General features: G+C 44.0%; 2 protein-coding genes and 2 long non-coding RNA genes across 6 annotated transcripts in view; 2 read left to right on the top strand and 2 right to left on the bottom strand.

Moving 5' to 3' along the window:
* LOC109199931 (thrombin-like enzyme gyroxin B2.1) overlaps nt 1-3,272 on the bottom strand; it is a 6,687-nt gene extending 3,415 nt beyond the window's left edge. The window contains exon 1 of the mRNA XM_025904982.1: nt 3,166-3,272. The gene's annotated coding sequence lies outside the window, so the exon portion shown is untranslated. The remainder of the gene's footprint in view (nt 1-3,165) is intronic.
* Nucleotides 3,273-28,229: 24,957 nt separating this feature from the next.
* LOC109199936 (uncharacterized) lies at nt 28,230-28,960 on the bottom strand. The gene is made up of 3 exons (XR_002060189.1): nt 28,896-28,960; nt 28,505-28,641; nt 28,230-28,405 (listed from the first exon to the last, which is right to left on the bottom strand). It is a non-coding gene; the product is annotated as an uncharacterized LOC109199936 (long non-coding RNA).
* A 3,959-nt stretch (nt 28,961-32,919) lies between these two features.
* Nucleotides 32,920-40,322, top strand: LOC109199937 (uncharacterized). Of its 3 annotated transcripts, none has more exons than XM_025904985.1 (2): nt 32,920-33,618; nt 37,131-40,251. In XM_025904985.1, exons 1-2 carry the CDS (start codon nt 33,037-33,039, stop codon nt 39,180-39,182), a joined length of 2,634 nt encoding a protein of 877 aa, XP_025760770.1. In that variant the 5' UTR covers nt 32,920-33,036; the 3' UTR covers nt 39,183-40,251. The 3 variants fall into 3 exon arrangements, 2 of the variants coding, with proteins under 2 accessions (XP_025760770.1, XP_019210827.1); XM_019355282.2 differs by lacking the exon at nt 37,131-40,251 and adding an exon at nt 34,198-34,715; XR_003218413.1 differs by lacking the exon at nt 32,920-33,618 and adding an exon at nt 40,256-40,322 and having other exon boundaries at nt 34,736-39,594.
* A 23,830-nt stretch (nt 40,323-64,152) lies between these two features.
* On the top strand, nt 64,153-64,546 carry LOC109199935 (uncharacterized). The gene is made up of 2 exons (XR_002060188.2): nt 64,153-64,319; nt 64,401-64,546. It is a non-coding gene; the product is annotated as an uncharacterized LOC109199935 (long non-coding RNA).
* The last annotated feature ends 7,543 nt before the right edge of the window (nt 64,547-72,089 follow it).

Raw genomic sequence — 72,089 nt, 5'->3', positions numbered from 1 at the left:
ATTATTTTAATAGTGGTCACTGTTAAGTAATTCATCCTATGAGCCAAACAAAATTCATTTTAACTCATTTTAACAAATATTAATATCCCACATACATTTTGCAGCTCGATTTATATAGAGAGCTTGTTTGTATTTATACTGAAGTTGCTACTCCTAACTCACACTCACACTAATGACTAACTCATAATTTGTCCTCTCTTAGTTTAAACATGTTTCAGCACGTGGAAGAAGAAGAATGAGTCATTAAACATTTATAAAGCTGCAGCCATGCTGTTACAAGGATGAAGTAGTCATAGCTTATGTCAGCGTAAATGTTATCATTAGAATTTAACATTTTTCTTTGACCACAATTAATATGGAGGAGCCACGCACATCGAAATAAAGAATTCTGTGCTTAAATAATGAATTGTAGAATAAATTCTGCATTTGTAAATTCAAACAAAGAGTATAAAACAAACAAATTCAAACTCTTGGAACATTTGGGATAATTCAGTTAGAAAAGTACCATTCCTCTGGCATCTACAAAACTCAGACCTCTGGAGACTCCAACTCCAGACAACACATTTGCACTTCTTTAGAGTCCAGTGGCAGTGTGCTTAACACCACCGCATCCAACATTTTGTATTTCACTTGTTATGTGAGGTGTGGATGCAGCTTCTCAGCCATGGAAGCCCACTCCATGAAGCTCTCTGCACACTGTTCTTGAGCTAATCTGAAGGCCACATGAAGTTTGGAGTAGGGCTGGGCCATATCATACCGTTCAGGTAATACCGGTATAATGTTGGACAACGATAAGAAAATGAAATATCACGATAGAGTATGGGTAAAACGCGCATGCGCAGTGCCTTTGTTTTCAGACGCACATGGCGGAAAAAGCATGGCGGCGACAGAGAATGAGAAGGGCAAAAGCGGATCGTTGAATGAAACGGATGAACCAGAATTGGTTTGTAAAAATGCTGCAACTTCAGTGGTGTGGAACTGGTTTGGTGTTTGTCCGTCAGATACACAACAAAGCACTATTTTTGGTAGCGCATGCTAGCGGGTCGTCGTTATTACCGTGTTTTTTGGAAAATACGGCACACTTAAAATCAATCCTTTGATTTTTCTGAAAATCGACAGTGCCCCTTATAATCCTTATGTATGAATTCTGGTTGTGTTTACTGACCTTGAAACGATTTTATGTGGTACACGGCGCTCAAAAATCTGTCAAATGTTTCAGTACGACTTTGCTAAGCTACAAAGCAGCACCGCTTGATGGATTGTCAGAGCATTACGGCTATCGTAAGCAGGAGTGATACGTACTGTGCTTCAACATAATATTACCGTATTGTGTGTGTGTAACCTCTTTTTAAGTTTTGTGGATATTATACATGGTTATGCTGAGGATATGTCGGCAGTATGGAAAAGATGTGGGTGTGTCCTCATCTCCCAGAGGAGTCCAAATCGTCATCAAACAGCCCTACAGACACAAAAATGTGAAAATATAAATAACCAGACTATCAGCAGTGATTTAACTACTTTAAGACCTCTGTGAAAATCATTTACAGTATATATCACAGAATTTAAGGCCTTTATAATCACAGAGCATACAGAGAAAAGTACTAAACTGAATCAATTTCAGCTTTCGTTTCTCATGATGTATATTGTATTAATAATTAAATTTCATTATCTGTATCTTTACCACACATGTGCCACACAGGTGTAGGTACTGTAGGTTCAGTGAATGCTGAAATTGCACTGATTAGAATATACTGGACATTCAAAGCTAAGATTCAGCGCACTGTGTTAGAGGCTGGGATTTGATGAATTCATCATATATACAACCTTTGATCATCATTTATGTCCAGTTGAGAATGAATCTGTGCACTCACATATTAAATGAACTGAAATCAGTAGTGTGATCTCCAGTCTTGATATAAGGAATGAGAGAACTGACAGCTGTTATTTTAATCAGCCTGTCTCAGTTGTTTTAACTCTAAGTATCACAAAGTAATGTGGTAACATCTGGACTGACGAGTTTACTGTCAGCATTGTAATCGCTAGTTTAAAGGCTGTAGGTTGCAGCCATTGCTCTAACACTGTATAAATGTAACGGGCCTCAGTGCTGGTTCTAACAGTCTGAGCTGCTTCCAGCTTTATTTGTGAAGAGCACAGCAGCTTACAAAACACGTAGCGAGCTCGTACAGCTGCGACGTAAAATTTTCATAAGCTAAGATGACCTTAAAATAACGGGACTACGTGCGGTGATGCTAGCGTTAGCCACGTTAGCACGTTACCTTCAACAGGTCGTCAGACTGCGTAAACAGGCACTCAGTCAGAGGTTGCGCTCTCCGTTTCGCTGCAGGGTCCCTTCATTCTTCACATATCCGTGTCGAGCCGAGTGTAAATCCTGAGGCTGAACGGCCTTTGTACAAGCACACACGCTTCTTAGCAGGGCGAAGCTATGAGCTAGAAAAATCCAGGCTGGCAGACAACCTGTGTCTGACCAGCCAATCAGAGAGCTCCTTACATCCCACGGTGTGGCTAATTTGAATAGCAGCAGGATTTTTAAAATGAAGTTGTTAATCCAACTGCTAATCCAAATGCTAATCCACATGTTAATCCCTGAGCGAACAGGAAAGGGAAATGGATTTTGAAATGCAGTTTATTAAAGTGCAATTCGAAAAAGGTTTTTGAAATGCAGTTTATTAAAGTGGAATTCGAAAAAGGTTTTTGAAATGCAGTTTATTAAAGTGCAATTCGAAAAAGGTTTTCGAAATGCAGTTTATTAAAGTGCAATTCGAAAAAGGTTTTTGAAATGCAGTTTATTAAAGTGGAATTTGAAATCTTTGTCTTTGTAAGTGCCCTTTCTCACTGTCCCTTGCCCCCCTCAACACAAATGCATCCTCCAACAATTTCACACCTCAAACCTTTTGTAAACAGTTAAACAAATAACGTAAACTGCAATAACAGGTTGAAATAAAATAAACTACTACCTCTTTTAAAAGACAGAAAAACAAACCATCTTTATTGTCACGGTCCTGGGTCAGTGACCCAGTGTTTTGTGTATTGTTATTATTGTTTGTGATTTCTAGTGTTTAGTTAAGTGCCTCTGAGTAAGTCTGTGGATTTCCTGTTTTGCTTTGAAGGTCTGTGCCTGGTGTTGGTGTATTCTGTTTTCCTCACCTGGTCTGGTTTTGCCCAATTGATTCCAGCTGTTTCTCGTTCCCCTGTGTTCCTATCTGTGTATTTATAGTGTGTGTCCTTCAGTGCTCATTGTCACGCCGTACCTCCATTCCTGCCTGTGTCTTCTGCTCATATGTCATTTCAAGTTTTGTACTTTGCCAACAATAAAGCTGAGGTTCTTTTTGAGTTCACTTTTACCTCCATGAGTCCTGCACTTGGGTCCTACCTGCCTGCACACAGACCATGACATTTATGGCATAAATATTGTAGGAGGAGTTGTTTTGATTTTTTTTTTACTGTGTAAGAATATTCAACATCACTATGAATACATTTTTCAAAAACTGCCTCTCTGTGCAAAATGGGTTTAAAAACATAAGTGTGGGATACTGTTTGTATGTGATTTGGACAACCCAGCGCATGCTCACAACGCAGGGGAAACAAATTCTGTTGGGGATACCTACCTTGGCACTAGGTAGGGGTTTCATAAAAACTAATTAGTAACTAATTACTGATTACTTTTTTACCAAAAAAGTAATCCTGTTACTTTTTTCATAACTTCTTTTCAAAAGTAATTAGTTACTTAGTTACTTTTTAAAAACATGATACACAACCTGAATAATTAATAAAGCAATAGACCTTTCAGCCCAATTCTATTTTTTCTGCATAATCCATCATATAAAATTGAATCAAATGAATTTTGTCAGTGTTGATTCTCTTTCTAAAACTTGTTTTATTAGTTTTAATCTTTGAACTTTGTGCATGTTGCATCAAGCAAAAATAAATTATATGCAACAGTCTTTGACTTGAAGAAATTTGTTTAACATTTAAACCTATTTTCTGCATATTCCAGCATACAAGATAAAATAATGTTTTTGTGTTTACACTCACTCTTTCAAATTGATGCAAGTAAATACACTTATTCTTCATTTTATTACTAAGTTAAGATACTGTGTTGTGATGTGTTGTGTTTTGTCGTGCCATGTTCTGTTGTACATAGTGCCGACAGGGGACAGTTTTTCCAGTTTCATTGTACTATGTATGACTGTGCAGTGACAATAAAGAGTTATCGCTCTTATCTCTCTAAAACACAGTAGAAAATAACTAAAATCAAAGACTCAGCAACACAAAGTCCTGTTGCTCTTAAAACTATTTTCACCTGTTTAGCAGGAGTGGAGCAGGTGGAGATTTGCCCGGTAGCACAGCGGTGGGGGGGGTGTTGGTCCGCGGGTTTCTCTGTGAATTTCACATGCCCATGGCAGCGTGCTCGGTACTTGCTCAGACGTTTAGGGGTATTTTGCTGGAAAAAGAAGTTTTCTTCCCACTCAGAGTGCACAGCGGACGCTAATGTTTTTGTCACTTTTTATTGATTCAAACTCAGTACTTCCATGGTCATACTCTCTCCCCCACTCTATATATTATCCATTGTGGATCTGCACACGTCTGTCAACACAAACGCCGCACGCGCCTACGTCATTGTCATGAGACACTTTCACAAAAAAAAAAATCACGGTTTTGTAACGCAGTAATGCAGTGTGCTTATGGGAAAGGAACAGTAATCTAATTACTCTTTTTTCAATAGTAATCCCTTACTTTACTCGTTACTTGGGAAAAGTAATCGAATTACAGTAACGCATTACTGGTAATCCAGTGATCCGGGACTGCAGTGGCAGAAATACAGGCAGGTGACAAGTTGTGAGCCCGTGAGAATGAACCAGCAAATAGTGTTTCCAAAGATGACCAGTCTGCAGGTGAGTGAGAATCTCTATGAGTATGGTTGAGCCTTAGAAGGTAATAAGGACACAGGAAAAACAAGGTAAGTCAACTTGAACATACAAAGCTAAGGCGGCCTGTACTGTTAGCAGACAAACTGGCAAAGAACAGTTGTGAACGCAGGTCTTAAATACTGCTGGCTGATTATCCTGGATCACAGACATGTGAGTATGCCAGGTGGGCTGATGAGGGCTCCGCCCACAGATGGAAAAGCAGCCAAAACATGGAAAAATACAGCCACTCACCCGACCCATGACAGATAATGTTATATGGGTTACAGCAGCTGACAATGTTAAATTCTCTCAGGTTGACTCCAAAACATGTTACATCTTTTAAGGAAGTACTGTCAAGAGAAAGAGAATGAGCTGCCTAGTTAGTTAGGAATATATCATAGAATAATATTATATAAGAAGCTCAAATTACTCCTGTCATATATTGGATTATGTTAGTGCCTACGCTGAGCTGTGTGGTATTGCAGCTTTACGCCATCTGATATGCTTTGCAGCAGGGCTGCCTAGTGGCAGTTTTATTCCTAGCTGTCGTACCCGTTGTTGTGTTCCTATAACTGATGCTGAGCACATGTTCAATAAAGCAGTGTCATAAGGAAAGCTACCAAGTGGTCATTCTACATGATGTCAGAAGTGACCCGGACCATCACCGGAAAAACACCATAAGGGAGGAAACAGCAGAATGCCAGAAAGTTTAATCCCCCGACAAGCTTCCCCTTCAATAAGCCGACGGAATGGCCTGACTGCAAACAGCGTTTCAAGCGCTATAGGATCGCAACAAATCTTAAGTACAGGATAAGTACAGGTGAGCTGCCTGATTTACGCAATGGGCAATGAAGCAGAGAACATTTATAAGTCACTCACCTTCGCCGCCGATAAAAATCGTGAGGACTTCGCCGTCATAATTAGGAAGTTCAACGTGTATTTTTTCCTGCAGAGGAATATTATACACGAGAAAGCATGTTTTCACCATCATGAATCCGTGTCCTGTATGACCTCTCGGAGCACTGTGAGTTTGGTGCATGTAAAGAGGAAAACATCCGTAACCATACCGTGGTCAGGATATGAGACAAGGACCTCTCCCGCAGGCTGCAGCTGATGAAGGACCTCACATTGGCACAGACGACACAGATAGTTAGACAGTCAGAGGAGGTCGCAGCGCAGGTCAGCTTGGAGGGAGATGCGGGAGGCTCAGTACAGGAGGTGCAGGATAAACGGAAAAGCATGGACTAGAAACAAAACAAACACCAAGGCAGGCTATCTGCAGAGAAAAAAATGGGCAGGGTGTGACAAGAAATGCGGCAAATGTGGGAAGACACAGCATGGCAGGGATAACAGGTGCCTGGCTGCAAAATTTGTTTGCCATGGCTGCTGAAAAATGGGATGCCGTGTGCCGTAACACCAGGGAATCAGGTTACTGAGGCAGAGACTAGCACTAACAGCAAGGCAGACTGCTACATAGCCACTGTGTTACATGACATTCCAGCGTCTCCAAGCTAAATGGGAAGCATTAAAGCAGCTACAGGAACTAATAGTGAACTAACTACAGACCCTCATCACCTACATACGCAGGGGATGGCCTGTATACAGAGGTAGTGTGCCACCGGACATCAAAGCGTACATGAAGGTGAAGAATGAGCTATCAGAGGTTGATGGGCTTGTCAACATACTTGCCAACCTTGAGACCTCAGAATTAGGGAGACATCAATGGGGGGGGTAGGTATACATACACATACACATATGCAAAAAACTTGATTTTTACAGTGTTTATTTATTTAAACAAACGAACAACAATATGTTTAGGTTATCTTAGAGAATTATCATGTTTAACCTGAGTAGCGAAAGACCGCGGGGGGTTGAAAACGATGTGCCGGGAGTTTGCTTTTCTCTCTCTCAGAAATTTGAAGTTTACACAGCTACATTCTAACCTGAAAATATGCAAAAAATGTATTTTGCAAGCCAGAGTAATAAGAGTAATATTAAAACTAAGTAGCTGCCGCCATTGTTGGAAACTGGAATTGGCTGGGTCATGCTATGAATTCTGGGATATGGTTTTTTATTTTTGTTGTCCAGGTGGAAAATCAGGAGAAATTCGGGAGAATGGTGGATCTGGGAGATTTTCAAGAGGGGCACTGAAATTCTGGATTCTCCCAGAAAAATCGGGAGGGTTGGCATGCATGCTGGTCATACGAGGCTGCAGAATTGTCTCACAGAGGGGGCCGGGGACTGGTGAGTGTCAGCACCACAGTCCAGGATGAGACAACAAACATCCACGGATACATCATGAAGATGGCCCCAACTGACAGCGTGCTCAGTGAATACCTCAGGCAGCAGAAAGCCAAGAAAGAGGAGGAAGGCGAGGAACCATCATGGAAGGACAGGCCCCTGCACGGTATGTACCACCGGCAGATAGAGGAGGTGGCTGATATCCAGAAATCCTACCAGTGGCTGGACAAAGCTGGACTGAAAGACAGCACAGAGGCACTAATCATGGCAGCACAAGAACAAGCTCTGAGTACAAGATCCATAGAGGCTGGGGTCTATCACACCAGGCAAGACCCCAGGTGCAGGCTGTGTAAAGATGCCCCAGAGACAATCCAGCACATAACAGCAGGGTGCAAGATGCTAGCAGGCAAGGCATACATGGAACGCCATAACCAAGTGGCCGGCATAGTGTACAGGAACATCTGTGCCGAGTATAACCTGGAAGTCCCAAGGTCAAAATGGGAGATGCCCCCAAGGGTGATGGAGAATGACCGAGCTAAGATCCTGTGGGACTTCCAGATGCAGACGGACAAAATGGTGGTGGCTAACCAACCGGACATAGTGGTGGTAGACAAACAGAAGAAGACGGCCGTAGTGATCGATGTAGCGGTTCCAAATGACAGCAATATCAGGAAGAAGGAACACGAGAAGCTGGAGAAATACCAAGGGCTCAGAGAAGAGCTCGAGAGGATGTGGAGGGTGAAGGTAACGGTGGTCCCCGTGGTAATCGGAGCACTAGGTGCGGTGACTCCCAAGCTAGGCGAGTGGCTCCAGCAGATCCCGGGAACAACATCGGAGATCTCTGTCCAGAAGAGCGCAGTCCTGGGAACAGCTAAGATACTGCGCAGGACCCTCAAGCTCCCAGGCCTCTGGTAGAGGACCCGAGCGTGAAGGATAAACCACCTGCAGGGGCGAGATGGGTGTTTTATATGTTTATATATATCTTTTTGGGCTTTTTTGTCATAGGACAGTCATAGGACAAGACACAAGGAAGTCCACAAGAACAGGAATGCACATAAACACAGACACACAGAGAGGGATGGAGAGGACAGAGACACAAGGGAACCTAATAAAAAAGGAACTAAACAGAGAATAGAAACTGAAAAAGCTGGGTCAAAATGACCCAGAACCATGGCAAAATGTCTGTTCTTACATTGTTTGGATAAATAAAGAAATTAGCAAGTAAATGAAAAAATAAACATTCATAATAAACAATCAGTTTACAGAAACAACAAGTGTGATGTGTCCTGTTTAATGACCAACCAGGCTAATTAGCTATTATATTCTGTTTACAACCTATGGCTTAGTGCGTCTTTTCTTTTTATTAACAGTAACAGTGGAACAAACGAGTTCTGTACGAGAGCTCTGGTGCTGACAAACACCGTGTACACTAGCTGCATGTTAGCTGCATGCTGTATGCTTTTGGTGCCCATAACAACAAATGTGGTTTTCTTGTTGTCCCTGCTAGCATATGTTAGAGCTTAAACTAATAATGCTCAATCAGTCATTTCGTTTTATGTTGACACACAGCTGGACTTCAAATGCAACGGTCTCTGAAAAACATTGCTGCCTCACATTGATGAACCATCCTCCTCTCAAAGTTCTCATAGTTTGGTTTCATGGGAGCCTAAGTCAGCCTCTGATTGTTGCTGTTTGGTATTAGTGAAAACACGAGGCTGAAGAGTAGCAAAAGATTGGGAACACGTTCCTACAGCCCACCTTCATTTTAACAAACTCTAACAAATTTCCTGATGTATTTATTCTCCTCTGGATATCTTCAGACATCAGCTCCTCTTTACTCTGTCCTTACATTCTTTTAGTGGTAAACTAGACATCTGTCCATTTTTATGTAAATGACCTCTGAATAACTACAGAATATTTCCTCTTTCTAAAAACGTCTCCTTACTTCTGTGTAATGTGTCTGTATTTTAGTTCTTAGTATTCTTTCTCCCCTGATATCACCTTCTTCGATCTGTAAGTCAAACAGCACATGTTCCCAAGCTCGCTGTAAACAAAAGGAACTAAAATACAATATTAAAAGACAATTCCAAATCACCATGTATGTATATATACTACACTGACAAAACTATTCATCCACCCATCTAAATCACTGAATTCAGGAGCTCCAAGCACCTAAGCATTCAGACTGTTTCTACAAACATCTGTGACAGAATGGGTCGCTCTCAGGAGCTCAGTTAAATCCAGCGTGGTACTGTGATAGGACACCAACTGTGCAAAAAGTTAAATTGACTCACAACTAAATATGCCACAGTCAACTGTTAGTGGTATTATAACAAAGTGGAGTGACTTAGAATGAAAGCAACTCAACCACAAAGTGGTAGAACACATGAAATCATAGAGTGGGGTCAGAGGATGCTGTTGGTGTGCATAGTTTGCAAAGGTCAACAATTTTCTGCAGAGTCAATCACTACAGACCTCCAAACTTCATGTGGCCTTCAGATTAGCTCAAGAACAGTTGCAGAGAGATTCACTGAATGTGGCTTTCCATGGCTGAGCAGCTGCATCCATGCCTTACATACCGAAGTGAAATACAAAATGTTGGATGCGGTGGTGTTAAGCACACTGCCACTGGACTCCAAAGAAGTCAGATGTATTGTCTGGAGCAATGAGTCACACTTCTCCGTTTGACAACCGATGGATAAGTCTGAGGTTTGTTGATGCCAGAGGAATAGTACTTTTCTAGCTGAAGAACAGTGTGTAAACAGGGTCAGCGGATGCTGAAGCACATAGTGTGCAGACGAGTGGGCTTCCATGGCCGAGCAGCTGCATCCCAGCCTTAGATAAACACGTGCAATGCACAGTGTTGGATGCAGTGGTCTAAAGCGCGCTGACACTGGACTCTAGAGCAGTGCAGATGTGCTGTCTGGAGCAGTGAATCATGCTTCTCCATTTGATAATCTCATGGATGAGTCTGGGTTTTGAGGTTGCCAGGGGAACAGTATTTGTCTGACTGTGTTAAGATAAGATAAGATAAGATAAGATAAGATGACCTTTATTAGTCCCACAGGTGGGAAATTTGTTTTGTTACAGCAAAAGTTCAAAGTTATGTAGCAGAAATTAGAAAACACTGGAATGCAATAAAATACAATAAAATAAAATAAAATAGAATAGAATAATATATACATCCATCCATCCATCCATCCATCTTCATCCGCTTCATCCGAGGCCGGGTCGCGGGGGCAGCAGCCTAAGCAGAGAAGCCCAGACCTCCCTGTCCCCAGCCACCTCCTCCAGCTTATCCGGGGGAACACCAAGGCGTTCCCAGGCCAGCCGAGAGATATAATCTCTCCAGCGTGTCCTGGGTCTGCCCCGGGGCCTCCTCCCAGTGGGACATGCCCGGAACACCTCACCCAGGAGGCGCCCAGGAGGCATCCTTGTCAGATGCCCGAACCACCTCAACTGGCTCCTTTCGATGTGGAGGAGCAGCGGCTCTACTCTGAGCCCCTCCCGGATGGCCGAACTTCTCACCCTATCTCTAAGGGAGAGGCCAGCCACCCTTCGGAGGAAGCTCATTTCTGCCGCTTGTATCCGCGATCTCGTTCTTTCGGTCACTACCCACAGCTCGTGGCCATAGGTGAGGGTAGGGACGTAGATCGACCGGTAAATTGAGAGCTTTGCTTTTACACTCAGCTCCCTCTTCACCACGACGGACCGGTGCAGCGTCCGCATCACTGCAGCCGCAGCACCAATCCGTCTGTCGATCTCCGGCTCCCTTCTCCCATCACTCGCGAACAAGACCCCGAGATACTTGAACTCCTCCACTTGGGGCAGGAACTCATCCCCGACCCGGAGTGGGCACTCCACCCTTTTCCGGCTGAGAACCATGGCCTCAGATTTGGAGGTGCTGATCCTCATTCCCGCTGCTTCACACTCGGCTGCGAACCGCTCCAGTGCGAGCTGGAGGCCCCCACCCGATGAAGCCATCAGAACCACATCATCCGCAAAAAGCAGAGATGAGATTCTGAGGCCACCGAAGCGAAAGCCCTCCGCCACTTGGCTGCGCCTAGAAATCCTGTCCATAAAAATTATGAACAGAACCGGTGACAAAGGGCAGCCCTGGCGGAGCCCATCACCCACCGGGAACGAGTCCGACTTATTGCCGGCAATGCGAACCAAACTCTTGCAACGGTTGTATAGGGATCGAATGGCCCGTAGCAATGGGCCAGACACCCCATACTCCCGCAACACCTCCCACAGGACACCCCGAGGGACACGGTCGAATGCCTTCTCCAAGTCCACAAAACACATGTAGACTGGTTGGGCAAACTCCCATGCACCCTCAAGTATCCTTGAGAGGATAAAGAGCTGGTCCAGTGTTCCGCGACCAGGACGAAAACCGCATTGTTCCTCCTGTATCCGAGGTTCGACTAACGGACGAACTCTCCTTTCCAGCACCCTGGCATAGACTTTCCCAGGGAGGCTGAGGAGTGTGATCCCCCTGTAGTTGGAACACACCCTCCGGTCTCCCTTCTTAAAGATGGGGACCACCACCCCGGTCTGCCAGTCCAGGGGTACTGCCCCTGATCTCCACGCAACATTGTAGAGGCGTGTCAACCAGGACAGCCCTACAACATCCAGAGCCTTCAGGAACTCGGGGCGGACCTCATCAACACCAGGGGCTCTGCCACCAAGGAGTTGTTTAACTGCCTCAGTGACCTCGCCCCCGGAAATTGGCGGGTCATTCCCCTCATCCCCAGACTCTGCTTCCTCCTCAGAAGACGTGTCAGTGGGATTAAGGAGGTCCTCGAAGTATTCCTTCCACCGTCTGACAATTTTCTCAGTCGACGTCAGCAGCGCACCGCCAGCACTATACACAGTGCAGGTAGAGCACCGCTTTCCCCTCCTGAGACGCCTGACGGTTTGCCAGAATCTCTTCGAGGCAGTCCGAAAGTCTTTTTCCATGGCCTCTCCGAACTCCTCCCACACCCGAGTTTTTGCTTCAGCCACTGCCCGAGCCGCATTCCGCTTGGCCTGTCGATACCTGTCGGCTGCCTCCGGAGTCCCACAGCTTCGGCGATGGAAATGCTGAACATGGTCCATTCGGACTCAATGTCCCCAGTCTCCCTCGGAATGCTGTTGAAGCTCTGCCAGAGGTGTGAGTTGAAGATCTCGCAGACTGGGGCCTCTGCTAGACGTTCCCAGCACACCCTCACTACGCGTTTAGGTGCACCGGGTCTGTCCAGCGTCCTCCCCCACCACCTGATCCAACTCACCACCAGGTGGTGATCAGTTGACAGCTCAGCCCCTCTCTTTACCCGAGTGTCCAGAACATATGGTCGCAGGTCTGGTGATACGATTACAAAATCGATCATCGACCTGCGGCCTAGAGCGTCCTGGTGCCACGTGCACTTATGGACACTCTTATGTTCGAACAAGGTGTTCGTTATGGCCAAACTGTGATTTGCACAGAAGTCCAATAACAAAACACCGCTCGGATTCAGATCAGGGAGGCCGTTCCTCCCAATCACGCCCCTCCAGGTCTCGCTGTTGTTACCCACGTGAGCACTGAAGTCTCCCAGCAGGACAACAGAGTCTCCTGGTGGGGCACCTTCCAGCACCCCCCCGAGGGACTCTAAGAAGGCTGGGTACTCTGAACTGTCACTAGGCGCATAAGCGCAGATGACAGTCAGGACCCTTTCCCCGACCCTAAGGCGCAGGGAACAAACCCTCTCATCCACCGGGAAAAACAAGCCGAGGGGATATTAGAATACCCACCCCAGCCCGCCGCCTCTCACCAGGGGCAACTCCAGACTGAGACAGAGTCCAGCCCCTCTCTAGGAGACTGGTTCCAGAGCCCAAGCCATGCGTAGAGGTGAGCTCATGTCAGGAGATTTATTCTAAATAACACTTCTTCAGCTGAGAGTCAGAGAGGAGAAACACACACTGCAGTTACTTGCAAGCAAGGGCAGCCACAGCACCCTCACAGGAGTGAGGGCTCTGAGACTCGCCCTCTGAGACTGCCCTGATCTTTATTTATACATCAGTGGGTGTTTGTTCCTTACATTGGAATGTGGATGTTTAGGTGTGTGTGTGTGGGTGTGTGTGTGTGTGTGTGTGTGTGTGTGTCCTCCTGCTGATCAAAGGGTCATAAAATGTAAAACAGGAGGAACATCCTTGGTCATAAAGAGGGTAGTCTCCCCCACACCCAATGTATGGTTTACCATAGGTAACACAGTGAAACCATACAAAGGGCAGGAAGTTCTACCATAAAACAATAAGACAAGGTACAACCTCTCCCATGTTCCCGGGATGTGGGTTTGAATACCAGAGCACCCTGGGATAAACACAAAGCCTACTAAAGATCATACATCCTATCACTACACAATCGATTATACACCTCTAAGCATATATGGAAACTTATATCATTAAAAGATTATACTGACTACTAAGTACAATTTTCCATTGACAGCTCGACTATATCTAGCCGGTACCTCTCAACCTCACGCACTAACTCAGGCTCCTTCCCCACCAGAGAGGTGACATTCCATGTCCCTATTGCCAGTCTTGGCAGCCGGGGATCAGTCCGCCAGGGCCTCCGCTCCTGGCCGCCGCCCAGCACACAATGCACCCGACCCCTATGGCGCCTCCTGCGGGTGGTGGGCCTGCGGGAGGATGGGCCCATGTCTCCTCTTCGGGCTGTGCCCGGCCGGGCCCCATGGACTAAGGCCCGGCCACCAGACGCTCGCCCTCGGGCACCCTCCCCGGGCCTGGCTCCAGGGCGGGGCCCCGGTAACCCTATCCCGGGCAGGGTAAACTGTTCCCTCGATGTTTTCTTCATAAGGGTCTTCTGAATCGCTCTTTGTCTGGTCCCTCACCCAGGACCAATTTGCCATGGGAGACCCTACCAGGGGGCAAAAGCCCCCAGACAACATAGCCCCTCGGATCCCTGGGACACACAAACCCCTCCACCACGATAGAATAAAATACAAATACAAATACTATATACAACTGAGTAGGAAAATACAAAAACACAACTTCGTCAGAAGAAGAATTGCACATATAGCAGTCTATTGCACATTTGTGGGTTTGTGTGTTTGATCAGCTGCAAAAGTCTTTATTGTGGAGTCTGACAGCAGTGGGGAGGAAAGACCTGCGAAATCTCTCCGCCCCACACCGTGGGTGCCGCAGTCTCCCACTGAAGGAGCTGCTCAGTGCTGTCACAGTCTCATGCATGGGGTGGGAGATGTTGTCCAACAGGGATGACAGCTTAGCCGCCATTCTCCTGTCACTCACCACCTCCACTGGGTCCAGAGGGCCTCCCAGAACAGAGCTGGCCCTTCGGATCAGCCCGTTCAGTCTCTTCCTGTCCCTGGCAGAAATGCTGCCTCCCCAGCAGACCACACCATAAAAGATGGCTGAGGCCACCACAGAGTCATAGAAGGTCTTCAGGAGTGGGCCCTCCACTCCAAACGACCTGAGTCTCCGCAGCAGGTACAGCCTGCTCTGCCCTTTCCTGTAGAGGGCGTCTGAATTATGAGTCCAGTCCAGTTTGTTGTTCAGATGAACACCAAGGTACCTGTAGCTGTCCACAGCCTCGATGTCCATACCTTGGATGTTCAGTGGTTGCAGTGGAGGATGTTTGTGCCTGCGGAAGTCTACCACCAGCTCCTTGGTTTTACTGCGTTTATCTGGAGGTAGTTCAGCTGGCACCAGTCCACAAAGTCCTGAGTCAGTCCTCTGTACTCCTTGTCGTCCCCATCAGTGATGAGGCCGACTATTGCAGAGTCATCAGAGAACTTCTGCAGGAAGCACTGGGTGGAGTTGTGGGAGAAGTCTGCAGTGTAGATGGTGAAGAGGAACGGAGCCAGAACCGTTCCCTGTGGGCCCCCCGTACTGCAGACGACCCTGTCCGACACACAGCCCTGAGTCCTCACATACTGTGGTTGGTCGGTGAGGTAGTCCAAAATCCAGGTAGTGAGGTGATGGTCCACTCCTGAGTTCTCCAGCTTGTCCTTCAGAACCGAGGGAAGAATAGTGTTGAAGGCACTGGAGAAATCAAAGAACATGATTCTCACAGTGCTTCCAGTGGTCTCCAGGTGAGCGAGGGAACGATGTAGGAGGTGAATGACGGCATCATCCGCTCCAATGCCAGGCTGGTAGGCAAACTGAAGTGGGTCCAGTGATGAGCTCACAAGGTGCCGAAGCTGAGCCAGGACCAACCACTCCAGGGTCTTCATCAGGTGGGATGTCAGAGCCACCGGCCTGTAGCTGTTGAGGTCCTTGGGGCGTGAAGTCTTTGGCACTGGAACAACACAGGAGGTTTTCCAGAGCTGTGGGACTCTTCCCAGCCTCAGGCTCAGGTTGAAGAGGTGCTCCATCACCCCACACAGTTGGTCTGCGCAGGACCTGACGACCCTCGAGCTGATGCCATCTGGGCCCGCTGCCTTCTTGCCATTAATCCTCCTCAGTTCCCTCCGAACCTGGGTGGTTGAGAGAGACAGGCTGGAGCCTTGTGTTGAGTGTGTATTGGATGCTGTTGTTGGGGGTTGGGAGGAGTGAGCAGGGTGAGTAGAGGAGGTGTGAAGTGTCTGAGGTGGAACAGCAGCAGTGGGGGTGGGTGAGTCTGCAGCCGAGACTGCCTCATTGCTGAATCAAATCTGTTGAAGAAATGATTCAGTTCATTTGCCCACCTCACATCCCTCCCAGGCAGAGAGTTCTGATGTTTGTGGCCTGAGATGGTTCTGAGGCCTCTCCAGACTTCACCAAAGTTGTTTTGCTGAAGCTGGTTCTCCATCTTTTGCCTGTAGCTGTCCTTCCCATTCCTTATCAGTCCCCTCAACTCTCTCTGCACCCTTTTCAACTCCTCTTTGTCTTTGGATTTGAAGGCCCTCCTCTTCTGCTTGATGACAGCTTTAATTTCTGGGGTAATCCAAGGTTTGTTGTTGGAGAAACACCGTACAGTCCTGGTAGGTACGGTGTTATCCACACAGAAATTAATATAGTCAGTAATGCAAGTAGTAAGGCTGTCGATGTCCTCTCCGTGGTCGTCACAGATCACCTCCCACACAGTCGACTCAAAACAATCCTTAAGAGCCTCCTCGCTGGTGCGGGTGGCTGGTGGCTCCCTGCGCACTAAGGGCTCATACACAGGGACAAGGTGCACCAGGTTATGATCAGATCTGCCCAGTGGAGGGAGAGGTGATGAGCTGTATGCCTCTTCAGCATTGGCATACAGTAAGTCCAGTGTTTTATTGTTTCTGGTTGGGCAGGTCACATACTGGGTTGTCACTGGGTTGTCCCAAGTGTAAAGTTTGGTGGTGTTGGTGGTGGTGGGGGGGATTATGTTTGGGGGTTGTTACTGGTATTTAAATGTGTTTGTTTTGGTCGTTCTATAATCTGTGCTGCACACAATTAGCTTTTACTTTCTTTTGTTGGCATAATTCTTTTTTATATTTAGATATATTTGGGCTTTTGTGTGATAGGACAGTTGAGAGTGGAAAGTGTTGTGGAAGTTTCCCTTTAATAAAGCCTGCAGACAAACGGTGAGCGGTAGCTAACATCCTTTAATAAAAAAGAACAAAAACCCAAGCTTGGTGAGAGAATGTATCGCTGGGGCAGACGATGCGCTTTGGGGTCCTTAGGGACCATAAAGGCGCTATATAAATACAGGCCATTTACCATTTACCATTTACCAAAGCATCATAGAATAAAATAATGTGAATAATACATAAATAAAAGAAGTTCCTCTACAAACTTATCAAAACAGTTTGTGAACCTATTGAAAACCTTAATTGCATTCCTCATTATTTGTTGGGATGTGTAAATATTTTAGTACATTTGAGTGATGACTAAGCAAACCTGTCTGCAATGTGAACAAACATTTGCTCAATGCCAACTTCTTCTGTGAGAGTGACTCTTTGTTCTTCTTTTTCTTCATCTGAAATCTGTTTGTTTGATGTGCGAGTCAGGACGAAGAGTCAAAACAGCACATTCTCTGTAAATCATCTTCACTAAAATAAAATAAAGGTTATTCTGATTCACTGTAGAAAACTATAGACTGATTTTTTATTTTTGTAAGAAATGTTCTATATAACTTCAAACTGACTTCAGGTACACGGAAAATAAAAATGGATCTTTAACTTAAAGGATAGCCTGATTGAGATGATGATGTTAGCAGTAAATCCTACTGTTTTGAGAAACTGTTGGTTTTATTAATTCTTGTAATTTTGTAACTATGGATTCTCATCATTCAGTAAATCTGTTTATTGATTAAGGATGTTTACTATTTTGTGTACCTTCCTTAGTTTTATTTTTATTTTATTTAGGACAGTGCATGTTAATGAACATACATGTAAAAAAATTACATGAATGTAAACATACCAGATTATAGCCAAGGGCTAATATCCATCTCTTGTCCATAAAACATAAAAAAAAAATAGACAGAATAATTCATAAAAAAATTCATAATTCATTCATAATAAAAACTCCATCACCAAACTCACACATACATTGTCACGGTTTGCCGGGGCAAGTCGTGTGGGAATTATTTAGGACCAGGAAGCGGCAGCTCAGGTGCAGGTGAGTATTTATTGACAGGAGTAGAAATAAACAGCAATGGCGGGTGACATGAGCAGGAAAACCTAAACTGGGTAAAACTAACAAAACAAACCAGAAACGAAGATGCAGGGAGGTCCGGGGAAATACACATGGAGAGACGCAGGGAGACCGAGGGGAAACAACACAGATGAACCAGCAATGACTAAGACGGAAGACACGACTTAAAAACACTCAGAGAACACAGGGAGATTACACACAGGTGGGGGACACAGCTGGGAGTGATTAACGTGACAAGACTAGGGAGGCAAACTGAAAACACTCACATAAGATGCAGACCTTCACAATAAAACAGGAAACACATACACACAAAGACACAGACTAGGAAACGCGGACTTAACACAGGAATAGATGGGCAGAACAGAATAACACTAAACAGGAGGAAGAACAGAACCAAAATAACACTAATAGAAAACACAAAACGCTGGGTCAAAAGGACCCAGGATCATGACATTCCCAAATAAAACATTAAAACTATACAACTTATACATGATCACACACTTGATTTGTCCATAACCAGTTTTTAACCTGTGCCTTAAACAGGTTGAATGTTGAGCATTTTCTAATAAATTGAGGAAGACTGTTCCACAGGCACTTATTTGATAAGCTACAACAACTGAGTCATCGAAGATTAAAGGGTGGTTTTGCCTGCTGCTACCTTTCTGTTACAGTTGATGCCCGTCTAATCTTTTTATTCCAACTTTGTTTTATTGATTTCAACCATGACATACAAAGTTAGCAACAGCAAAGTCGAACTAGATTTCAAAACAATTGTATGTCCATCATACCCCCCAACCCCCCATCGGGAATTCTCCCTCTTCCAGGTCCACACTAAACAAAACACAGCGGAGATCCAGTCTCCGCACATAAGAATCCGTCTAGTCTTTTAGGTGAGGGATTTCAACATCCATCCATCCATTCGCTCCCACTTATCCTTTCCAGGGTCGCGGGGTGCACTGGAGCCTACCTCAGCTGTCATAGGGCGAGAGGAAGGGTACACCCTGGACAGGTCGGATTTCAACATGACCTGGAAAAACGAAAATGTTTGCTGTGTGAAATGTTTATGACTCTGAGTGATTTGGTTAAGATGAAGAAACAAGGTTGTTGATATTCTTATCATGTAATGATCACTTATATCAAGCTGAGATGATGGCGTTTATAACCTCCGCCAACAAGATGATGTTCTTGGTAGCGTTTGCGTCTGTGTCATTCTGCTTATAAACACGATAGCTGGAAAAGTTTTGATTGAATTCTGATAAAACCTTGTAGGGATGTAGAGTGGGCTCATGTTTACAATGCATTAAAATTTGCCTTGCTTCCACTGAGATGTTCAAGATCTACATAATGATTTATTGGTCACAAATGGACACAAAGCCTTATAACTAAAAATAGGGATTTTTAAAGGTGTGGTGAGTATGGTCAACATAAAGAAAGTTCATATAAAGATTTATAATGTCATGTCACCTTGACCTCTCCTTCAAGGTCAATAGATTGATCTGAAGGTCAAAGTGCTAATAATAATATATAGAGCTTTTTAAAACTATGTTTCTTACTGTCAGTGTTTGTATTGACAGCATAAAGGCAAAAAGGCAGTGATATATGGGGATTCTAAATATCGCTTTATTTTGGACCTCTGACCTCTTCTTCAAGGTCAATAAGGTCAAACTTTCATAAAACATCTTTATCTTTAAAACTGTGCTTAAACTGCCATTTGTTTGTATTAGCAACATGTAGGAAATGACAATTGTCAAAGCAGGCCTGGAAGCCAGATCGTATATGTGGACCCAAACACAGATTCAGACACGGACAGCAGGAATCAGATTTAACTAGACTTTATTCACAAAACAGCAAATAAACAGTAAATGAGGCAAATGTGCATGGCATGTGGAACTCGAACATGGGTCTCTGAAACACAGGGAGAGAGTGATTAGCAGGGACACCAGGGAATGGAGACGAGAGGAGACGTGGTAGTCTGATCTTTTATGACTTACTTTAAGAGCAGGTGGAGAGTGTGTTGGCCGGATGAGTGTCCGGACAGATGGGTTTGATCTGTCCAGGAAGCTGCTAAGGACACAGGGAAAACGCGGTAAGTCAACTTGAACATACAAAGCTAAGGCAGTCTAAACTAGCATGGGTTAGAACAGTTGTGAATTCTGCTCTTAAAGACTGGTTGGCTGATTATCCCAGATCATAGACAGGTGAGTTGCCAGGTGGGCTGATCAGGGCTCCACCCACAGGTGGAACTGCTGCCACAACATGGTGAAACACAGCAGCTCACCTGGCCTATGACAGGTAATGTTATATGGGGATTCTAAATATCACATTATAGTTAGTTATAGTTTGCATTCAAAAATCGTGACGCATTAGATGACTGCTGTAACTTTATATTTCCCATCTGCCATTCTCTCAGGTTGACTCCAAAACATGTGACATCTTTTAGGGAAGTATTGCCAAGAGAAACGGGACGAGCTGCCTAGTTAGAAATATATCATAGAATAATGTTATATAAGAAGTGCAAGTTATTCCAATATGTTCAATTCTTCACAAATTACTAATTAATTGCTAAACCTTGAAATGAATGTGAAACAGGTACTATATCTACATCAATAAAATAACAATTAAATAGATCAAGGATGATGATACTCAAATAGATGTCATGTACATTAAAATGAGTTTCAACAGGACACATAGCAAAAGCCTGCATTTTGAACTTGTTTTTACTGCACTACAAACTTCTTAAAGTACTTTTGAAAAGAATAAAGACACATAATAAATACATATAAAATATAATACTAATCCTTAAAAGTAAAAACTGTCCAGGGACTGAAATGGTTTGGAGGATGTTTGCACCCTCGGACTGTTTCTTGTTTTGAATCTGCTGGACATTTGTCAGGAAGTCTGTCAGCAAAAGATTAGGAACACGTTCCTACAGCTCATTGTCATTTTAACAAACTCTAGAGCATTTTTCCTGATGTATATATTCTCCTCTGGATATCTTCAGACATCAGCTCCTGTTTACTTGATATCAACTTCTTCAATCTTTAAGTCAAACAGCAGATGTTCTCAAGCTCGCTGTAAACAAAAGGAACTAAAATGCAACATTCAAATCACCATGTATGTTTATATACTACACTGACAAAACTATTCACCCACCCATCCAAATCATTGAATTCTGAGTTACAGTCTCTTGCATGTACACACGTGTATAACATCAAGCACCTAAGCATTCAGACTGCTTCTACAAACATCTGTGAAAGAATGGGTCGCTCTCAGGAGCTCAGTGAAATCCAGTGTGATACTGAGATGGCAGCTGTGCAACAAGTTCAGTCATTAAACCTACTCACTACTAAATATTCCACAGTCAACTGTTAGTGGTATTATAACAAAGTGGAAGTGACTTAGAATGAAAGCAACTGAGCCACAAAGTGATAGAACACATGAAATCACACAGTGGGGTCAGAGCATGCTGGTGTGCATAGTGTGCAAAGGTCAACAACCTTCTGTAGAGACAGACCTCCAAACTTCATGTGGCCTTCAGATTAGCTCAAGAACAGTGTGCAGAGAGCTTCATGGAGTGGGCTGAGCAGCTGCATCCACGCCTCACATCACCAAGTGAAATACAAAATGTTGGATGCGGTGGTGTTAAGCACACTGCCACTGGACTCTAAAGAAGTGCAAATGTGTTGTCTGGAGTCGGAGTTTTGTTGATGCCAGAGGAATAGTACTTTTCTAACTGAATTATCCCAAATGTTCCAAGACTTTGAATTTGTTTGTTTTATAATATTTGTTTGACACAAATTGTTTTGACTTTTTTTCCAGTTTCTTTGGCTTAATTATTTTTTATACATATATTTTTGGGCTTTTTTGTCATAGGACAGTTGAGAGTGGACAGGAAAGGAAGGACAGAGAGCAGGAAGAAGACACACAGTTAGTCATTGCAAACCTGTCTGCAATGTGAGCAAACATTTGCTCAATGCCAACTTCTTCTGTGAGAGTGACTCTTTGTTCTTTGTTCTTCTTTTTTTTAATGTAAAATCTGTTGGTTCGATCTGCAAGTCAAGATGAAGAGTCAAAACAGCACATTCTCTGTAAATCATCTTCACTAAAATAAAACAAAGGTTATTGTGATTCACTGTGACACAGAAATCCCTAGCAGTAGCAGTGCTAGCTAACTAGCTATCCAGGATAATTATCCTGATCAGTGTGCTGCCCTGACATTAGCATTAGCTCATCTATTTGACAAACTAAGCAAGGGTCTTCCTCAGTACCGTCATGCTGATTTACCTGTGTTTATTATGCTAAAAGGAAATTATACCAAGTTTGTTTGATTGCTAAGGGGCAGTTGTATTGTATTAAACATATTTAAAATGTATAAACATCTAATCCTACCCAGCTCCCTTTTAATGTCAATTCAAATCAGTGCTGGGAATTACAGTTTACAAATAAAGAAGACCTACTGTTATTAAGTTTTACTGATGTGTACACTTTCTTCCCATTAATATATTACTGTGCTACACACACTTCTGTTTTATTTCTGCTTTACGTGGAGAGTTTAAAGAAAGATTTTCCACAGCTTAAAGCACATTTCATAGAAATACTTCATATAAATATTTGCACAAGATATATGGCCACTTCTGCAGATCTTTACATATCCTGTCACTGGAAGTCAAAGCATCTACCATCACTGGATTTGTGGAAGTGAAAAACAAATAAATTGAATTTGACATCCTTGCTGGTAATCACAGACATCGTGTCCTCCAGGCTAAAGAGTGGGGAGATCTTCCAGGGTGTTATCAGCGTTCAGTTCAAAAGTCAGCATCTCTGATGGTATGGGGATGCATAAGTGCATACGGTTTGGGCGGCTTGCATTTTTTGTAAGGAACTATGAATGCTGAAAGACATGTAAAAGTTTTAGAGCAACATGTGCTCCCCTCCAGACCATTTCTATTTCAGGGTAGGCCTGCATGACAATGCTGAACCACATACTACAACAACAGCATGACTTCATCTGAGAGGAGACTGGGTGCTGAATCGGCCTGCCTTCAGTGCAGATCTTTCACCTGTAGAGAACATTTGGCGTATCATTAAATGAAAAATACATCAAAGATGAGCACAAACTCTTTAGGTGCTGGAAACTAACACTCCAGAAACTCATAACCTCGATGCCCAGATGTCTTCAAAATGTTTTGGAAAGAGGAGATGCTACACCATGGTAAACATGGCCCTGTCCCAACTATTGTTAGAGATTTGTGACGTTTACCGTATTTAGAGTGTGTTGTTAGTGTGTAGTTTAGTGGTTTGTTTTGTTTGTCAAAACAGTGAAGGCACTAGTGAATGTCACAGTTGCTAGCCAAAAAGCCACTAAAAACAGATTGCAATGCAAATGCTGTCTCCAGGTGGAAAACAGGAGTTGTATACGGATCAAATGGCCCATAGCGACGGGCCAGGCGCCCATATTCCTGAAGCAGCTCCCACAGGATACCCCGAGGGACACGGTTAAATGCTCATAATACACATGTAGACTCCCACACACCCTCAAGTATCCTTAGCTTCCTTTAGCCAAGGTTCAACTAATGGACAGACTCTTCTTTCCAGCACCCTGGCTTAGACTTTTTCCCAGGGAGGCTGAGGAGTGAGATCCCCCCTATGGTTGGAGCACACCCTCCACACCAGTCTTTTAAAAGACCTTCCTGATACAGTCCTCAAAGGTGATTTGTGTCTCTGGCTAAGTGAATTTGTAAACCAGTACATTATGGAGGCACACAAGTACACTCAAGTATACTGAGATTTAAAATATTAGGAGTATTTATTTTTTGCTAGATTTAGGTTGGGATTAAGGAGATTCATGTGCCATCTGTGCATACAACACATTGAATATAAAATTTTATCTGCTTGGGATCAAGAGCAGGATCCAGCAGCACATTTCTCCAAAAAAACAAAAAACTGAACAAAACAAAAACAAAACAAAACAAAACAAAATGCTCACAGCAGCAGCTCAGGATCGCTTCTTCAACAGTCTCTACCATGTGTGGGATTCATTCACAATTTTTTTTTATGACTTTTCTCACTGAAAACACTTTTATGGAGCCATACGTGTGTGAGGTCAAGGCAACAGAACAGGACAGCACACTGCTTTCAATAGTGTCTACAACAGTGTACAACAACAGCTAAAATTTAATATGCAGAATATCAATTCAAAGACTATCAGGGTTTCTGATGATCCATATCTGTGACTGTACCTGTGTACCTACTTTTTAATTTCCTTATATGCTCGCTTTGAACTTGCCCTTCCCATTTCAACCAGTTTCTCTTTACTGACACAGTTGGTTTCCTGGACAAATATCACATCAACACCTTGCAGCAAACCGTTAACAGGATTCTTCTCCATATTCATTTAGTTCTTGTACAACCTTTAGATTAATCTGACCTTCCTTCCGACACATCCTCACTTTAACATGTGCACACATTCAGTCTATTAGAAAAACTTTTTTTTCCTCAGGAAACATGCACACCATCAAAAATTCTTGAAATACTCCTAAAATTGACGGATTTTGTGAATTTGAAATATTGTGTTGCTGAAACTTTCCTGAAACGTAGATAAGTTTAGACCATTTTTTGATATACAAGAACAGGATTTATGGTGTGCACATAGCTAGTAATAAATGTGCCTGTGTTACACCAGCTGTTTCTGTAAATGTGTCACGTGGTGAGAGGAGGACGACCCAAATGCAGACACTGAGGCGTAAGTGAGTTTGAACAGAAGGCGAGTCATTTATTGTGGCTGATAAAGAATACAAAACAAAGGGTGAGGCAAAACTATTCGACACTAAACTAAACCTAAACTGGGAAAACTAGAAAATAAACGTGACAGCCTGAAACATGAAAACTTGGCGTGGATATCAGGAAACCTGGAGACATGGCGTGAACATAAGAGACCACGTGACAATCACTGAATGATAGCTACACACAAATACACATGAGGGTGACGAGGGAAAAGGAAACACACGGGGAACACAGCTGGGATAAATGAGCGTAATGACAAGACAGGATGAGGCAAACTGGACACACTGAACATGGGACGCATGACTGTCAAAATAAAACAGGAGACGATGGAACGCAAAACCAACACACGAGCTTGACACAGGAGTGGAGGAGAGGCAGACGAGAGAGGGAGAGGATGAAAGAGATATGACGAGCTGGAGAAACATGGATGAAACGCAATGAGGGGAACATGGGAACAGAAGATGGAAAACAAGACACAAGGAAGTCCACAGGAACAGGAACGCACATAAACACAGACACACAGAGAGGGATGGAGAGGACAGAGACACAAGGGAACCTAATAAAAAAGGAACTAAACAGAGAATAGAAACTCAAAAAGCTGGGTCAAAATGACCCAGAACCATGGCAAAATGTCTGTTCTTACATTGTTTGGATAAATAAAGAAATTAGCAAGTAAATGAAAAAATAAACATTCATAATGAACAATCAGTTTACAGAAACATCAAGTGTGATGTGTCCTGTTTAATGACCAACCAGGCACATTAGTCATTATATTCTGTTTGCAACCTATGGCTTAGTGCGTCTTTTCTTTTTATTAACAGTAACAGTGGAACAAACGAGTTCTGTACGAGAGCTCTGGTGCTGACAAACACCGTGCACACTAGCTGCATGTTAGCTGCATGCTGTATGCTTTTGGTGCCCATAACAACTACTGTGGTTTTCTTGTTGTCCCTGCTAGCATATGTTAGAGCTTAAACTAATAATGCTCAATCAGTCATTTCGTTTTATGTTGACACACAGCTGGACTTCAAATGCAACAGTCTCTGAAAAACATTGCTGCCTCACATTGATGAACCATCGTCCTCTCAAAGTTCTCATAGTTTGGTTTCATGGGAGCCTAAGTCAGCCTCTGATTGTTGCTGTTTGGTGTTAGTGAAAACACGAGGCTGAAGAGTAGCAAAAGATTGGGAACACGTTCCTACAGCCCACCTTCATTTTAACAAACTCCTTTAACAAATTTCCTGATGTATTTATTCTCCTCTGGATATCTTCAGACATCAGCTCCTCTTTACTCTGTCCTTACATTCTTTTAGTGGTAAACTAGACATCTGTCCATTTTTATGTAAATGACCTCTGAATAACTACAGAATATTTCCTCTTTCTAAAAACGTTTCCTTACTTCTGTGTAATGTGTCTGTATTTTAGTTCTTAGTATTCTTTCTCCCCTGATATCACCTTCTTCGATCTGTAAGTCAAACAGCACATGTTCCCAAGCTCGCTGTAAACAAAAGGAACTAAAATACAACATTAAAAGACAATTCCAAATCACCATGTATGTTTATACACTATACTGACAAAACTATTCATCCACCCATCTAAATCACTGAATTCAGGAGCTCCAAGCACCTAAGCATTCAGACTGTTTCTACAAACATCTGTGATGTTGGGTCGCTCTCAGGAGCTCAGTTAAATCCAGCGTGGTACTGTGATAGGACGCCAACTGTGCAAAAAGTTAAATTGACACTACTAAATATGCCACAGTCAACTGTTAGTGGTATTATAACAAAGTGGAGTGACTTAGAATGAAAGCAACTCAACCATTAAGTGGTAGAACACATGAAATCATAGAGTGGGGTCAGAGGATGCTGTGGGTGTGCGTTTGCAAAGGTAAACAATTTTCTGCAGAGTCAATCACTACAGAACTCCAAACTTTATGTGGCCTTCAGATTAGCTCAAGAACAGTGTGTAAACAGGGTCAGTGGATGCTGAAGCACATAGTGTGCAGATGAGTGGGCTTCCATGGCTGAGCAGCTGCATCCCAGCCTTAGATAAACACGTGCAATGCACAGTGTTGGATGCAGTGGTGTAAAGCGCGCTGACACTGGACTCTAGAGCAGTGCAGATGTGTTGTCTGGAGCAGTGAATCATGCTTCTCCATTTGATAATCTCATGGATGAGTCTGGGTTTTGAGGTTGCCAGGGGAGCAGTATTTGTCTGACTGTGTTGTCCCAAGTGTAAAGTTTGGTGGTGGTGGTGGTGGTGGGGGGGTGGGGGGTGGGGGGGGGGGGGGATTATGTTTGGGGTTGTTACTGGTATTTAAATGTGTTTGTTTTGGTCGTTCTATAATCTGTGCTGCACACAATTAGCTTTTACTTTCTTTTGTTGGCATAATTCTTTTTTATATAAAGATATATTTGGGCTTTTGTGTGATAGGACAGTTGAGAGTGGAAAGTGTTGTGGAAGTTTCCCTTTAATAAAGCCTGCAGACAAACGGTGAGATGTAGCTAACATCCTTTAATCAAAAAAGAACAAAAACCCAAGCTTGGTGAGAGAATGCATCGCTGGGGCAGATGATGCACCAAAGCATCATAGAATAAAATAATGTGAATAATATATAAATAAAAGAAGTTCCTCTACAAACTTATCAAAACAGTTTGTGAACCTATTGAAAACCTTTATTGCATTTCTCATTATTTGTTGCCATGTATAAATATTTTAGTACATTTGCTCAATGCCAACTTCTTCTGTGAGAGTGACTCTTTGTTCTTTCTTCTCCAAATCCAAAATCACCACGTATGTTTATATACTACACTGACAAAACTATTTACCCACCCATCCAAATAATTTAATTCTGAGTTACAGTCTCTTGCATGTACACACGTGTATAACATCAAGCGCTTAAGCATTCAGACTACTTCAACAAACATCTGTGACAGAATGGGTCGCTCTCAGGAGCTCAGTGAAATCCGTGTTACTGTTATAGGATGCCAACTGTGCAAAAAGTCCAGTCATTAAATTGACTCACTACTAAATATGCCACAGTCAACTGTTAGTGGTATTATAACAAAGTGGAAGTGACTTAGAATGAAAGCAACTGAGCCACAAAGTGATAGAACACATGAAATCATACAGTGGGGTCAGAGCATGCTGTTGTGCATAGTGTGCAAAGGTCAACAACCTTCTGTAGAGACAGACCTCCAAACTTCATGTGGCCTTCAGATTAGCTCAAGAACAGTGTGCAGAGAGCTTCATGGAGTGGGCTGAGCAGCTGCATCCACGCCTCACATCACCAAGTGAAATACAAAATGTTGGATGCAGACCTTTCACTGCGATTTTCATGGGTCTGTGAAACTCCGCCGAGAAGATACTCTGAAACTCTGAAAATGAAAAAACGGCTTCATTTTCAGAGTTTGAAAACTGAGAGAAGGACAGATTTCTGCCCCTGAAACAAATGTAATTTATGGCTCAACAGTAAGATGACTGTAAAACCTGCTTCCACAGTGAGTGTCAGCAGTGTCTGAAGATGAATTCGCACAAGCCTCGTGCCTCTTCATTGCATGGTTCAGGTGATATGACGATTTGAAAATGCAGTTGACACGAACATAGTCTAGAGCAGAAACAACACACAGCACACAAGTTTCATGTAGAAATGATTGTTTATTCTGAATGTTATTTTCATTCTATTATTTTCCATTACTTTTTGGATCAATCTTCTTGGTTATCCAGTGAATGTAAGGACAGACCTTTACAGAAAAATCTGGTCCAGCACAGCCACAAGTACCACCTTTGTGTACACCATAGATCTTATTATTGTATATCACGCCACCACCAGAATCACCCTGGGAGAGACAAAAATTCAATTTGTTATGAGTTTGTTTCAGGATTATTGCTGTCTACAGAGTAAATATACATTAATGATAACAGCAGTGCCCACTCACCGGACATGTATGGGTGTTAGATTTGCTGTAACACATCTTGTTCTCATGTGGCGTATTTCCAAAGCATTTAAGGTATTTGATATCCTTACAATCAGCAACATCCATTTTTGCACACTGGAGTTCCTTTAGATAGTTAACTACAGAAAAGTTAAAAGAACAAAGCAATTTATAGTGTTGCATCATATACATATTAAATTAAATATTATTTTAACAAAATGGATATTTTATCTTATTTAGGATATTACCAACTACGTTTAAAACAAGTGTGTTTTTCAAGTGAACTTGAAGTTAAAAGAAGAACAGAAGAAATACTATTTGTGAAAATATTTTTCAATAAAATTTAATTTCAAAAGTACAAACAACTGAAATACTGCGGCAAAAATGGTCTTACTTTTCTTTCCAGTTTTAGGATCTTTCATATAATCACCGTGGCCTGCAGCCTCAACTTCCTTGCCTCTAGAAAAAGACAAAAAAAAATTAAGTCATTCCAATTATATTCTATACCAGGGACCTCAAACCTGGGGCCGCTTGCGACCAAAGTCAACCCTACTTGGTATGTACTGACATGAAGAAATATAATGCAATTTGGCCCTTGAAGTTTCTTTTTTTTTTGTTAAGGAGGATTTGTTTGTGGTTGAATGCAATGTTAAAATAAGTTAAATATATAAAAAGGAAAACGTGATTTAAATGAAGGCAATATGAGCAGAGAGTATAAACATGTTGAAGGATCGGCTGTGTTAGTTCATTGAGAGTTATTTGTAAAGAAAACTATTTCCACTAGCAGTCAAAAACTAATGTGTATACTAATTTCTGCATTTTTGTTTTGTTAAATACAAACAGTTTATAGCAGAAGTGCTACTTCATGTCTGGCCAGAATAACAGCACCAATATGTTTATTTGGTTGTTCAATAAAAGGATACAATTAGGTAAGAGTAAGAAAAAACATATATCTTGTGTTAACGTTTGCAGTTTTGTCTTGTTATACAATATTTGAAATTTAAAAAAAAAAACACAAAAAGGAACTACATTTTTGAAAATATTTGTTTTATACAAATATTTTTATCTTTTTTTGTACTATTTGAACACTAAAGTGGCTCTCCAATGAGATAAAAGTGACAGCAATTGCCCACAGCTCAATAAAGTTTGAGACCCCTGCTCTATATACTAGTGATGTGTCGGTCGCGAACGAAACGGCTCTTAGAGCCGGGTCTTTGACGTGAACGACACGAGCTGGCTCCTTATCGCGAGCCGCGGGGTTTTTTTTCTTTCTCTCGCCCCCTCTCTCTTGCACTTTTTTCCCTGCTTCACTCCGCACGCGAGCCTATGTGTTAATTGACTCTGGTGCAGAACAGAATTTCATTGATGCGTCTCTAGTCACCAAGTTCAGCATTAGCACCCGGCCACTGCCTCATCCTCTCCGCGTGTTCGCCCTGTCCGGTCACCGTTTGCCAGACATAACACACATCACCTTACCTGTCACGCTCACCCTCTCCGGTAACCACGTTGAGAACATTTGTTTCTGTGTGTTTAAGGCACCAGTGACCCCGCTCGTACTAGGTTATCCATGGCTTTCACAACACAACCCACACATTGACTGGAAGAAGGAGCAAATTATGGGGTGGAGTACGGACTGCCACATGAACTGCCTTCGGGCTGCCACTCCATCTGTCCCTTCACCCCTCCCCGGGAAGCCGTCGAAAGCGCCAGAGTTATCTTCAGTTCCTCCTGTCTATCATGATCTCGCAGCAGTTTTTAGTAAGGATGAGGCGAGCTCTCTTCCACCACACCGGCCCTTTGACTGTGCCATCGATCTTCTCCCTGGGGCGCCTCTGCCCTCTGGCCGCCTCTACAGCCTTACCCAGCCCGAAAGGGAAACCATGGAGAAATACATCAATGACTCTCTGGCAGCTAAGATGATTCGTCCGTCGTCCTCCCCGGTGGGGGCAGGTTTCTTCTTCGTGGACAAAAAAGACAAAACGCTCCGGCCGTGCATTGATTACCGCGGCCTCAACAAGATCACTGTAAAGAACAAGTACCCTCTTCCCCTCCTGAATTCCGCTTTCGAACTACTCCAGGGGGCCACTGTGTTCAGCAAACTAGACCTGCGAAACGCATACCACCTGGTGAGAATTCGAGAAGGAGATGAGTGGAAGACCACCTTCAACACACACATTGGACACTTCGAGTATCTCGTTATGCCCTTTGGGTTAACCAATGCGCCCGCGGTCTTCCAGGCTCTAGTTAACGATGTCTTGAGGGATTTTATTAATCGATGTGTTTTTGTATACCTTGATGACATTCTCATTTTCTCTAAGTCCCAGGCAGAGCATGAGAGTCACGTGAGGCAGGTCCTGCAGCGCATCCTGGAGAACCGGCTGTTCGTGAAAGGGGAGAAATGTGAATTTCACGTTGGCACGGTGGCCTTCCTAGGCTATATCATCTCTCGTGGGGATCTCAAACCTGACCCAGAGAAGGTCCGGGCCGTGGTGGACTGGCCCCAACCACCGAACCGCCAGCAACTCCAACGGTTCCTAGGATTTGCCAACTTCTACCGACGCTTCATAAAGGACTACAGTAAGATTGCCTCACCTCTCACCAAACTTACCTCTCCCAAAGTTCCTTTTCAGTGGGACCTCTCTGCTCAGGAGGCCTTTTCCCTGCTAAAGGAGAAGTTCGCTACCGCCCCCATCCTCCGTCAGCCCGACCTCAGGCAACCGTTCGTGGTGGAGGTAGATGCTTCAGACACTGGAGTGGGAGCAGTTCTGTCACAGCGATTCGAAGGTACACTCCATCCCTGTGCATTCTTTTCTCGTCGTCTCTCACCCGCAGAACAAAACTACGGCATCGGTCATCGGGAGTTGCTAGCGGTCAAACTGGCCCTGGAGGAGTGGAGGCACTGGCTTGAAGGCATGGAACACCCGTTCATCGTGTGGACCGACCATAAGAACCTTGAGTACATCCGGTCCGCCAAACGCCTAAATTCCCGGCAAGTCAGGTGGGCCCTCTTCTTCACAAGATTCAATTTCTCCATCACTTACAGACCAGGGTCCCGCAACGTGAAGCCCGATGCGCTCTCCCGTCAGTTTTCCAGTACGGAGGGAGACTCTGATCCTGAACCGATTCTACCAGCTACCTGTGTTATTGGAGCTGTCACATGGGAGATCAAAGCTCTCGTGTGAGAGGCCCAGGATACTGACCCCGACCCGGGCACGGGCCCCCCTGGTCGGTTGTTTGTCCCTGCTGCCGTCCGCGCCCAGGTGCTCCACTGGGGCCACACTGCCCGGTTCACCTGTCATCCAGGAGCCCGCCGCACCATCACCTTCCTCCGGCGATTTTTCTGGTGGCCCTCCTTGGACAAGGACGCCAGGGCGTACGTTATGGCATGTGTAGCAGGTTGAAAAAGCTACATGTTTATTTTTGTAAGAAAACCAATTACCCCCTTATTTTTTGTTTATTATTGTGACTTATTTTGAAATTGTTATGTGTTGCCAGACCATGGTTATATTTCATTATGCCAGTAGATGGTGCTCTTGCACTGCTGTGGAACTACCAGAGAGACTCTAGCTATAGGCTCTGCGCATGCGCAGCTCAGAAATAAATGAGCTCCGGCCTGAGCAAGACGCTAACTTCGGTGTCCTCTCTATTAATCCACAGGTACTGACAAACAAACTTTTATGTTACCAAACTGGTTCTAAATGTCATGTAAGTTGAGTAACAACTGTTCGGCTATATTTTGAGATGATTGTGATGATGTTGTTTTGTGGTATGTTGTTGTAATGAATATTAGTGTATCATCGGCATAATGCTATAATGCGACGTAGCACTATAAGTATATGCCATGACAGTGGCAACCTGCGACTTCGGAAAATGTGTTGTAGTGTTTGTTTTAGTGTTAGCCAAGCAGTACTGAGTACATGTATTAAGGGGAAAGCTTTTCGTTGGTGAAACAACGTTTGCAGTCGTCTGCCGCCATGTTGTGTTGCGTTCTGGGGACTCCATGTTAAAAAGTAATAGCGTATACGGCGCGAATGTGGGGAAAGGTTGTGTGAATGTGAGATGGGTTATTTTGGTATGTTATGCTTTGACCGCGAGTGTCTTGTTTAAGTTGTGAGTATGTAAAGTCATTTTGAATTAGTTTGTATGTATGTTGCTTTTGAGAGAATGCTTTTTGTAACTTTATTTTTGTTTATCAATTATGTTATTTTATGGGAAGAATGCATGGTCCGGTGTGATTTGTATTGTGTATATGTCAGAAATAAATGAGCTCCGGCCTGAGCAAGACGCTAACTTCGGTGTCCTCTCTATTAATCCACAGTTTGCTCATACTTGGCTACGCAGTGCTCTCTAGCCTGTGTGCCGCTTGCTGCCGGTCCAGATTCCCCTAGGTCTGGTGCCGGTAACAACTGGGGCTCGTCCGGGATCGTCTAGTGGTGACGTGTGTGTCAAACGACCAGAACTGGTGTCCAAAGTCTCAGGGAAGGCTGCATTGAGTGCGTCATCCAGGGAGCCCAGGTCACAGTCAAAACGTCAAGATGGCCACTGTTACCCCACGGCGGTTGTTGATAGTAAAGATCCAGAAAAGACTTTGTGATTTGAGTGTGAGCCAGCTGCGCACTGTTGTTACTTCAGTGGAGGATGGCAGCATGACTCGCAATCTTGATGGTTTAAGTGAAGCAGAACTGTATGACCTGATCGTCGAGTACATCAGAGGTGAAAAGTTGAGAGCGTTGGAGGATGAAGGTATGGCCCAGCTCCTGCTCCTCGACGACATCGTGAGTGACCTGCTGTCAACGGACGTCGGAGGGGCTGGCGATCATCTGGCCGTGCCGCTTGAGACGGAAGACATTCCTAACCAGCAGCAGGAATGCCCTACTTCACCCCACACTGACCCAACACATCCTGACAGACATCTGGCTATGCCAGCTGACCACATCCCCACTCCACCATTACACCCTAACACAGACTCTCACACACAGCCCATTCTACCGCGGGACAGAGACATCTCCACCTTTCCCTCATCTATGCTAACAGACCCTAATACGCCCACCAAGAACTTCAACATCCCAGCTTCAGCATCACCGGCGCCTAGTGTTGCTGGGGTTTCCCCTGGCAGGGTGAGTCGTCCGTCCAGAGGATATGACCAAGTTTTGAGTCTCAGTGATGTGGCAGCTTTGTTTCCACGCAGAGAATTTAAGTTGCATGGTGGACAAATTTCAGATCTTGGCTCTGATATATCCTACAGTAGTCTGTGCAAACAAATTGATGAGGGGTTACAAGAAGGGTTTACTGAGTGTGAAATAATCAGAACCGTGCTAAAGATAATGAAGCCTGGTACTCTCAAGGAAATGTTAACCAACAAAGATGATTTGACAGTTGATGGTTTGAAGAAGCTTCTCCGCTCTCATATTCGAGACAAGAATAGTGCTGAACTCTTTCAAGAGCTAAGTAATGCTAAGCAGCAAGACAAAGAGAGTGCACAGCAGTTTCTGTACAGAATTATAGGGTTAAAACAGCGTGTACTATTTGAGTCACGACAGCCTGGTGCAGACTTTAACTATGACAAAAAGCTTGTGCAGGGCACCTTCCTTCACACACTTTATCAAGGGTTCAATGAAAAAAACAACTATGTAAGACAAGACCTCAAACCTTTTCTTAATGACTTGCAGGTTAGTGACGACTTTTTGCTTGAACAGATTACAAAGTCCACCAGTGAGGAAGCTGAGAGACTGAGGCGACTGGGTACGGCATCTAAAACTAGACCTGTGACTGTAAGTGCCGCTCAGCTTGCTAACACTGACTTGACTGAGCAAGCAAAGGTTGACACTGAGCTACAGGCTAACCGTGCAGCTATTAGAGAACTGACTGCCCAAGTGTCTTCACTGACCAGACAGCTAACTAAAGTGGTGAGCCAGACTGATAGTGTGACATCTGGAGACTCCTGCTCGCCCCTGAACCACCCTCCAACACCTCCAGCTGAGAACCGGGGCAGATGTGGTGATTGTGTACAGCAAGGCAAAGTGAGCTGCCCCCACTGCTTTGCGTGTGGCCAGGCAGGACATCGGGCTATTGGCTGCCTACGGCGGAATGTGTCGGGAAACGGGGTGAGGTCACTGGAGAGGGGCTGCCAGTGACCGAACAAGCCGAGGAGTCCCCAGCACACGCCAGTTTGGCTAAGACCTCAAGCGTGGTGAGACCAAATGCACCCAGTCATGCACCACCAGTGAAACCCACTGCACAGCTTATTGGGAACAGATGTATGGTCTCATGTGCCATCAATGGAGTACCACTTAAGATGCTGCTTGATTCAGGGGCCCAAGTGACTATGGTATCAAGAGCGTGGATAGAGAAAAACATCCCCCACATTAGGATCAAGTCACTCGAGTCCCTTCTTTCAGACCAGCCTCTGGAAATAGCGGCAGCTAATGGTACAGACGTTCCATTTGATGGTTGGGTAGACACGGAACTTCAAATTCAGAGTGTGAACTATGGGCATGTCGCCATACAAGTGCCAGTGCTTATCAGTCAGCACAACCTTAACTGTCCTATTTTAGGCAGCAATGTAATAGCTGAAATCCTAAAAACCAACAAAGAACAGAGAGGTGGGGCTGACCTTTCTGCGCTCCTCAAAGAAGCTTTAAGTGTCAGCAGCAGTGCAGTAGATGCTCTAGTGTCAGCACTTCAGATGCCCACCCCTGATGAAATAGATCATGAGTGTAGTGTGAGAACAGGAAAAAAAGGTGTAATGATTCCTGCAGGACAGATTTGTGAAGTAAAGTGTAGAGTCAGAGAATGGCCAAGAGGTGGCCCACGACTCTTCCAACCAAATCTAGAGAACAACTGCCCTGAGGGTTTGGAGTTGTTTCCCGCTTTGGTAGATGTCCCCAGTGGGTTGACAAAAATTGTTAAGATTCCCATTCAGAATCCTACCTAACATGACATTTTTCTCTCCAAAAGAACTGTCTTAGGTACATTGGAAGAGGTGACTGAAGTAAAACCTGTCAAGTGTCCCTCTGCTGACTCAGGGTCATCAGCCCATACAAATGTAAATGTGTGTTCAGTTCAGCTAGGTAAAGAAAAGCACCAGACAGACGTCAATGAAGGTCAGAGGTGGCATCCACCTGTTGATTTGTCCTACCTGACAGAGGATGAACAAAAGGTAGTTAGAGATATGTTGTATGAACAGTCGGATGTTTTTGCCCAAAGTGACTCTGACATTGGCTGCATCCCAAGCTTGCAGTTGAAAATTAATCTGAAAGATGATACACCTGTCCAGACATCCTACAATTCGGTCCCCAAACCTTTGTATAAAGAGGTAAAAGAATATGTTCAGAATTTGCTGGACAACGGCTGGATCAAAAAGTCCACATCACCCTACTCATCTCCGGTGGTGTGTGTCCGAAAGAAAGACAAACGCTTACGCTTGTGTATTGACTTTCGGAGCCTTAACCGTAAAACCATTGCTGACCGCCACCCACTACCACGCATCCAAGACCTGCTGGATAATTTGGGGGGCTATTCATGGTTTTCAATACTCGACCAGGGTAGTGCGTACCACCAGGGCTTTGTTGATGAAAGCTCAAGACACCTGACTGCATTCAGCACGCCTTGGGGGTTGTACGAGTGGATCCGCCTCCCATTTGGCCTTACCAACGCCCCAGCAGCATTTCAGAGATGCATGGAGGGGGTCCTTGATGGTCTGAGGGATGAGTGCTGCTCACCATATTTAGATGATGTGCTTTGCTTTTCCAAGACTTTTCATGACCATGTTGATGATCTGAGGCGTGTGCTTTGCCGCCTGCGAGAGCATGGCGTGAAGCTACGTCCCAAAAAATGTGAACTGTTTAAGCGTCAGGTCAGGTATGTTGGGCGCTTGGTGACCAGTGAAGGTGTCCAGATAGACCCAAAAGATCTCGAAGCAGTGGAACATTTGAGAGACAGAGAGCCAAAGAACGTGGGAGAGGTCAGAGCCCTCCTAGGGTTTCTAGGTTATTACAGGACGTTCATTCAGGACTTTTCTAGAATAGCGAGACCACTGTTTAAGCTTATTGAGAGTCCCAGTGATCCTAGCCTGCAATGCAGCTCATCTAGAGCCAAAATCAAGTTAAAGCGCACAATTGGTGGTCAGCTTCCATCCAAAACACCAGTGCGATGGACAGCAGAACATCGTACTGTGGTGTCACATCTGGTGGATATGTTAACCAGTCCACCTGTCCTGGCTTACCCAGACTTCAATTTGCCCTTTGTGCTACACACAGATGCATCAAATGAAGGCCTGGGAGCCGTGCTGTATCAGCAACAGGGGGAAAAGCTCTGTGTCATTGCTTACGGTTCCAGAACACTCACGCCTGCTGAGAAAAATTACCATCTCCACTCCGGCAAGCTTGAATTCCTTGCCCTGAAGTGGGCAATTTGTGATAAATTTAGGGATTACCTCTACTATGCACCCACTTTCACAGTGTACACAGATAATAATCCCCTCACATACATCTTGAGCACAGCAAAGTTAAATGCTGTGGGACATCGGTGGGTGGGCGAATTAGCTGACTTCCATTTCACTGTAAAGTATAGACCAGGCAAGTCCAACACAGACGCTGACACGCTCTCCCGCTATCCATTGCCACTCCAGGAACACCTCATGGAGTATACTGAGACACTGTCCCCAGAAGTGGTTTCTGCAATCTGGCAAGGAGACAAAGCCATGAGAGACGGTGATGTACCATGGGTGGCTGCACTGCACTGTGTTGATGACACACCCCCTGAAGGTGCCCCTGTCATCACCCCAGAAAACATCAGGGCTGCGCAGAGGGAGGACCCCCCTATCTGTGAGGTGATAAACTTGAAAAAGAGTAGATGGAGTCCTAATAGTAAAGATAAGCGACAGTTAGGACAAGAGACACGTAGGCTAGTACATGAATGGAACAGACTCGTACTCGAGAAAGGAATACTGTACAGACAGACTGGACAAAGAAAACAGCTGATTCTACCCAGTAAGCTGAAGCAAACTGTACTGAAACACCTGCATGATGATATGGGACATGTTGGTGCTGACAAAGTCATTCAGTTAGCAAGGGAGAGGTTTTACTGGCCTTTTATGCAGCGTGAAATTGAGGACTATGTTATTCGCCAGTGCCCTTGTATCAAACAGAAACAGCCAAGTGTCCCAGAGAGAGCGCCAATGGGCTCGATAACAACCAGTGCCCCCTTTGAACTCATCTCGGTTGACTATTTACATCTAGAACCAAGTAAAGGTGGCTACGAGTACATTTTGGTTTTGGTAGATCACTTTACCCGTTTTGCCCAAGCTTACCCAACTAAGAATAAATCTGGCAAAACAGCAGCTGAGAAAATCTTTCTTGACTTTATCCCACGCTTCGGGTACCCTGAAAAGCTGCATCATGACCAAGGTCGGGAGTTTGAGAACAACCTCTTCCAAAGACTCAAACAGCTGGCAGGAATAGGCCACTCTCGAACAACCCCCTACCACCCACAGGGAAATCCTGTTGAACGTCTAAACAGAACACTTCTACAAATGCTATGGACTCTTCATGAGGAGAAAAAGGCGGAATGGAAGGACCATTTGCCCCATATAGTCCATGCATATAACTGCACAAGACATGAGGCAACGGGCTATTCACCTTTCTTCCTCCTTTATGGAAGAGCCCCACGCTTGCCTGTTGATCTGCTTTTTGATTTAAAACCTGAAAAAGAGTCACAGTCCAGACAGGAGTATGCACAAAAGTGGGCTGCACGCATGCAGGAAGCCTATAAAATCGCTTCAGAAAACAGTGCAAAGTCCTCTGCAAAAGGGAAGAAGCGTTATGATCAGCACATCAAAGGCATCGCACTGCAACCAGGAGATCGAGTGCTTGTCAGAAACCTCTCCGAGCGAGGTGGTCCAGGCAAACTCCGTGCCTACTGGGAAAAGAAAATTCACAGAGTTGTTGAGAAGATTGGAGATGGACCTGTATATAGGGTACAATCAGAAACAGGAGACAAAACCCCCCGTGTCCTGCATAGAAACCTTTTGCTGCTTGTGACTGATTTGCCGGTAGAGCAAGATCGGCAGGGACGTCAGAAAAGACAACCACAAAGACTGGGAGAGACAAACCCCGATGAAACAGTGGAACATGAGTCTGATCATTCGGATGAAGAGGAAGGGTACACATACAGCCTGAGACCTATACCTGTGTATCAGTGGAGGAGAGTTAACCCCAAAAGGCCTCAGCTGAGACCACACAGTGAACTGAGAGCTGTAGCTCCTGAGTTTCAGCCAATGAGACACGAAATGGAATCAGTGGAAGTACAGCAGGGAAGTGCAGTCCCACCATCTGTATCTCCAGAACCAGCAGATTTCTCAATGCCTGTTGTTTCATTACCAACGGGGGAAACTCAGGAGGAACCTGCAACCGAGGATTTTATGGAGGACACAGGGTCGGAGAGCTGTGTGGATAACGGGGACCCTGCCCCAGAGACACCAGAATGGGAGGTGCCACCAATACGGAGGTCGACCAGAGCTGTGAAACCGAGAGAGGTTTTTACATATAGCCAAATGGGACAGCCTTCATATCAGCTCTGGAGACCTGGAGCAAACATGATGCTTGCATGCGTTCCCTGCCACATGCCACTTTACCCAGCTGTTCCTGACTGTTATTACCCCACACCAGTATGGACATGTTAGACTGGTGATCAAAAGACCTTTTTACATTACTACTGGAACTGTAACAGTTTTGACTATTAGACTTTAAAGACTTTGGGCAAACGCCATGAAGTGTGTTAGTTTGGTTCCAGATGTCCGGAGCCATCTCTTGAAGCAGGGGAGAGTGTAGCAGGTTGAAAAAGCTACATGTTTATTTTTGTAAGAAAACCAATTACCCCCTTATTTTTTGTTTATTATTGTGACTTATTTTGAAATTGTTATGTGTTGCCAGACCATGGTTATATTTCATTATGCCAGTAGATGGTGCTCTTGCACTGCTGTGGAACTACCAGAGAGACTCTAGCTATAGGCTCTGCGCATGCGCAGCTCAGAAATAAATGAGCTCCGGCCTGAGCAAGACGCTAACTTCGGTGTCCTCTCTATTAATCCACAGGTACTGACAAACAAACTTTTATGTTACCAAACTGGTTCTAAATGTCATGTAAGTTGAGTAACAACTGTTCGGCTATATTTTGAGATGATTGTGATGATGTTGTTTTGTGGTATGTTGTTGTAATGAGTATTAGTGTATCATCGGCATAATGCTATAATGCGACGTAGCACTATAAGTATATGCCATGACAGTGGCAACCTGCGACTTCGGAAAATGTGTTGTAGTGTTTGTTTTAGTGTTAGCCAAGCAGTACTGAGTACATGTATTAAGGGGAAAGCTTTTCGTTGGTGAAACAACGTTTGCAGTCGTCTGCCGCCATGTTGTGTTGCGTTCTGGGGACTCCATGTTAAAAAGTAATAGCGTATACGGCGCGAATGTGGGGAAAGGTTGTGTGAATGTGAGATGGGTTATTTTGGTATGTTATGCTTTGACCGCGAGTGTCTTGTTTAAGTTGTGAGTATGTAAAGTCATTTTGAATTAGTTTGTATGTATGTTGCTTTTGAGAGAATGCTTTTTGTAACTTTATTTTTGTTTATCAATTATGTTATTTTATGGGAAGAATGCATGGTCCGGTGTGATTTGTATTGTGTATATGTCAGAAATAAATGAGCTCCGGCCTGAGCAAGACGCTAACTTCGGTGTCCTCTCTATTAATCCACAGTTTGCTCATACTTGGCTACGCAGTGCTCTCTAGCCTGTGTGCCGCTTGCTGCCGGTCCAGATTCCCCTAGGTCTGGTGCCGGTAACACATGCGCCACATGTGCCCGGAACAAGCGTCCCAACCAACCACCCGCCGGGCTTCTTCAACCGCTCCCCACGCCAGGGCGGCCCTGGTCCCACATAGCTCTGGACTTCATTACGGGGCTCCCACCGTCGTCAGGTAACACCACCATCCTAACTATCGTTGATCGTTTTTCTAAGGCAGCTCATTTCATCGCCCTCCCGAAGCTCCCTACGGCCCTGGAGACCGCCCAGCTGCTCACCACCCATGTCTTCCGGCTTCATGGCATTCCGGTGGACATCGTCTCCGACCGAGGACCCCAATTCACCTCTCGGGCTTGGAAGGAATTCTGCACGCAGATTGGCTCTAAGGTCAGTCTCTCTTCTGGCTTCCACCCTCAGAGCAATGGACAGACTGAGCGTACCAACCAAGAGGTCGAAGCAGCACTCCGCTGTGTCGTCTCTCACAACCAGACCACTTGGAGCGAGCAACTCCCCTGGATTGAGTACGCCCACAACTGCCTGACCTCATCGGCCACTGGACTGTCGCCGTTCGAAGCCTCACTGGGCTACCAACCACCCCTGTTCCCAGCCGTGGAGGGTGAGCATACCGTCCCTTCAGTACAACATCATTTCCGCAGGTGCCGCCGGGCCTGGCGGTCCACCCAAGCCGCTCTGCTACGGACAGCAGAGCGCAACAAGGCGCTCGCCGACCGCCGCCGGATCCCTGCACCTGACTATACGGTTGGGCAAAAGGTATGGCTCTCCTCACGTTTCATTCCCATTCGTGCTGAGTCAAAGAAACTTTCCCCAGCGTTCATTGGTCCGTTCGAGATTGAGGCCCTGGTCAACCCTGTGTCAGTCCGTCTGAAGCTGCCTCGCAACATGCGTATCCATAATGTTTTCCATGTCTCCCAGGTCAAACCCGTGCGCTCCAGCCCGTTGTGCCTTCCTTCCAGGCCCCCTCCGCCCGCCTGGCTCGTGGATGGGCAGGAAGTGTTTAACATCATCCACATTATGGACTCTCGGTGGCGGGGGAGGGGCGTTCAGTACCTGGTGGACTGGGAGGGCTACGGGCCAGAGGAACATTCCTGGGTGCCCCGGTCTGCAGTTCTGGCTCCTGGTGTGCTCCGCGAGTTTCACCGGCGGCATCCGGGTAAGCCAGGTGGGTTGCCGAGAGGCTCCCATTGAGGGGGGGGTACTGTCATGACCATGTGCCTTCTCGGCTGACTCTGTATGGCTACAAGTGTTTTGTGTTGTGTTGCGTCTCTCTCTCCCCTCCCGCGCACTGTGCTCTACCGGGGCGGAGTCATGACGACTCCAGCCTCTGGCTCGGACACCTGCATGCAATCATCTCATCACCATGCTCACTTCTTAAGGCGGCTGCTGAGAGTGCTTCTTCTGTGGATTATTGTGTAACACTCGTCAGTGTCATTGCAAGTCTGAGCTTTTTCCCGAGTTTCTTTCGTGTCGCAACTTACCTGTTCTTCCTCCCTGTGCCAGATTTCTCGCCAGCCTGAGGACTGCCGTTTGGTGAGCTAAAAGCCGGACTCCGAGCTAACCTGAGCTTCAGCGAAGGATTGTGTACATAGCCCGTCCCCTTCCTATGCCTGTGTTCCCCGGAGACCCTCTTCCTGTGCCCCCTCACCTGTATATATCCGCGCCTGGTGTCTGTGTGTAAATAAATTGTGAACTTTAGAGACGGTCTGCCTCCGAGTCTCTCCTGAGCCTGACAAGTATGTGATGTCCAGATAAGCCGAGCAGATATTTAAGTTTATACAGCTAGATTCTCGCCTGAAAATAACTTAAAAGTTTATTTTGTGACCCAGAAAGAGTAATATTTAAAAGTGTTTAGCCGCACTTCTCCGCCACTGCCACATTTGAGTTGTGGACGAAATGCATTCTGGGATATTTAGCTGTACAATGTCCACACAAGTCACCACCAATGGATGCTTGATAAAACAGTCAGAGTGAGAACACATCCGTTCTTGGCTTGATATTATTATAAAAATATTAAACCCCGATTCTTTTGTCCCCATGATAGAACAGAGAAAACCCGACTCATAGTGGTCAAAACATTTTATATTTCTTTTATTTCAATCATTTTCCGGAAGAGAGAGACCCCTGCACAGCCCAAACGCCAGTTGCAGGATCTCTAACATTAGAATCATAAACTGTGTCTCATATAGGTATTATTTTGGTACTTTACACGTCACAGTTTCGATACAAACATTCCTTATATGGCAAAGTTCCTCTTTTCTGTCTGGCTTCCTGTATTTATTAATATGCTGTACAGCTCTATACTAACTTCCTGTTTTTCAGTCTGGCTGAGCACTTAGTTTATGAGTCAAAAGTGGCCTTGCTTTACAAACCTTCATTATTAAAGTACAATATAATAATAATAAACAATATAATAAGAAAATAAGCACTAAGGACATATTAATTACATGACAATGCATACTTTAGGAGTGTCCAAATTCATAGGCTGCATCCTCCTGAGGACGCATTTGTAGGCCAATTGCATCACAGCGACACGATATGGCTGTCCAAATTCGAAGAGTCCTTCAAATGCAGCCGAAAAATGCGTTCTCCTTTTCCCCTGATTTGCAGGATGGGTCGGGTGTATCCTTCGTGGACCACCATATCCCTGAATTCATAGCACAGCCCAGCCAATTCCAGTTTCCAACAATGGGTCACAAAATACATTTTCAAGATATTTTCAGGTGAGAATGTAATGTCAAACAGTCAAATAGGCGAGAATACATGTCAAACTGAAAACTGATTAAACAGAAATGTGAGATGATCAAAGAATTTATGCCAGTGTCCTGTTATATTTTAGATAGCAAGGAGCAGACGAGCAGCAGATGAATTGGAACAGTACTTGGCCTCCGACTGACAACGTATCACGAGTCTAGGAGTTGGCCGTCCGATTGGGGTCTGGAATGTGGGGGCTCCCTGCTGCTGCGGAGTCGGGGCGGTCTGCTTCTCTCCACCCCAGGGAAGAGGGTAACACTACCTGGGACTGGGTGCAGTTTCCCCCTCCAGGGGCAAGGGTACCTAGACCTGGGGCTTAGAGTACGCTTGGGGAGTGTGATTGTGCAGTGTCTATTTATGTCTGTCTCCACGTTGGGTGAGTCCTGAGTATTTGCATATGAGACCATGAGAGTGGGAATGCATGTTTGTATCTGTGTGTGCCTGTTTGTCTGTGTCTATATGTCAGGTCAGGTATCAGACGCCACCTCTCTAGGGATATCTCAGGCCCTCCAAGGTATGAAGGCCTATCTCCCCCAACCTCACGGGCTCACGGGCACATCACTGCAACCCCCTCTGGCTTCTGCTCCCCGGCTTCTGAGAGACCCCTCATCTGGGGCTCTCCTCCGCTCTTTCCAGGAGATTTGCACTCCGTTGGTCTTCCTTGGTCTCTTGTGCTCTGAGGTTTTCTGGATGTCTGGAGCCTGGATCTCCTCCATACCTGCTTCATGCCCTGGAGGACGAGGTTATGGCCCCCCACACCCTCTACCAGATCATTACATGAAGGAAGCTTTTAAATACAAGCACGCTCATGCTCACAGGTGTACACACGGGTGACTCACACAAACAAACTACACCCTTTTTGGCTACTGCCTCAAAGCACACTGTGCGCTGTCAATCCTACATGCTGCACAATAATATTCAATATTTAGTATTTACTGTTATGTTCACATAGATCATCGCGATGATGTTGTTTATTATATCGCTCTCTTTTTTTGCTTCTTTTTTCTTTCTCAACAGGTGATCCAGGTGATTGATATATATATGTATTTTTTGTCTGTTTGTTTTGTTGGTTTTTGTTTTTTGCCCTTTATCACCATTCCTCTTCCCTGCTGTTTTTCTTTCCCTACCTCTATTTCTTTCTCCCTTTTCTTTCCCCCAGTCATGTCAGTCCCGTGTGTAGCAAGTGAAAATAAAATAAAATAAACAATAAAAACAAAGGTGAATCAAATAGACCAATACGGCAAGGCCAGGATGGTCCATTTGGTAAAGTAAATCCATTGGGCATCTTTCTTTGCCTTTAGACAATAATTCTGATGGCAAAAGAACCAAATGGGACAGGCGTTGACTTTAATCTTACAGAGAATGTAATGATTTTATGGATAATTAAAGTCGGTCATATATCCACAAACACAACAAGCTGAAAGTCAGTGATGCTGCTCGGTTTGCAGTCCTGAATATCACGGCACAAGCAGGATTCACTGCACTGTTAATGTTAGCTATGTTATATTGCTGCCTCTGTTCAGTGGTGTCGAGCCAAACGGACTTTAACGTGTGTTTGAACGAGCTGACGGTTCACTCGTTAAGCTGAAAGAAAGATGCTTTAATCACAGGAGTCACACATGTGTCCACTGTACAATCTAGGAACCCTTCTTGTTTAGCACTCGTAATAACACAAACACTAACTCCTCCTTCTCTTCTGCTGTTTTGTAGCAGTGTGTACACCTGAGACTGTCACCTGTCTGTCTGTCCTGCACTCTCTCTCTGTTTCTTTCTCTCTGATTGTGGAATAAAAGTATGAACATGTATTTATAAGTTACACTTGTGTTTGAATCCTGCAGCTTATCACACATTTGATTTCCATGTGTGACAACTGCAAGTGTCCAGAGTGAGGACAGACTGAGGGACCCACTGCTGCACATCATCTGTGAGGCTTTGCACCCCTGATGATCCACCAGGACAAACTCAGCAGTGTGTGAGGAAGAGGAGGAGGAAGAGCCAGCAGCAGCTGACAGATGGAGAGAATAGACAGACTGTTCCCTGTTTGTGAAGGACTGCTAGGAAAGTTTAAAATAACTAATTGTCTGTCCTGAATCAGTCTTATTAGGTAATGTTCAAATAATGTTATCATTCCAGTGTTTTCAGTGTGGGAGAAAGTACTCAGGGCCTTCAGGTTAAATGCTATGAAAGGCAGAAACAAGTTTAATGTCCAGAAACCTAAAGTATGTATCAGCAGCTGAATGGACCTAAAAGTAAATGTTTGTTTCAGTTCTATGAAGCTTTGAGTATTTTGGATTAGTAGTACTGCTGTGTTTGTTGCATCATATTGCTGTAGTTGTTTATATGCTTTATATATTCTGAGCTAAGTTGATCCATAGTGTTACATCATATTCTATAAGGATGTTGTGTTTGTATACTTTCTGCCCAGTTTGTCCCATTTAGCAGAAGTCAGCCTGTTTAAGGCTCTGATATCTGTTCTGTATGACTTAAAGCAGTTATGACATGCTCTGATTTTCTCACCCAATAAAGGAATATTTAATATATCAGTCTACTCTTCATTCTATCAGAAACAGTTATCACAGCTCGTAAATTTTCTTTTTACACACATATGTAAGCATTCAGACACATTTAGTAATGCCAACATATTAAAAGAATAATATTTGTCTCTTATATATAATACATCTCTATGGTTCACGTTCACTGCTGTAAAATTTAATGATGATAAATAAAATAATAACATTAATATTGGTAATATTATACTGACATTACCAAAGTGAGATGGCATTAGTCTCATCAACAATATAAGCTAATTGTGTGGATGCTTTAAGCATCCACACTATTGAGTTCCTCTTGGGACTTCCGTACACTTTTCGCCGTGGATCTACTTCCACAATTTTCAGCCGATTTTCACCGTTCAAATTTTAAACTATTCTGCTATTTCTGCTAATGATGGCTATGTCTTTTGGTATTTTATACTATTATACTTTTTAAAATATTAAGCTTAATTTGTCCCATTGAAATGAATGGGAAACTTCTGCAATTCTGCTAAAATTTGCTTGTTTTTGAAACTTAACTACTTTTTCCTACTTTCACGTAGAACAACCATTCAAATTTTAAAATGTTCACAAATTATTGGGCTATTCAGGAATAAATCAGCTTTTTCAAATCTTTTACGATTTTACTTTTATGCCTCTTAAAGTTTTCAGTTGCAAAATTTTGATTTTTCACAAAATACATGCGTTGTTATGGTTGCTATGCACTTGGCTTCCAGTGTGCCACTGAAGGTTTTGCAGTCTTCTCTTCATGTCCGAACAACTTCTTGCTACTTGCTCAATTGTCACTCAACTTCCACAAATTATACATCAAAACGTAGGTATTTTTGCTGGCTTTCCGAAAATGTCACTATCATTGTTGTGGGATTTATAGAATTTTGGCAAATCTCCTCAGACCAACACAAAGTCTGAAAACTCTCCATAGAAAGTCAATGGAGAGTTTGTTCAAAATCACCGCTGGATTTCTGTAATGAGAGGCATTTTCGAATCGCCATATCTCCTTAACGAAGCAAAGTTAAGACATAAGGCTTGTCCCAGTATATCTTCAGACACTCCTGACGCTCACAATTCAAGAATTTCTTTCTCACCTATTACCGTTCTGAAATGAGTTACACTTGTTTGAGGGTAGGAAATTCGTCCTTCGCTCAGATTTCTTCAGATTTCAAACTCTGGAAATGAACCACTTTTTTCTCTCGTCATATCTTTTTGATAGATTTCCACAAAGACCTGAAAATTTCCATGACTGTTCACCAAAGCCTGCTGTCTCTTACGGTGAAAGAATTATATCGATACTCCAAATAGATTTAGAGTTAGAAAGCGTTGTTTGAGGGCAGGTCAAGGCAGTTTTTGCTTCGCCTCTACTCAGTTATGGTGCATTACAAGTCAAATATCTTTAATAATTCATATTTTAATGATAAATTGTTAACATCTGAAGATTCCCCCATCGCTTCTGAACAAAACGGTGTAAGAATGACCGTTCTAGCCCCTACGGTTAGGAAATTATGGCCATTTGTTTGAGAGGAATCCTCACTATGAGAAATACACTGCAGAAATCCTGTGTCTCTCTGTGCTGCGTGCACCTGTTTTGGCGGGAAAAAGTGCACAGGCTCTCTGATTGGTGGATTCAAATTCAGCAGCTCCCAGGCTGCTTGACTGAGCTAGACACTTACTTCTCTCTCCCTGTGTGTGTGTGTGTGTGTGTGTGTGTGACAGAGAGAGGGAGAGAGAGAGAGAGAGAGAGAGAGAAAGCCTTTTTATGGGATGATCTCATTGTAAGATTCAAATTCAATATATTTAGACTGGTTGGCTGAATTGGATCTTGTGTGTGTGTGTGTGTGTGTGAGACGATCTCATTGTAAGATTTAAATTCAATATATTTAGACTGGTTGACTGAATTGGATCTTGTGTGTGTGTGTGTGAGTGTGTGTGTGTGTGTGTGACAGAGAGAGAGAGAGAGAGAGAGAGCCTTTTTATGGGATGATCTCTGATTGTAAGATTTAAATTCAATATATTTAGACTGGTTGACTGAATTGGATCTTGTGTGTGTGTGTGTGTGTGTGTGTGTGTGTGTGTGTGACAGAGAGAGAGAGAGCGAGAGAGAGAGAGAGAGAGAGAGAGAGAGAGAAAGCCTTTTTATGGGATGATCTCATTGTAAGATTCAAATTCAATATATTTAGACTGGTTGACTGAATTGGATCGTGTGTGTGTGTGTGTGTGTGTGACAGAGAGAGAGAGAGAGAGAGCCTTTTCATGGGATGATCTCATTGTAAGATTTAAATTCAATATATTTAGACTGGTTGACTGAATTGGATCTTGTGTGTGTGTGTGTGTGTGTGTGTGTGTGTGTGTGTGTGTGTGACAGAGAGAGAGAGAGCGAGAGAGAGAGAGAGAGAGAGAGAGAGAGAAAGCCTTTTTATGGGATGATCTCATTGTAAGATTTAAATTCAATATATTTAGACTGGTTGACTGAATTGGATCGTGTGTGCGTGTGTGTGTGTGTGTGTGTTTCCATATGTGTCCATATTTGTGATTGTGTGGCTGTTATATATTTTTTTGCCGATTTTTTTTCATTTAACAAGTATATTTGAAGGACCCTTAGCATGTTCAGCATTTTTTCAGCTGTCCATTTTGCTTTTCCAATTTTTCTGTTTAAGTTATTACTATTGTGCTAAATCATAGCATTTCTGCTGTTTTTTAAGATTTTTGCTAAATTTAGTATTTCTGATTAATTATAGTTTTTCTACCAAATCATAGTACAGTATTTTTGCTTTTTATAGGATTTTTATAGGATATTTATATTGCTTAATATAGTATTTCTGCTTATTATAGGATTTGTCCTTAATATAGTATTTCTGCTAAATGTAGTATTTATGCTTAATCATAGTATTTCTATATATTTCTGCCAGGTCCCCAGGCAGCCAATCCTCTGTGAGGACTGAGGCATTCAAATTTACATATCAGGGCCTGCACGGCTTCCCAGGCAGCCAATCATATCTGAGGTCTGCCCTTTCTTCTCTCGTCATATCTCAGCGACAGATGTACAAAGAGCAATGCAAATCACAGTCAAAGTACACCAAAGTCCGCTGATTCACCCAGTACAAGAATTATGCTTCTAGTCCACCTAGTTTTTGAGTTACACGACGTTTTATAACTCCAAAAAACGGCGTTTTTCGCCTCTCACCGCAATCTAATTCTGACTGCTCATCACCCTGTTTTCCAGGCGCTCGCTCTCTTTCCCAATTCTGCAAACATTTATGATTTTAGCAGCTTTTCTAATATGGACCTCAGATTCTTTTTAACACTCCATGGCACAAATACTGTTCCCTTTAAGCTCTGTGTATGTGTGTGTATATCAATATTTCTCCCATTTTAAAGTATTACTCCTCCATAATTGTATTTCTGTTAAATCAAAGTACTTTTACTACATCTTAGTACTTCTGCTCAATCATAGTATTTCTGCTAAATCATAGTATTTTGCCAAATTATGGTTTTTGTGCCAAATCATAACATTTGTTTTATGTTATAGTATTACTACTAAGTGGAGGAATTTCTGTCATGTTACAGTATATGTGCTGATTACAGTATTTCTGCTAAATCATAGTATTTCTACTATATTATATTTTTCTTTCTAAATATAGCATTTCTGCTATATAATTTTATTTCTGCTATGTTATAATATTTGTGCTAAACCAGAGTATTTCTGCTGAAACATAGTATTTCTGCCATATGATAGTATTTCTGTCAAATTACAGTATTTGTGCTAAAACATAGTATGTTTTTTTTTTTAAATTTCAATATTAATAGTATTTTACAGTGTCTCTGGTAAATCGCAGCATTTCTGCTATGTTGTACTGTTTTTCTAAATCATAGTATTTCTGTAATGTTTAAGAATGTTTGGCTAAATATATTCTTTCTGTTATCTTATACAATTTCTCCTAAATTCTTGTATTTTTGAGAAGTTATCGTGTTTCTGGTAAGTTACAATATTTCTGCTAAGTTCTGCTATGCTATTGTATTTCTGCCAAGTATTATGTTTCCTCTAAGATATTACAGTTCTGCTAAGTTACTACATTTTAGCAAAGTTCCTTTGCTTCTGCAAAGCTTTTACAAATTCTGCAACTTTTCAGCTTTTTCTGCTAGTTTCAGCAGACAGCTTCAGCATTACAGCATCCACACTGCATTTTCGCAGGAAATGCAAATTTTTCTAGTTGTTATTAAATTACAGTACAGTACAGAAATGAAGCCCAACAATCATGTTTTTACAGTCCCGTGGTCTCAGCCTCAGATACGTATCAAATCAAACAAAGCTTATATAAAAACAAACAGATGAACAAAAAATATTTCTCCTTTATTTCTGCCAAACAATGCTATATGAAACATTTCTAGCGGTTAGTATCATGGTTGCTAGGCAACCTGAGCAGCAGAATGGAGGCTAGACGTCTCATTTCACAAGCCACACACTTCTGGCCTTCTTGGTCTTTGAAGGACCTGGGCCACATAGACCGCAAAGGCCGGGTACTCCAAAGCGTGCAGCCCCTGAATTGGGACACAGCAGTGTGTTCTGTTCTCTATCTCTATCTGTCTCTCTGCTTGTCATCCCTACGGCGTTACCGCTGTGCGTTATCATCCATGTTGCCTCTGTGTTTCTTTTGGATTTCTTCTGCTCTTGGTCCCCTTGCATTTCCAGAGTTTCTAGTGTCTTGTTTCCAGCTTTTGGTTTGCGTTATGTTTATTTTTCCCAGTTTAGGCTTATCTTAGTTTTTGTCCCTGTCCATCTTGCTTCTGTTTGTTTTCTCACCAACTGTAAATAAAAGCTCACTCTCAGTAAAGTCAGTGCCTGCACTTGGGTCCTTTTCTTACCACTCCACACGTCTGCCATCAAAGCCGTGACACACGTCAAGTCGGTTATGTTTTCTTGTCCAGTTTCTATGTTCGTGCATCTCCTGTGTCTCCCCAGTCAGTCATGTCTCCAATTCAGTTTTGTTACTCTTGTCCTGTGTTCCATGTTCGCTCAGTTTTTCGCTGTCAAGCTGTGTCCCAATTCAGGGGCTGCATCCTTTGAAGTACCCGGTCTTGCGGTCTATGTGGGCCAGGTCCTTCGAAGACAGAGAAGGCCGGAAGTGCAAGGCTGTGAAATGGGACGGTCTAGCCTTCAGATTTGCGTCTTGGTGGAGCTTAATAAACTCAGCCATCTGCTCCTTGCTCCTAACATCTCACACTTCTGTTTAACGTTTATTCATCTGTGTGAAAACTTTAATCTCAGTCAAACCGGTTTACTCAGGAACAAATAAAACACTGAAAAAAGGCAAACAATAACATTTTTAAGTTATCTAAGTAACTTATATATCATGTTTAACCTGAGTAGAGAAAGACCGCGGGGGGTCTGAAAATGATGTGCCTGGTGAGTCTGGTGCCTGGTGCAATAGCCTTGACCTCCTGGTAAGCTATCAAGCTGGTGGGTAAAAGATGTCTCCGAAAACATCAGAGCACTTTTGCAAATATGTAATGTCTTGATAAATCGAGCAGATATTTGAAGTTTACACACCTACATTCTGAAAATATCTTAAAAGTTTATTTGGTGACCCAGAAAGAGTAATATTAAAACTAAGTAGCTGCCACCATTATTGGGCCGTGCTTTGAATTCTGGGATAGGTTGGGCCACGAAGGATACACCCGACCCATCCTTCAAAACCGGGGAAATGAAGGCCACATTTGTCTGCTGCATTTGGAGGAGTCTTCGAATTTGGACAGCTTTTGTCGCCTTGCTGTGACGTAATCGGTCTTCAAAAGCGGCCTCCGAAGGATGCAGCCACTGAATTTGGACACAGCTTCAGTCAGCTGTCCTTTGTTAATGTTTTCAGTTTTGCCTCCTGCCAGTCTTGTTATGTGTGATTACTCTTAGCTGTTCTCCTCCTGTGTCTGATTCCCTCGTTACTCCCTTGTGTATTTAAGCTCTGTGTTTTCCTTTGTACGTTGTTGTGTTGTTATACTCATTGCTGTGTGTTTTACACCGTGCTCCTGGTATTGTTCTAGTTCTCTGTTTCCCAGTTTAGTTTTCTAGATTCCTAGTTTCTAGCTTTTTTGAGTTTTGTATGGATATTTTGATACAGCAATAAAGCTGCCTCGCTTGGTTCATTCCTTTGTTTTTGGGTCCTACATTTGCAAATCTCAGGACGTACTACATTTCACGGATCACATTAACTCGGTGGACCGACACATCAAATTCACCAGGGAGGATATGAAAAGTGGCAGGTTAGCCTTCTTAGACTGTGAGATTTCCATCAGTAATAGGGAACATCTAAAAGCTGACGTGTACCGTAAACCTACACATACGGAGCAGTATCTAAGGTTTGACTCTCATCATCCACTGGAGCACAAACTGGGTGTCATCAGGACGCTACAACACAGAGCGAACACCATCCTCACTGACACAGCGGCCAGGGAGGCAGAAGAACAGCAGATCAAGAAGGCCTTGAGTAAATGTGGTTTTCCCAGCTGGACTTTTGTCAAAGCTGGAAAGACACCCAAAGAAAGCTCCAGTCGATCCAGGAGAGAAGGACAACCGCTGCCCAGGCGAAAACCTGTAGTGATCCCATATGTGTCAGGAGTATCGGAACAGTTGAGATGCATTTTTTCTAAACACCGGGTCTCTGTGGCTTTTAAACCCCAAAATACGCTGTGCCAAAAACTGGTCCACCCCAAGGATCGGGTCCCCCGACACAAACAGAGTAACATAGTGTGCGCTGTTAAGTGCCAGGAGGATTGCCAGGATTTATACATCGGGGAAACCAAACAACCTCTGGCGAAGCGGATGGCACAACACAGAAGAGCTACCTCGTCAGGCCAGGACTCTGCAGTCTATTTACACCTACAGGCCAGTGGACACTCTTTCAACGATGAGGATGTACACATCCTGGACAGGGAAGAACGCTGGTTTGAGCACGGAGTCAAGGAGGCCATTTACGTGAAAAGGGAAAGACCATCTCTGAATCGAGGAGGGGGCCTAAGGGTACATCTTTCGCCACCTTACAATGCTGTGATTGCAGCCATTCCCCAACTCTCTGTGAATGGTACTCATGGCCATTGATCAGTGTTCTTTGATCAGTGGGTTTTGGTCAGTGATTGTTGATAAATGGTCATGGGAATTTGCATAATTATGATTAAGGAAATGACCTCCCAGCCCATTGTTCCTTCAGTGGGCTGGTTTCAGTCATTATGCAAATGTACTGTTTATAAGATTTGGGGAAACCTGCAGTCAGCTGAGACTGAAGAAGTCACTTGGATGAGTGACGAAACGTTTCTCCCACAAAACGCTATGTCCAGATGAACAGAATCAACTTTTGGAGATTTACTTTCCTGGATGATTGAGAATGCATCAAGACGTAACATGCAAACATGGCTAACGCTAGCATCACCGCACATAGTCCCGTTATTTTAAGGTAATCTTAGCTTATGAAAATTTTATGTCGCAGCTGTACGAGCTAGCTATGTGTTTTATATGCTGTGGTGCTCTTCACAAGTAACGCTTGAAGCACCTAAGACTATTGGAACCAGCACTGAGCCCTGTTACATTTATACAGTGTTAGAGCTTTAGAGCTGCAATCTACAGCCTTTAAACTAACGATTAAAATGCTGACAGTAAACTCGTCAGTCCAGATGTTGTAATGTTTTCAACAAGGATGTTTGTGACACAGAGTTAAACCACAAATGAAGACCCTGGAGTTTAGTTGCAGCTTGTTTAATTGTCTTCATGAACATGTGGTGAAAACTGAAATGACAGAAAATAAACTCCATCTCAACAGAAGCATGTTTACACCAATAAAGTGCTTTACGCTGACTGAAACATTCATTTCAGCAAAATATACATTAATATCCAAACCTATCTGTATAAACTGTCATATAAAGAAACCTATGGCGATCCAGTCTGATAATTCAGAGTAGATGGCATCTGATTACATTTCCATACTGCCTTCAGCATGTGGAGCTTGTTTCTTGAGAAGGGTCTGGCTGCAGCCACTGGGGAGTGCCATATTGTGACCTCCACAGTAACTGGAAACATGTGACCTCCACCTTGCAAGTGGATCGTAAAGGTTGTGAAAGAGTCTTTCATATATAAATTTGCCGTTAGTAATTTCATAATTCTAGGAATCATCTAGTTTGCTTACACAGCTTTACAACAACGGCCATTTAATAATTTTTTTTTTTTTTTTTACCGTGCTCCATGGCAGAGAAACACACAGATATATCTGTTTACTGGCCCTGATTTAAGTAAGAGAGCTGGATTAAGGGCTTCTGTGGGCAACATGACAAAAAATACAAATTTTGCGTTGGAATAGGGCTTTGGAGTTGATGTCACGCCGCAATCTATTGTCGGAGCGCGGCGCCATTTTCCGGGTCCACAAATCAAAACAAACACACTGTGTTGGAACAACGACCACAAGACACATGCTTAAAAGCAGCTCAAAAGAAAATGGACAGTAAAGAGACTGATTGCGTCCAGAGGCGAAGCAGGGGTACTTGAAAAAAATAGATTGCATCGCAAATGTGGACCCATATGAAATACGGAAGTGGAGTAAAGACTCAGACAACTTACCGCCACTGTCCTACCCCGATATTTTCACTTATCTTGTTAACCCTAACCCTAACCCTCACGTTCGGATTTCGGAGTGCCCCATGTGTAACGTTGGTACCCAGTCTGGATTTGTTTGATCCATTTCATAGGCAGGCTTCCCTACAGTTGTGCGAAAGAATTATCAAATCATTACATAGCACGTATGTCTGCACAGTCGCTCAATTCTATGTTTGTTCGCAATTTCTATAACCTCCGAGAGCCCCAACGATAATATTATTAAGCTATAAAGAGTGATATGAACATATATAGAACTTACCGGAGTGAAAATGTCTGGAGCACACCAACAGATATCTGGAGATGGAAGCGAACTGGATATCAGCTCAGACATAACTCAGACAAAAACTGGTTCATCCCAAAGACAAAACTCCTAAACACAAACTTAGCAATGTAGTATCTGCTGGACAGTGTAGCAAGGAACACTCAGACCTCTACACTGGAGAGACCAAATGCATGGCACAACGTGGAAGAGCCACCTTGACGGGACAAGACTCGGCTGTCCATCTGCATCTAAAGGACAAGGGTCACTCTTTCAACGACGTCAAAGTTCACATTTTGGACAGAGAAGCCAGATGGTTTGAAAGAGGAGTGAAAGAAGCCTTCCCTTCGCAGACGCCTTAATGCCCACTCACATCCTGGGCCATTTGACCTCAGGAAATCACATGATAGGGTGGGGCTAAGTTTCAAAATGTGCAAAGAATGCACATCAAGAATGCACATCGGTGGGTGGCTGTAGCTCAGGAGCAGGTCAACTACTGATCGGATGGTAGTTTGATCCCTGGCTCCTCCAGTCTGCATGTCAAGTATACTAACCCCAAGGTGCTTTACGATGCATCCATCGGATTGTTAATGTGTATGAATGTGGTTAGGAAGCACTCAGTTTAGACAAAGTGATTGGGTGAATGTAGCATGTTGTATAGAGGGCTTTGAGGAGAGAAAAGCGCTATATAAGAATCAGTCCATTTGACGTTTTATACAGCATTGTTTGACGGAAATGTAGTAGAAAAATTTTGGTTTTTTGTTTGTTTGTTTTTTTTAATGATGTTTTTTGTTTTGTTAAGTATCTGAGGCTGAGGGGCAAATTTACACAGTTTTTAACTTTCAGTGATGCTGCAGTAGTTGTTTGACTTTGGGACCTGAAGCAGAGTTTGGACCCAGAATTGGCTAATGACATCAGAGTTACAGACCGGATTGGAACAGTATTTGGCCAGTGACTGATGACGTATCACAAGTCCACGAGAACGTGAGTACAGTGGTCCGTCACTATAACGCGGTTCACCTTTCGCGGCCTCGCTGTTTCGCAGATTTCTGTTTTGGTGCAATTTTGCATTTTTATTTTTTTTTAAACAGCAAATTGTGTTCTGCGTCCAATCTCGTCCCGTGTCTCCTGTACAATACAGAATGCGTTTAGGTTGTCAAATATACATAAATCTTCGATAGCAGCAGTGTGACTCTGAAGTGCTGTACTGTGTGTTTGTAAGTTTTCTCCCCAACAAACACAACAATGTCAATGAAATGTTTTGCACCATCAAAGGTACCTGTGGTAGCACCCAAAAGGCAGAGGAAGATGCTAACCATCGCACAAAAAGTCTGACTTCTGCACATGCTAAAGGAAGGTAGAAGTTACCGTATTTTTTGGACCATAAGGCGCACCGGATTATAAGGTGCATTAAGCGAAACAAAACAGTCAGATAAGTCAATCTTTACTCAACTCATTCTTCTTGCTTACTCTACTTCTGTAGTATTTATTCATTAATGTTGAATTCTCTCGCAGCTGCTCTATCCCCATGTTCTGGACCTGAACACAGGGTTTGATCTTTGGTTTCATTCTATAATACTGGACTTATTTTTCTACAAAGGTTTGAACTTTGAGAGTGTTTAAACAAGAGAGAAAAGTGTTAAAATGTTCATGCCTGTCTGAGAAAAGTGTATAAAGTGTGTACTGAGGTTTTTTTACAGCTTTAAAACATCTATAATAATTGCAAAAAATAAAGCTGGCTACTTCGCGGATTTAACCTCTCGTGGGTTATTTTTAGAATGTAACTCCCGCGATAAACAAGAGACCACTGTATACACAAGTACGCATATTGAAACTCGTACTGCTGCTGTATAGTTCACAACAACTGACTGACGACACCTTGTTGTGCTATACCTTTCAAAGTAAAAGCGTTAGCTGTGTCCAAGCTGCAACAGAATAATAAGCACTTATGAACCAATTGTGTATAAATAAAATTTAAATTAAATTAGGTCATTTACAGTAGTGATTGGAATTCCAGCTCTTTTTAGAGAACTAGCTCTTTTTTCTCAGCTCACTAAAAAGAGCCGGCTCTTTCACCTCCCAAGTGGCTCTTCAGGTTGTTTTGTTGCTTTAATTAATTTAGTATCAACAACAATATAAAATTATGCACAAAATGGATTACTAATGTAAAAAAAAACATGTGTTGTATTTATAAATATTTATTATATAAAGACTATTGTAATTCATTATTATCAGGATGTCCTAAAAACTCCCTGAAAAGCCTTCAGTTAATCCAAAATGGATGGATTCTTCTCTGAAGAGCTTCATCCACCGCTCTGTTGTTATTAAAGACCAGCTTCTTGATCTTGAAAAGGAATTGTGGTTTCAGAGACAACAGCCTTATATTCCATTCTGTGGAACTTTCTGTCCATGGATGCACAGAGAGCATCCACCAACTCTTTCACTTTTCCTGTAGTTACTCTGGTTTGGTGCTCAGCTGTCACTCTCTGCAGACCCTTGCACAGGATTAACATTTTGGAAGCTGTAACATGGCTGAAAAAGAGTAAATAACAAGTTTCAAAATTATGCTTTTTTGTTTTTACATTCAGCAGTATATTATCATTTATGATCATGTCTAATCTGCTTTTCATACCTTTAATGTAACAAGAACAACAACAACAACTACTACTACTACTACTACTAATAATAATAATAATGCAATAACATTTGCACACTCACCTGTCTGCACTGATCCCCACAGTGACCTGCTCAAATGGCTGCAGAACAGTGCATGCCTCCTATAGTACCTCCCATTCCTCATGGCTCGGAGGGTCGACCGGTGCATTGATAACTGCCATTAATTGTGTGTGCAAAACACTGATGGTGGGTCCATTTCAGGAGTTTAATTGCTATCGTTATGTTAGCTGCATTATCAGTAACACAACAAACCACTTTGTTTTCCACATCCCGCTCTTTTCCCACTTTGAGCAGCTCTTCTGCTAAGTTCTCAGGAGTGTGTCTGTCACTGAACTCAAAACAATCCAGAAGACAGGATACCATTTTATACTTTTCAATAAAGTGACACGTAACTGACAAGAAGGATGTGGTGGTTTGATATGTCCAGCTGCCAGTTGTTAGACAGACTGCTGTGGCTTTTTTAACCCGTTCTTGCTGTGATGCACATTCTCTGTCATATAGGCCTGGGATGATTTTCCTGCTTGGAATTGCATACATAGGCTTCAGTGCATGAATAAACTTTCCTAATCCTTTATCATCTGAAAATGGTTGGAAATTGTTGAGATGAAATTATCTGAAGTGTCTCAATGCTATGCTTTATATTAAGAAGTGTCATGTAATTATATAGTGTAGTATGAAGTGGACACGGCCCTGATAAAAAGGCATTAGATTACGTGTCCTTTAGTGGTAGAATGTTGGAGACTCTCACCCACCCTTGTTGATAATAGGGAACCATCTGCTAGTGGAAATCTACTAGAAGAGAGTAGGGCAAGGTCGCAGCCTCGCCGGAGCTGAGAAAAGATGTGTTGCAACTAATGGACAATAGCCTCTGAGGTCGCTATGCAACGTGACTGCTGAATGCTTGTGTAACACTGTTGTTTAGACTAGAGTGGGACAGCTTCTAATAAAAACTGTTAGCGCATACCGCCATTTCGAGATTCGCGGCAGAGTGTCAGCAGGATGCATCTCCTTTCCAGAAGTAATAAAAGTGTGAAATGGTCTACTGAGCAGTGTGTTGTCTTCCATCAGATGCCTATGAGGAATGAAAAGAACTCGGTGAACTGTTGATATTTAACAAAATCAAGTGCAATCATTTTTGCCAGTTCTTCATCAATTGAGTTCTGTCTTGCTGGGGTCACAGACTTCTGCAAAAACTGTCTCATAGAGCTCTGGGTTGGTTAAGGTGGTTGTGGTGGTATACTGCATGATGCTGTAGATACTGCAGCAGCAGCAACAGTTGCAGTAGATATATTGGCACCTTTGTTAATATCACACTCAACTGACTGTGTTTTATTTTCCCATTGCACTGATGGGTGGACAGTTCTCAGGTGCCTGTGCAGGTTGTTTGTGGAGCTGGCTCTATATGATAACCTTTTCTTGCAGACTCTACACTCTGCCTGTGTATTGTCAATACAATTGAAATGGTTCCAGATTTTGCTTCTTTTCTTGGTGTCACTTATTTTCTTTACCATACCTTTCTAATGTGTCGATGTTGTCTCTTGTTGTTGCCCCTGGCTCCCTTTCTCCCTCTCCCTGCTGCTCTGTTCGTGTCCTGCTGCTGCTGCTAGTCCAACTACCACCCCTCCACCCTCTGCTCAGTGCAACCACAAGGCTCACGTGCAGTCTAACCACTACGTTATCCAGCTGCCCTGACTACACGCCTTTGGAGCAGAGGATCGCGAGTTCGATTCCTGCCTGGGGCGTCTGTATCCAGTAAGGGTCCTAAGGCTAGATCCCCTATGCTAAGCGAGCCTACCGCAGATATGAGTGAGACAGATAAATATGAAGGCAAGCCGGCTCGGACGTCGCCCGGATCAACAAGGTCCGCGTCAGGTGTTGAGGAACCAGGCACCCTGACGAGAAGTGGGCTACTGGAACAAGAAGGCATCGGTGGGCAAGACACGAAAACAGGGCGTTGTTGGAATGCTACTACGCAAGTAACCCTGGCGGAACAGGTTACATGAATAGGATGAGGGAACTGTGGATTCTTCGATACCCAACATCCACAATGACGGCAAAACAACTAGTAGCTCAGTGTTCCAACATTCGAAAGAAGGGACTGCTCTCACAGCTAGAGATATCATCACCCCCACCCGAGATTGGGTACCAAGCCCCAAGTGCGATAGGAGAAGGATCGTTGAGTGCGAGAGGAACTGACCTGAAAGATAGGATCATGGCCAACCTTCAAACCTGGACCCCCCCGTAGCCGGTTACCAAGATTACGTGAAGTACCCTCAGAAGGTCTGCTAGATGACGTTAATGCAGCACTACGGACGATACCTACAGCCACGATTAGCGAGACTAACAAGCTGATCTACAATATGGCAGCAGTAATCAGTGAGATGCTTGGCTACAAGTTGAACAGCCACAAGGGGCAGTACCCTCCATGGAGAAGGAGGCTAGAAGCTAAAATCAAGGCAGCACGGAGGGAGGTCAGCCAACTATCGGAGTTGCAGAAAGGCACAATGAAGAAGGTGCCTAAGAAGTACAGCAAGCTGTCCATACCTGAGGCCTTGGAAACTGCCAAGCAAAGACTCACAGCCTTGGCGAGCCGCTTGAGGAGGTACACCAGAGAGATAGAAGGCAGGAGAATAAACCAGCTGTTCTCCACAGAACCAGCAAAGGTGTACTCTCAGTGGCAAGGGAACAATAACAGAACAGCACCACCAAGGCTGGAGACGGAGCAATACTGGAAGAGCATATGGGAGAAGGACGCAACCCATAACGGCAATGCTCAGTGGCTAGTGGATCTGAGGGCAGACCATAGCAACCTCCCTGAACAGGGTCCAGTAACCATTACAGTGGCAGACATCCAAGAAAGGGTCTCCAGTATGAAGAGTTGGACATCACCAGGGCCCGACATGGTTCATGCCTACTGGCTGAAGAAGCTGACTGCACTCCACGAGCGTCTGGCAGCACAAATGAACCAGCTGCTAGTTGACGAGAGACACCCGGAATGGCTAACCGAAGGTCGGAATGGTCCTGATCCCCAAGGACCCCAAGAAGGGACCGGTCCAATCCAACTACTGACCAATAACCTGCCTGAGTACTACATGGAAGCTCCTGTCAGGCATCATATTGGCTAAGATGAACAGGCACATGGGTCAATACATGAGCGGGGCACAGAAAGGGATTGGCAAGAATACCAGAGGCGCAAAACACCAGCTACTGGTAGACAGGACAGTCAGCCGAGACTGCAAGACCAGGCTGACCAACCTGTGCACTGCCTGGATTGATTACAAGAAGGCCTATGACTCAATGCCCCACAGCTGGATACTGGAATGCCTAGAATTGTACAAGATCAACAGGACCCTAAGAGCCTTCATCAGGAACTCAATGGGGATGTCGCGTACAACACTAGAGGCCAACTCCAAGTCACCATCAAGTGCGGGATCTACCAAGGAGATGCTCTGTCCCCACTGCTGTTCTGCATAGGCCTGAACCCCCTCAGTGCGATCATTGACAAGACTGGCTACGGATACCGACTACGGAATGGAGCAGTTGTCAGCCACCTCCTGTACATGGATGACATCAAGCTGTATGCCAAGAGTGAACGAGACATCGATTCACTGATCCACACTACCAGGATATACAGCAATGACATCGGGATGTCATTCGGGTTGGAGAAGTGTAGTCGGATGATAACAAAGAGAGGGAAGGTAGTCAGAACTGAGGGGATCGAGCTACCAGAAGGCAACATTGCAGACATAGAGGACAGTTACAAGTACCTGGGGATCCCGCAGGCGAATGGGAACCATGAAGAGGCCGCAAGTCCAGCACCCTGAGGCTGTACGCTAAGCGGAAGGAAGGGGGCCGGGAACTGGTGAGTGTCAGCACCACAGTCCAGGATGAGACAACGAACATCCAAGAATACATTGGGAAGATGGCCCCAACTGACTGAGTGCTCAGTGAATACCTCAGGCAGCAGAAACCCAAGAAAGAGGAGGAAGACGAGGAACCATCATGGAAGGACAGGCCCCTGCACGGTATGTACCACCGGCAGATAGAGGAGGTGGCTGATATCCAGAAATCCTACCAGTGGCTGGACAAAGCTGGACTGAAAGACAGCACAGAGGCACTAATCATGGCAGCACAAGAACAAGCTCTGAGTACAAGATCCATAGAGGCTGGGGTCTATCACACCAGGCAAGACCCCAGGTGCAGGCTGTGTAAAGATGCCCCAGAGACAATCCAGCACATAACAGCAGGGTGCAAGATGCTAGCAGGCAAGGCATACATGGAACGCCATAACCAAGTGGCCGGCATAGTGTACAGAAACATCTGTGCCGAATATGGCCTGGAAGTTCTGAGGTCAAAATGGGAGACGCCCCCAAGGGTGGTGGAGAATGACCAAGCTAAGATCCTGTGGGACTTCCAGATACAGACGGACAAAATGGTGGTGGCTAACCAACCGGACATAGTGGTGGTAGACAAACAGAAGAAGACGGCCGTAGTGATCGATGTAGCGGTTCCGAATGACAGCAACATCAGAAAGAAGGAATACGAGAAGCTAGAGAAATACCAAGGGCTCAGAGAAGAGCTCGAGAGGATGTGGAGGGTGAAGGTAACGGTGGTCCCCGTGGTAATCGGAGCACTAGGTGCGGTGACTCCCAAGCTAGGCGAGTGGCTCCAGCAGATCCTGGGAACAACATCGGAGATCTCTGTCCAGAAGAGCGCAGTCCTGGGAACAGCTAAGATACTGCGCAGGACCCTCAAGCTCCCAGGCCTCTGGCAGAGGACCCGAGCTTGAAGGATAAAACCGCCCGCAGGGGGCGTGCTGGGTGTTTTATTTTATAGGGAGAGAGAGAGAGAGAGAGAGAGAGACATATATATATGTGTGTGTGTGTGTGTGTTTATGTTTATCTGATTAAATTCAGTATGATTCCAACAACAGTTTTTACAGTAAAATATGTTTTGAATGTATGTACAATCCTTAATATACATATGTGTGAGTGTGGGGTGGAGGGTACCAGGGGTGGGGTGGGCGCCCGAGGGGGTGTTCGCCCAGGGCACCAAACAGGCTAGGACCGCCACTGGCAGCGTGCTCAGTACTTGCTCAGAAGTTTAGGGTTTTTTGTTTTTTTTGCTGTAAACAGAAGTTTTCTTCCCACTCAGAGTGTACAGTGGACGCTCAGTACTTCCATGCTTTAAACGCTGCATGGTCATACTCTCTCTATATATATTATCCATTGTGGATCTGCACACATCTGTTAACACGAACGCACGTGCTTATGTCATTGTCATGAGACACTCTCACAAAAAAAAAATCACGGTTTAGTAACGCAGTAATGCAGCGTGCCTATGGGAAAGTAACAATAATCTAATTACTCTTTTTTCAACAGTAATCCCTTACTTTATTCGTTACTTGGAAAAAGTAATCGGATTACAGTTATGCATTATTCCATCAGTGATCTGGAATTGCAGTGGCAGGAATTCAGGCAGGTGAGAAGTTGTGAGCCCATGACAATTAACCAGCAAACAAGATGACCAGTCTGCAGGTGAGTGAGAATCTCCAAATGATGAGTATGGTTGAGCCTTAGAAGGTACTAAGAATACAGGAAAAACAAGGTAAGTCAACTTGAACATACAAAGCTAAGGCGGCCTGTACTAACATAGATTAGCAGACAAACTGGCAAAGAATAGTTGTGAAAGCAGGTCTTAAATACTGCTGGCTGATTATCCTGGATCACAGACATGTGACTATGCCAGGTGGGCTGATGAGGGCACTGCCCACAGATTGAAAAGCAGCCAAAACATGGAAAAATACAGCCACTCACCCGACCCATGACAGATAATGTTATATGGGTTACAGCAGCTGACAATGTTAAATATTCTCAGGTTGATTCCAAAACATGTTACATCTTTTAAGAAAGTATTGTCAAGAGAAAGAGAATGAGCTGCCTAGTTAGTTAGAAATATATCATAGAATAATATTATATAAGTTATTCCTGTCATGTTATGTTAGTGCCTACGCTGAGCTGTGGGGTATTGCAGCTTTACGCCATCTCATATGTTTTGCGGCAGGGCTGCCTAGTGGCAGTTTTATTCCTAGCTGTCGTACCCGTTGTTGTGGTGTTATAGCTGATGATGAGCACATGTTCAGTAAAGCAGCATCATAAGGAAAGCTACCGAGTAGTCATTCTACATGGTGTCAGAAGTGACCCGGACCATCGTCGGAATAACGCCATAAGGGAGGAAACAACAGAATGGCAGAAAAATGGAAGAAAAACATGGGAAGTGGGGCAACAGTCTTCTGCGGCCAGTGGATTTTGGCAGATCCCTGACATCACAAAAGCTGATCGACTGTTGTGGGGTCAGGCCAGACCCTGAGAAAATGAAAGCCATTCTTCAGCTGCCATTGCTGAAAACGTGAAAGTGCTTAAACGGGTCCAAGGCATGGTTAATTATCTGGGCAGATATATCCCTGCCCTTGCCACAGTATGCCAGCCGTTGTATGAGTTACTCAAAAGCAAGAACATTTGGACCCGGGGCCACCTGCAGCAGGCAGCTTTCGAGAACATTAAGATGGCACTTATGTAACCTGTTTGTATGTTACGGCTGTCAATGCATTGTGTTCTGGCTTGTAAGTAAAAGGCAGGAGACAGCGCTGGGTCTTTGGGCTCTTTACTGCAAGTCTGCAACACAAAAATACAGGTTTGATCTGTCTGTGTCGCGCGCCTGCCAGGACACCTCTCTTCCAGCCATGCTGAAAGGAGCTGTGTCTTGCTGCTTTATTAACACTACAATAATACAGTAAATCAAATACAACAAATTGTTTTAAAATATCAACTTAAGCTCTCAAAAACAACAAAAAACATAAAAATAATATATAACTGTCAGGTCCGACGGTGCCCCGACCGGCGACCTGTGTGTATGTGTGTGTTCGTTCTCTCGCTCTGTTTTTGTCTCCGGCTCCGCTGCAGTTGTTACGCGGTTGCGTAGCAACAGGAGATCTCCGACCCGGAAGTGCTGCCACTCTGAGCTGTCCCACCTGCGACTGATTCCTCGCCAGCTGCTGCCAATCTTCCACCATCGTTGGCAGAGCTATTTAATGGTGTGGCTGAGTGACAGACAGCGCTGGAGTATTCCACCAAGCCTGGTAGCGAATCGAACTCAGCGAGTGTAAGACAAGTGTTTGATAGCAGAGGGGGGCTAATCGCGTCTGTTTGCCTTTTTCCAGGAAACGAGCGAGACGGAGAGACGAGAGGAGAGACGTCACTATTCACAAGAGTTGTGTGGACACACGAGGGGAGCACTGAAGGGACTTTGCACTGTGGATAACTGTGGATTGGCTTCACTGTAAATAAAGACACTGTTCAACTTTAACGTGAGGTCCGCGTCTGGGTTCTCTTACTCACCACCCCGTAACAATAACTGAAAAATTATCACAAACAACTTATAAGAATAACAAACAAAATAATTCAAAAATAAATAAAAAAATCAGACAAATACAATTTAATAATCACGACCCAATATTTTGGTGCTTATAGTTCAAACGTTATACTGAAGTACAATCACATTAAGAAACGCCATCCAACAAGCAATATAACATTGTACCATAAAAACAATGAATGAAAAGCCACATCCCAAAACATAAAAAGCATCTCCATACCTGCAACACAGAAATAAAGGTCTGATCTGTGTGTGTGACGCGCCTGCCAGGACACCACTCCTGGCAAGAAAACAGTGCATGCTGTTAAAAAAATACTGCAGCGATTCCTCTCACCTGCTGCTAGCGACCAGGCTAATTTGGCATGCTAACATTACAGCTGCGTCCTCAGCTAAAGCTCATTAAAAAACTTAATTTAGCGAACTCCACCCTCCACAAAACTTACACCGAACGAGTCTCTTAACAACAAACAAAAACTCGGTGGTTCAGCTATATTCACATTGCAGCTTGTGGTCTTAACAAACTTTAATTAGCTGAGAGCAATGTGGCAGTGACCTCCGGCCATGCTGAAAGGAGCTGTGACCGGGGCACACATGCACGCGCCTACGTCACCACGCAGCACACACACACACGAACACACACAGACTCAGATTACATAGGCAGGAGATTAAAAGGCAAAATGAATTATTTAATTAAAAAAAGGGGTGTTTTGGTGAAATTCACAAGTATTTAACACATATGCTACACTTACATCAGCACCTGTTCCTGCCTTTTACGACGTCAACAGGCCCACAGCGGTATCCGCCGACGCCAGTAGCTACGGGAATGGAATGGAAGCCGGTCACCTACTGCTCTAGATGCCTTATGGAGGCCGAAACATGCTACGCTCAAATCAAAAAGGTGTGTTTGGCTAGTGTGTGGGCCTGCGAGAAGTTTGACAAGTATCTGTGCGACCATAGACCTTTGGTGCCTCTGGTCAATAGCCGGGACCTTGACAATGTTTCATTGAGGTGTCAATGATGCTGATATGTTGTCGCGGAGCCCACAGACTCGGGAAGAGGATGAGACTAGCACTCATAGCAAGGCAGACTGCTACATAGCCACTGTGTTACATGACATTCAAGCTAAATGGAAAGCATTAAAGCGGCCACTGCAACTAATAGTGAACTACAGACCATCACCACCTGCATACGCAGGGGATGGCCTGTATACGGAGGTAGTGTGCCCCCAAACATCAAAGCATACATGAAGGTGAAGAATGAGCTATCAGAGGTTGATGGGCTTGTCATCATACTTGCCAACCTTGAGACCTCAGAATAAGGGAGACATTCAATGGGGGGGGGGTATACATATACATACACATACAAAAAACTTGAATTTTACAGTGTTTATTTATTTAAAGTTAAATGTCACCATTATTACTGTCCCCCAGCCGAGGTGTCCAAATTCAGAGGCTGCATCCATCTGAGGACCCGGCCTTCGTGGTCTAAGTGAGCCAGGTCCTCTGAAAGCCGGGTAGGCTGGAAGTGAGCGACTGTGATGGTCTAGCCTTCAGAATTACGTCACGAGCTCTCTCGGTGGAGTGAAACTCTGCCGTCTGCTCCTTGCTATCTAAATATAACAGGACACTGACGTAAATTCTCGACCGTCTCACACTTCTGTTTAATCAGTTTTCTGTTTGACGTTTATTCAGCTGTGTGAAAATCCCGGAGGAACCCACCCGATGGATTAATAAAGTGTTATTTAATCTAATAATCTAATAACTTTGATCTCAGCCAACCCGATTTACTCCGGAACAAATAAAACACCGAAAAAAGGCAAACAATTACAGTTTTAAGTTATCCGAGTGACTTATATATCATGTTTAACCTGAGTAGCGAAAGGGCGGGGGTCTGAAAACGATGAAGCCGGGAGTCCGCTGCTCTCACCGGCTCAAGCGGCTTGCTATCGAGCAGGTGGGTAACAGATGTCTCCAAAAACGTCGGCACACTTTTGCAAATATGCAATGTCTTGGTAAACCAAGCAGATATTTTAAATTTACACAGCTACTTTCTCGCCTGAAAATATGTTAAAAGTTTATTTTGTGACCCAGAAAGATTAATAAGACTAATTTTAAAACTTAGTAGCGGCCGCCATTGTTGGCAGCTGAAATTTGGCTGGGCCGCGCTATGAATTCTGGGATATGGTGGGCCACGAAGGACACACCCAACCCATCCTTCAAATTCGGGGAAATGAAGGACGCATTTGTTGGCCGCATTTCCCACCTGTCCAGCAACAACACACGAGAGGTGTGGCAGGGAATGCAAGACATCATCAACCACAGAGGCAGCACTGCGAAAACAGAAAATCCGAGTGTGCAGCTGGCAGAGGAAATAAACAGCTTCTTCGCCCGCTTTGAAACACCACAACAGCAACACTCATCTGCTTCAGCCCTGCTCCCATCCTCATCCTCACCTGGTTCCTGCACCGCTCCACTCACTGTAACAGAGCACGATGTCAGACGTGTGCTCCTAGCAGTGAACCCCAGGAAGGCGGCCGGTCCAGACAGAGTACCTGGCAAGGTACTAAGAGCATGCGCACACCAGCTCACCCTCATCTTCACCAGACTCTTCAACCTCTCACTGGATCAGGCAGCCATCCCATCCTGTCTAAAATCAGCCACAATCATCCCAGTGCCGAAGAAGTCTCCCATCTCCTGCCTGAATGATTACCGCCCTGTGGCCCTCACGCCGGTAATTATGAAATGCTTTGAGAGACTAGTCCTTCAGCACATCAAGGATTACCTCCCCCCAGAATTTGACCCCCACCAGTTTGCATACCGTGCAAACAGATCCACAGAAGACGCCATTGCCACAGCCCTCCACGCTGGGCTGAGTCACCTAGAGCAGCGGCAGAGCTACGTCCGAATGCTCTTTGTGGACTACAGCTCAGCCTTTAATACTATCATCCCGGACATCCTCATCAACAAACTGGTCACTCTTGGCCTCCCTCCTCTCACATGTGCCTGGATAAAGGATTTCCTCACAAACCGGCCCCAGACTGTAAGACTCCGCCCTCATCTCTCCTCCACTCGCACACTGAGCACCGGCTCCCCACAGGGCTGTGTGCTGAGCCCCCTCCTGTATTCTCTCTACACCCACGACTGCAGTTCGACCCACAACAACACTCTCATCATCAAGTTTGCTGATGACACCACGGTAGTCGGACTCATCTCAAAGGGAGACGAGGCAGACTACAGAGAGGAAGTCCTGAAGTTGGCAGCATGGTGTTCAGAAAACAACCTGGCACTGAACACCAAGAAAACCAAAGAGCTCATTGTTGACTTCAGGAGACACAACACCGACTTGGCCCCCCTCTACATCAACGGGGAGTGTGTGGAGAGGGTCCACACTTTCCGGTTCCTTGGTGTCCTCATCTCTGCTGACATCTCCTGGACGGAAAACATTTCAGCGGTCATCAAGAAGGCCCAACAGCGGCTGCACTTCCTGAGAGTCCTCAGGAAGTACAAGCTGAACTCCAACCTGCTGCTGACCTGCCGTCCATTGAGAGCCTGCTAACCTACTGCATCACGGTATGGTACGGCAGCTGCACCAAGGCGGATAGAGCGAGGCTTCAGAGTGTGGTCAAGACAGCACAAAAGATCATCGGCTGCCCTCTCCCCTCCCTGATGGACATTTATTCCTCCCGCTGCCTCAGCAGAGCAGCAAACATTATCAAGGACAGCTCCCACCCTGGCTTCAACATGTTCAGCCTGCTTCCCTCAGGGAAGCGCTACAGGTGCATCAGCACAAAGACCCACAGACTCAAAAACAGTTTCTTCCCCAAAGCGATAACCACCCTGAACTCACACATGCACCGATAACACAGCCCCCCACTTCCCACTTCCTCTATGGACCACCACTATTTATACCAATTCTATGTGCAATAACTCAACTGTACATACGTAACACTATTTATTACATATTACTTACGGCTTGTAAATTGTACATTTTATATATATATACACATCTTCTTCCATATGTTAATACTGTCCATATGTATATAGCGCTGCAGAACTGTGCCCCCCCCCAGCATGTTTACACTGAGTAGGAGATGCTCTGTATCTCATTGTACAACTGTATAGTGACAATAAAGGCATTCTGTTCTATTCTATTCTATTCTATTTGAAGGAGTCGACGAATTGGGACAGCCTTCGTCGCCGGGCTGTGACGTAATCGGCCTTCAAATGCGGCCTCCGGAGGATGCAGTTGACGTTTTGGGACACAGCTTATGTATATAAGGCAACCGTTTCCTTTTGCAGTATTTTTGTGTGGTGCATTTTTCTATGTCTTAATGAAAGGGGAACAAAGGTGTTTAAGTTCACCTAGGATGATTTGTTTTAATTTTCACATGGTCTTACTGAGGTGATGCGAATTGAAACATGCAAGGCCTCACCAAGTGCAGGGAGAGGGCAAATTTAACCCATTGGAGGCTGGGGCTCTCCACTGAGCTAAAGAACACAGTGCTGTAGTGCCACACCTGGCACAGAGGCCAACACAGACAACACAGCCGCTTATCTCCACACCTTTGCCGGATCGTCCATGGCAAAGGATAGCCCTGGATCTCTTTGAACACAACTGGAATAATTGCCTTGTTGTGTCTGACTACTTCTCACATTTTTTGCAAAGACTGCATCTACCATCCACGACCAGTGCTCAGGTTGTTCAAAAACTGGGCTCCCTGACGAGGTGGTGAGTGAAAATGGCCCTCAGTTCTCCAGCTCTGAGTTCCAGACCTTTGCGGGAGAGATGGATTTCGCCCACATAACGTCTAGTCTCAGCTACCCACAGGGAAATGGTCATGCGGAGACTTGCGGAGACCCATTGATGGCAGTTATGTGCTATAGGTCTACTCCCTGTACCACTACGGGCTTCATCCCAGCAGAACTCATTGTGGGGAGGAAGATCAGGACAACCCTCCCTACTTTGGAGAAGAATCTACAACCTAAATGGCCCAACAAAGGTGAGGTTAAACGAAGGCACGCTAGTTGGAAGGCCAAGCAGGCGTTCTTATATTACGACCACCGCCACGGTGCTAAGCCTTCAGTCCGACCAGGGGATGCTGTTCTCACTAAGCTGACACAATTCATTTTTACTTTTTTCACAGTTTCTTCACATACTGAACCTGGTGATCTATACTAGTGTCCGCTCTGACTTAGTTATAACATGGCAGTGGAAGTTATCAAAACAGTTTGTGAACTTATTGACAGCCTTTATTGCATTTCTCCTTATTTATTAGCATGTGTAAATATTTTAGTACATTTTGGTGATGACTAGGCAAACCTGTCTGCAATGTGAGCAAACAGTTGCTGAAGTCCAACTTCTTCTGTGAGAGTGACTCTTTGTTCTTCTTTTTTTAATCTAAAATCTGTTTGTTCTATCTGCAAGTCAGGATGAAGAGTCAAAACAGCACATTCTCTGTAAATCATCTTCACTAAAATAAAACAAAGGTTATTGTGATTCACTGTGACACAGAAATCCCTAGCAGTAACAGTGCTAGCTAACTCGCTATCCAGCTTAATTATCCTGATTAGTGTGCTGCCCTGACATTAGCATTAGCTCATCTATTTGACAAACTAAACAAGGGTCTTCCTCAGTACCTTCATGCTGATTTCCCAGATAGCAAGAAGACATTGAATTGATGTTGATTTTTCATCTGATCCATCGTTATCACCAGGATTGAAATGTCAATGTTGAAACAACATTGAAATACTGTGGTAAACCGACGGTCTAACTTTAATGAAATTGTAATAATGTTGATTTACCGTTGGTTTTTTGTCATTGATATTTGATCTGTTTATAGTTGACCAGGTGACAACAACAGCGTTGAAAAAACATCTATTTATAGTTGACCAGTGATTAAAGCGGCGAACACTTGGACTATTCCGAAGCACCTCTCTCACAGTGGTACATCCCTACAGGTCACCATCAAAAAGCCATGGATTTGTAGTTGAGCGTTACATTGTATTGAAACTGAGCGGATATAAAGTACCAGAGAAAGTAGATTAAATGTTCTTTTGTTATCAATGATTTCTGGTCTAGTTACAGTTCACCAGCTTTAAAAAAATCATGTCGACATGCCATTTATGTATAGTTGACCGGGAAACTAAAGCAGCGATCACTTGGACTATTCCGTAGCACCCCTCTCACAGTGGAACATCCCCCCAGGTAACCATTCATAAGTCTTGTACAGTAGAGCGGGAAATTACATTTACTCTCAGCAGAATTGACTGGAGAAGGCATAATGATTTAATGTATTAATTTTTAGATTATTTGCCTTGATTTGTTCCTTAGAATAAGTGTTTTATGCCTATTTTATTTTATTTAATTAATTTTATTTAATTTCTTCAACATTTTGCTTAGAACAAGCTTATTTTAGATTTCAATTGCCGTGATTGGTTGCCTGGAATAAGTGTGTAAGGCTTATTTTAAGATCTCACTATCTTTATTTGTTGCCTTGAATAAGTGGTTAAAGCTTATTTTAAGTTTCAATTGTTCTGATTTGTTGCCTGGAATAAGTGTAAAAGACTTATTTTTAGGTTTATTTAAATCTAGATATTGTTGTTATTTCAAGAAATCTTTCTAAGAAAAAAACACTTACTCCACTGGCAGATAATTTCACTTGTTTTAAGCAAATCTTCACCTTAAATAAGTGCATTTATGTAGTATTAAGGAGGTGGGTTTTTGCAGTGAAAGTTACGGTGTAAAGGTTAGCATAGATTGTAGTAAAGCGGTTACTATTTAAACAATATCAGAAAAGAAATAATAGCTTCATTGCTAATTTGCTAATTAATTGCTAATTAAGTTGCTAGTTAATTAAGTTACCTGTAAAATGATTAATCACAGCCACAGATTCACAGTAAATATCCTGATTAGCTAGCGCTTCATTTAAAGTGTATGATACTCATACTTACCCAGGGTCAGTGTAAAATCTAATCCTATCTGTGTGAACAAAGTCTGGCTCCTTTAATCCTGCATGACAAACTTCAGGATGCAGGTTTATTGACTCTCTTTCCTGCTTGCACACCTGTGACACCTGAGAGTCAGCTAGAAACTTACAGGAATGTTTACATCATGCAAAGACTGATAGACTCTGTAATACTGTAAATGATCCGTGACTTAGATTAACAATAAACAAAAAAATGTTATGTGTGAAAAATAGGGCCATTTAAATTAAGGGTGTGAGGAGATGTTCTGCATTAATGTTCTGGATTAATCCGTGGCCAAAGGTATCATACTTACCATATTTTTTGGGCTATAAGGCGCACTTAAAATCCTTGAATTTTCTCAAAAATCAACAGCACGCCTTATAATCCGGTGCGCCTTATGTATAAATTCTGGTTGTGCTTACTGACCTCGATACGACTTTGGTAAGCTACGAAGCCGCACCGCTTGATGGATTGTCGGAGCGTTACAGCTACTGTAGTCAGGGGCCTTGCGG

The sequence above is a fragment of the Oreochromis niloticus genome, unplaced genomic scaffold, assembly GCF_001858045.2.
Source record: "Oreochromis niloticus isolate F11D_XX unplaced genomic scaffold, O_niloticus_UMD_NMBU tig00007914_pilon, whole genome shotgun sequence".
NCBI classification, from domain to species: Eukaryota; Metazoa; Chordata; class Actinopteri; order Cichliformes; family Cichlidae; genus Oreochromis; species Oreochromis niloticus.
Note: the sequence above shows the minus strand (reverse complement) of the source record. Positions and strands in the feature narration are given on the sequence as shown.

What these genes read in the sequence shown, in the direction of transcription:
- LOC109199937 (XM_025904985.1), top strand. Translation starts at nt 33,037, where the DNA reads ATGGCCACTGTTACCCCACGGCGGTTGTTGATAGTAAAGATCCAGAAA. An exon ending in CTGGGGTTTCCCCTGGCAGG is followed by an intron (nt 33,619 to 37,130) that starts GTGAGTCGTCCG and finishes TTGCCACTCCAG; the next exon opens with GAACACCTCATGGAGTATAC.